This window comes from Diceros bicornis, chromosome 2 (assembly GCF_020826845.1).
Source record: "Diceros bicornis minor isolate mBicDic1 chromosome 2, mDicBic1.mat.cur, whole genome shotgun sequence".
In the NCBI taxonomy this organism is placed as follows: Eukaryota; Metazoa; Chordata; class Mammalia; order Perissodactyla; family Rhinocerotidae; genus Diceros; species Diceros bicornis.
Window position 1 is genome coordinate 19,788,545 of NC_080741.1, and position 72,089 is coordinate 19,860,633.

The 72,089-nt window shown below is 41.4% G+C and overlaps 1 protein-coding gene across 1 annotated transcript; it reads right to left on the reverse strand.

Annotated features, from left to right (window-relative positions):
* Window positions 1-5,520: 5,520 nt before the first annotated feature.
* Window positions 5,521-53,374, reverse strand: ACP3 (acid phosphatase 3). The gene is made up of 11 exons (XM_058553121.1): window positions 53,215-53,374; window positions 41,735-41,830; window positions 37,891-37,977; window positions 37,027-37,179; window positions 32,729-32,827; window positions 30,943-31,035; window positions 29,157-29,289; window positions 24,534-24,616; window positions 22,388-22,491; window positions 18,640-18,809; window positions 5,521-8,796 (listed from the first exon to the last, which is right to left on the reverse strand). The coding sequence occupies exons 1-11, from the start codon at window positions 53,332-53,334 to the stop codon at window positions 8,678-8,680; spliced, it is 1,257 nt and encodes a 418-aa protein (XP_058409104.1). The 5' UTR covers window positions 53,335-53,374; the 3' UTR covers window positions 5,521-8,677.
* Between the last annotated feature and the right edge of the window lie 18,715 nt (window positions 53,375-72,089).

Here is a 72,089-nt window from a genome sequence, read left to right on the forward strand (position 1 = left end):
TTCTTTAATTGCCTCTATTCTTCAGGTGAGACTTATTAAAACTACATTTCAAAATGTAAGCTCATTTCCAACTTCTATGATTCTTTTTTTGAAAATACATCTTCAGTGTCTACTTAAGGCAGTTTTATGTTTTTCTTTGTGTGTGTGTGATTTATGTTTTTTTGTGTGTATGTGTGAGGAAGATTAGCCCTGAGCTAACATCCATTGCCAATCTTCCTCTTTTTGCCGAGGAAGATTGGCTCTGGGCTAACATCTGTGCTCATCTTCCTCTGCTTTATATGGGATGCTGCCACAGCATGGCTTGACAAGCAGTGCATTGGTGTGCACCCGAGATCTAAACCTGCGAACCCCGGGCCTCTAAAGCGGAGGGTGCGCACTTAACCACTACACCTCCAGGCTGGCCCAAGGCGGTTTTAGACCTCTGAGTTACTTCACAGATCTTGATGAAGTAGATAAACCTGAAGCAGCAGGTGAGCATTCTGTTCACCCTAAGGGTTATTGCATAGTTTAGAACAGGGTTTCTCAAAATAACGTCAGCAACTGCCTACAGCAGAATCACGTGTTAAAAAGGCGGATTCCTAGGCTTACTGAATCAGAATTTCTGGAATTGAGACCTGGAAATCTGAATCTTTAGCAAGCATCCTAGGAGATTCTATGCACACTGAAGTTTGAGAACTGCTGGCTTAGTTATACTTTTGGTAGAGTCTCTATAACTAACGAACTTGAAGTGGGGCTTCATGAAACCCTTCCAGCTTGCAGTTGATCAAAAGCTGGTATGGTTAGCACCAACAGTAATATTGGTTGGGTTGATCAACAGGTTTTTATAGAGGAACTAATTTGAATCAGCTCAATGTATATTCTTGAACAAGGGCCAGAAATGCGTCTTAAGAATATCGTGCAAAATTAACTGGATGGAGGCGTGACCATGTGGTTTAAAACCATAAATGTGGAGCTGAAGGGCAAAATTTTGTGGTGACTATAGAGAGGAAGGGCCAAATCCTTGAGGCACTCTGAAGGAAAATAATAAAAGCTAGTGAAAAATGAAAAACTCACCGGGCTGGCCCAGTAGGACAGTGGTTAAGTTTGCGCACTCCGCTTTGGCAGCCCGGGGTTCGCAGATTCAGATCCCGGGCTCAGGCCTAGGCACCGCTTATCAAGCCATGCTGTGGCAGGTATCCCACATATAAAGTAGAGGAAGATGGGCAGGGATGTTAGCCCAGGGCCAATCTTCCTGAGCAAAAAGAGGAAGATTGGCAACAGATGTTAGCTCAGAGATAATCTTCCTCACCGGGGAAAAAAAAAAAGAAAGAAAAAGAAAAACTCAGTTAAATTATTTAGCTGTGAGCGCTATAAAGGCAGGGTCTATAAGTAATTAGTACTGGACTCCTCATGTCAAATAATGGCACAATTGTACTTAATCTCTTCTTGAGCTAAGATTTTCTTTAAAAAATATGATGGAGGGGCCGGCCCCGTGGCTTAGCGGTTAAGTGCACCCACTCTGCTGCTGGCGGCCAGGGTTCGGATCCCGGGCGCGCACCAACGCACCGCTTCTCCGGCCGTGCTGAGGCCGTGTCCCACATACAGCAACTAGAAGGATGTGCAGCTATGACATACAACTATCTACTGGGGCTTTGGGGGGGGAAAAATAAATAAAATTATTAAAAAAAAAATGATGGAAACTAGGGCCCCTACTTCAAGCTGAGAGCAGGCACTTAACATATGTTTGTGAGATTAAATTAAATTGTGTACATAGTGTTATGTCTGTGTGGTTTTTTTCCCCTTCACTGAATGGCTTGACTATCTTTCTTAACTTTTAGACACAATTATACACCCGTTTGCTAGAAAAACAAACTCAGAGTTTCCTGTTTAGGGAAAAAAGACTTATTGCACCTAACTTCCCTTTCTCCCAATTATTTCTTTACTGAAATAATAAAAAAGAGGTGAAAAATAAGTATGAAATCTGGGCCAGCCCGGTGGTGTAGTGGTTAAGTTCACATGCTCTGCTTTGGCAGCCTGGGGTTCACAGGTTCAAATCCTGGGCACAGACCTACACACCGCTCATCAAGCCATGCTGTGGCAGCATCCCATATAAAGTAGAGGAAGATGCCAATCTTCCTCAGCAAAAAGAGGAGGATTGGCAACAGATGTTAGCTCAGGGCTGATCTTCCTCACACACACACACACACACACACACACACACAAGAATGAAATCACAACAGTGACAGAGAGAGTGACATCAGTAGGTCAGATAATTCAAGAAATTCTTCAATGATAAGCAGATGTGATGAAACTGATGAATAAGTCAAAACAGGGAAATTGCAGTCAGACCACCAGAGATGAACATGGTTTTTTCTGAGGGAGCCACAGAGAAGGTTGGAGCTTGGCTCGTCATACAGAGCATCAGGGAGCCATGGAGTACTTGTCAGGGCAACTAATTAAAGAATGCATTCCCTATCAGCTGCTCATCCCACTCCTTCCTCCATATATACTGAGTGGCTGCCTCCAAGGTAAAATCTGGAGGAGTGCTCTCTGCGGAAAGAGGGTGCTCTGTTGGGAGGACCCCTAGTGTGGCTGCTGTGCCCTGAAGGAGAAACAGAGCAGATGTTGAGGTAATTCAGGACTTACGTTATGGACATGGAGGGAAGATTTTTAAAAGTTAAGGTCACTCCACCCAGGAGGTATATATACACAGAAACACTCACCCCAGTCAAGAGTAAAGTCCTTTCATTTTTCGATACGTCCCTAGCTGACTTACCACTTCCCTGCCCACAAACACTACTGGGCACTTGATGCTTAACTCCTACTCTTATACAGAACCTCAAATCAGCCCTTCCCATTCAAGTGAGACCATCCACTTGATAACGGTTATGTACCTCCTATCAGACTAATTTCCACAGATAACAACTATAAACTCTGGGCAAAGTGTAAAATACAACTCATTAAAGGTACTTGGGAGCAATCAAAAGCAGGCAGATACTGGAGGGGAATCAGCATTTGGAAAAAAGGGAATAGCACTAGGTGAGTTTTATTTTTTATGACCTCTAGCCTGAGAGCAGGCTCAGGTCTGTGCCATGCAGGGGCAGAGGGTGGTGATGAGGTGGTTAAAATGCAGGAAAAAAAAAATCCATGGCTTGAAGTACCAGAGGACGGAGTTTGGGAGCATCCATAGCCTCTTAAAAGTGGGACGGAAATCCCCAAAAATTGAAAGTAGAGAGAGGAAATCCCAAGCTCTATAAGCAAACTGCCCAAATCCTGTGGCTGACCCACACATCTTGAACCAACCACACATAGAGAAGACTCCAAACGGCTTAACTCAGGCTAAAAGAACTGAACTGAGATTTGAGCTGCTGTCGCTTGCAGGGAAGACACTTAGCAGTTTGAGTTGAACCAATTTAACTGACTGCTTTAAAAAACCCCCAAACTTTCCAGAGCAACATAATAAATCCAAAGTCTCGACAACATATTTACAATGCCCAAGACACAATCCAAAATTACTCTATATACAAAGAAACAGGAAAACACAACCAGTACTTAGGAGAAAACACAATCAATTAAGACTGATCCTGAGATAACCAAGATGTTGCAGTTAGCAAAAGAGAATTTTAAAGCAGTTATTCAAGAAGAAGTTTGTTGGGGAAACAGGTATAGATGACTAAAAAGGAAATCAGGGCCAGTCATCTTTACTAATCCACAAAGTTTTTCATTTGTAGATTACAATTCACAAGAATTTGAGAAAAACCCAAAGCATGAAAGAGAGGGTTAAAGATTAATAAATTCAAACAACTGAGCCTAGAGAAATCAGAGATACTTTAGGAGAACTTGAAAAAATTCTAAGTAGTGTTCTTAAAGATATTCAAGAATAGATTGCATTCATAAAATAAGAAGAGGCCACTATGAAAAAGGAACAATCAATGAACAGGAAAGAATTATTGGAAATAAAAAAGAATAATAGACTTGCTGAAGACCAAGTTGGTATTCTGGAAAATGAAACTTTCCAGAATGTAGAGAAATAAGATAAAAAGGTAGAAAATATAAGAGAAAAGTTGAGGCATGGAGGATAGATCCAGGAAATTCAAGTTCCAGAACACAATTTCCTTGAGTCAAAGATACATGTAAGCCATACAGAATTAGACAGAAAAACAAATAACCACGCCTAAATATATCCTAGTGAAATTTCAGATCTTCAAGAATAAAAAGAATACTTTAAAAGATTCAGCAATAAATAAATAAATGAATTAATCAATAAAATAAAATAAAACAAATGACACTAGATTACTTACATTGGCATGAGAATCAGACTGATATCAGACTTCTTATCAGCAGTCTATATGCTAGAAGACAACAGAATACTGCACTCACATTCTGGGAGAAAATGATTTTCAACCTGAAAATTTATACCTAGCCAACTGACATGTAAGTAAAAGGGTAAAATATAGACATATTAAAATATAGACATGTTAGAATCAGAAAGTTTAGTACTCATGTATCCTTAAAAAAAATTACTTCAAGAAAATGAAAAAAAGAATACAAGAAAGAGGACGCCATGGGTTATAAGAGCAGTGAAAGATGTGAGAATTTCAGAAAATAAAGGTATAAGTATAGTTCATAAAATTCATGCTAATCACTAGAACTAAAACCAGATACTGTTGACAGCATTGCCTCTGATGGTTAGAAGTGGGTAGGAAGACCTTCAACTTTGTATTTTCCACTCTTCTGTATTATCTACATTTATTTTTGTTTGAATACAATTACTTGTAATAAAAAATTTAATAAAACTTTTAAAAGCTAACTTCCTCCCAAAATCTAGCAGTACTTATTTTTTAAGCATGTTGTCGGATTTCTTCTTAAGACATTTAATAAGAAGAGGAACATGTCCATTTAGTTTAGGGTAGTTCTGGAAAAAGTATAGGCTGCTACTGTTGAAACAGGTTTACAAAGAAATCACTTCAGAAAAACCTTTATTAACTCAACACACATGGAAAAATAATAAGATGTAGACGTAAAAAAGATAACTTTTATTTCTTCACAATAAACTGAAAGCAGATTTTACAAATTATAACAAAGAATACATTCTCGCTGCTTCAAAAAGGTTGTCATCTAATGGTTTAAAGTGGAATTGTCCAATATGTTAGCTAGTAGCCACATATGGCTATTGAGACCTGACATGGGCCTAGTCCAAATTGAGATGTGCTGTGAGAGTAAAATGCACAACAGATTTCAAATATTTAGTATGAAAAAAGCTGTAAAATAAAATAGCTTATTAATAATTTTTAAAATAATTATGTGTTGAAGTGATATTTTGGATGTCCTGGGTTAAATCAATTTTATTATTAGAATTAATTTCAGTCTTTATTTTTTTAATTTTATTTATTTATTTATTTTTTCCCCCAAAGCCCCAGTAGATAGTTGTATGTCATAGCTGCACATCCTTCTAGTTGCTGTATGTGGGACACGGCCTCAGCATGGCCGGAGAAGTGGTACGTCAGTGTGGCCCGGCATCCGAACCCGGGCCGCCAGCAGTGGAGCGCACGCACTTAACCGCTAAGCCACTAGGCCGGCCCTCAGTCTTTATTTTTACCCTTTTAAAATGTAGCTATCAGAAAACTTAAAATCCTGTATGCGGCTTTTGTTTGTGGCTCACACTATATTTCTATTAGACAGCCCTGGTCTAAAGCACCAAAATGTAGCACACATCCATTATTGCTCAAATGGGGTTTCTATAAAGGGAGTTTTGAAAGAGAGAACTAACCTTTTGGCTTTCACTTACCAAGAAATCCCCCTGGCTATGAAGAAAGAAGCAATGCTAACAATATTAGAACAAGACAGAAAGAGAACAGGAAGTTGGGAGAATAGGGAACCTGACTGAATTCAGGGAGAAAAAACACCAGTTCTAATGTAAAAAAGGTTTGTCATTTGAATGACTTCCAGTAAAATGTTTGCCTCTAATGCCATAAATAATTTCTTTTTATAATCGTATTTTCCTAAGACTTTCTTTACGCAATGCCATTCTAGCTAGGAATATTGTACCTACAACTCTTCCTTAGAACCTTTCTACATATACATTGCTGATATTTTTTATGTTAAGGAATTTCCCTACATTGATGTGTAATTACTGCATTATTCTGATCCTGTTCAAAGGCCTCTATACTGGTTTGAATGTGGGGAATACATTTCAGAGCAGAGGTTGTCTCAACCCTAGCGATTGTCTTTCAAACAATGTTTATCAACATGTCAACTAGACTGGTCTTCTCTTACCCATCTGAAAAAGGCACTTTTATCAGTAGAGAGAATCTGCATACTTTCCTGCTGAAGTTGGAAGATTAGCTTATTTCCTGAGAAATGTTCAGGACATTTGTGCTCTCTGCTTTATCACTATAGATCATTTGTCACTTGTGATTTTTCATTCTCCCATGAAGTATGAAAAACAATTACAGTATTTATCAACAGAGTAGCTCTGTGGAAGGTAAAAGAAACAACTAAGTTGAGAGTGAGAGCTTTCTTCAAAATAATCAAGAGATGGTAGAAGGAAGAGAAATGGGGGATGTTAAAAAACTCCTCAGAACCAATAGAAAGTAGAGATCCTTTTAGCCACCGACAGTATTAAAAGATGATATGAGGAAAAGGTTGTGAAAGCTTTTACTTTTACATTCTACCAATCCCATATAAGGTTGTTGTTGGGGCCAACACCTTACTAATCACATTAGGGATGGACAGTTTAGCATCTTGGCCAGTGATTAGCAAATACTAGGTCCTCCATCAATGTTTGTTGAATGAGTGAGACAATCCATGACTTGTGGTCCTGTTTGTACTTCCACTTTAAAGTCTCATCACTTATTAGCATAAGATATTGTGGCTTCATTACTGTATGGCTGTCTACTTTATGGAGACATAAATTTGTCCTTTGTTCTTGCTGCTATGGATATTTTCCCCTTTCCCAAGCCAAGAATGTAGCCAGATCTTGCATTTCTTTGCCTACATGCTTCTTGTGTTGCAGCAGGAAGCAGCAGTTGCCAGGCAAGAGAAGACAAATCCTTCTCAAGTTTTTGTCTGCAGTAGCCTTGGCTCAGTGAGAATTGGTAGAGAGTGAGGGTGATAGAGGTAAGCGCTTGGAGTTTAAAGGTGGAAGCTGTGGGATACAAGGGGAGAGGAAGATTCCTGAGACTGAGAGATGGGGTGGGGTTCTGGGTGGGGGCTTTCTGTGCTGGGCAAAGATCCCAGGTAGAAGACTGGACAATGCCGGCCTGGTGAACTCCAAGTGTGTCGCCTTGGGAGTCATGGCACAGATGTTCTCTGCCTACCTTCAGAAGACCATGTTGGCATGGCCAGTGAGCTTATTGGACACCAGTGTGGACAGAGGCTAGAGGACTCTTATCTGACTCCTCCCGCCAGGTATACTCTGGGACCTTTAGTAGAACCTGAGGAGGTGAAGAATCCTACCAATGAATGAGACTGAATTTCCCACCAAATGCATGGTTGGAGACTCAGCACAGAAGATAGTTGTTTAGGATAAATTTCAGGCTTACTACAATGCTACGATTCATGAAAGTGCTTGCTTGGACAATGACCAATCCAGAGCATAAAATGAAAAAAAAGTTGTTCACAGAACATGAGAACTAGATGTGACTTCTGTGTTCATCTAGTCCAGACTCTTCATTTTTAGATTATGAAGCCAAGATTCAAGATTGAAAAGAACTTGTTCCAAGTCATTGGCCTAAAGCCAGCATAGAGCTGAAGCAATGGGTCATCATCCTTCAGTCCACTTTTCTTTCTACTTCTCTACTTGAGAAATTCGGATCTATTTCAAGCAATTAAAATACATTACCATTTCATCATGGCCATGAATAACCCTTATCAAAGTAAAATCGCTTACTTTTAAAGTTAAATAAGGAAATTAGAACTGTAAAAATATCCAGCTCTGATAGTGGAGGTAAAAAAAAGAACCATGGCTACAAGGATTTGCTAGTTATTCCATTACAGAAATTCTGGGGAAAATGACCTGAACTGCAACTAGAGTAGTTGATATTACAGTTTCTGAGAACTAAATACCTCTTCCTAAGGCATTTTTAATATATATATGTGTATGTTATGTACACACACATACAGAAATATGTTAGCTATCAACCACTGGGTAGGCGTTTCTTTGCAGGAGTGTGTGAATGTTTGTAGGAAAACTACTTAACATAAGCTAAATAAAAGGTTTATTTATACTTTCTGATTGGGTCTTATTTCTTAAGAATCATCCTATATAATACTACTTCTAGTCTAATTTTCCCCATTATCCAGTCTTCTTTAATTTATGTCTTTGTCACACCTTGTAACCGTTTGCTCTTTGCAGGTAAAAGGCTGACTTCTTATTTCTCTCTGGACATCTGTGCCAGAGAATACAACTATCCTTTACAGAAGAGCCTCTTTCTATCCAAATGAGAAGCCCACACTACGATGAGTTCAATGGGGAGGAGACCTAACTAAGTAACCTACGTGTCCATTCATCAGTCAGTCCAGCAGCTGTCCCCGGGTCACTGTGAGCTCAGTCTCTGCTCTAGGCAGGCTCAAAAGGAAAGGTGTGGGCAGAGTGATGCCCATGTGGTGAAAGCCTGTCCTTTGAATGCTGCATCACTGAGAGATGCCGCATCACAGGAAGTTGGCCTGGCTTGTCTGCCTTTATTCAGCCGTCTGTTCAGATGTTCCGATAGGACTCTCTCTGCCAGCAGGGCCCGTGGCGGATGAGGGTAAACAGCAGCACCAGTAGGACACCAGACACCAGGCAAAAGGCAACAGCAAGGATGGTCCTGAGAACTGTAGGAAAATACGAAGAGCATTAACGTAAAATTAATGGATTAGGAAAATAGGAAAATCACATCTCAGTGTTGATTTCTGCCTTGATTATAAATTTCAGTGGCATTTGGGCCGGCCCCGTGGCTTAGCGGTTAAGGGTGCGTGCTCCGCTGCTGGCGGCCTGGGTTTGGATCCCAGGCGTTCACCGACACACTGCTTCTCCAGCCATGCTGAGGCCGCGTCCCACATACAGCAACTAGAAGGATGTGCAGCTATGACATACAACTATCTACTGGGGCTTTGGGGAAAAATAAAGGAGGAGGATTGGCAATAGATGTTAGCTCAGAGCCGGTTTTCCTCAGCAAAAAGAGGAGGATTAGCATGGATGGTAGCTCAGGGCTGATCTCCCTCACAAAAAAAAAAAAAAAAAAAAAATTTCAGTGGCATTTCTGAAGCAGCCTTGAAGTCAGCATAGTGTGGTGAAAAAACCACTGGACTAGGGGTCAGGAGATGACCTAGATTCTAGTTCCAGCAAGACCTTTGAACTTTGGGCCTCAACTCCTCCACTATAAAGAGAGGGTAATTGACTGAAGTATTTCTAAGGTCTTCTTCCAGCATTAACTTCATGCATTTTTCTACAGTTAAAATGATCAATTGTTCATAATCTCAGGGTCAAAGGAAATTCTGAATACTCAACTGCAATCATTAATTGGGTCTAAAAGAAATGGAATATCATCTTTTAGTCTTTGAATTCGATTTTCGGTAAATATCTTTTAAAGAGGAAACCTTGAGCACATGTTGACTATGGAAAGCATTTTTAGGATAACTGTATTATTGCTAACCTGTAACTTTATTTATACATATCCCTTTGATAGCTGACCAGTCATGAAGCAGATACATGAGGTCGTTTTTTATGAGATGCTATTCATTGTTTCATCTGAAAAGTTACCCCTCACTCTCAACTTCCTAGTCCACTATGGTATATACATCATAAATATCTGTACCATCTCTAAATGTATGTTTGATTTTCATTGTAAAAATATGGGATTGCTTGTTGGCTTAGGCAATGAGAGAGCAAACATCTCTCTGATCCTGACAGCTCTGTCTACAGAACCCTAATACTCCATGGAACACAGCTGAAAATCACTTATTTAGCCTAACCTTATCATTGTAGAGATGAGAAAAATGAGAAGTGGAGAGATAAGATAATTTGGCTAAAATTCAGCCAAATTGTATTTGGGTTGGAATACACGAGATCTCACCAATCTCTTGATTTTAAAAACCGTCTATTCACTAATGACTTCCAAATTTGAATCTTCCCCAAATTTCCCCAAGACTCATATTCAACGGTGTACTTGACATATTCCCTTGGACATCTAATAGGCATTTCAATCTCAACAAGTCCAGAACTGAACTCCGAATCCCCAGCTCCCCTTCCTCCACCAAATCTTTTTTTCCTGAAGCTTCCCCTACCTCAGTTGATAGAAACTTCCCTTTTCTAATGGCTCAGCCCAAAACTCTTGGAGTCTTCCTTAGCTCCTTTCTTTCTCTCACATTCTATACCCAATCTGTCAGGAAATCCTGTTGGCTCTACCAAAAACTATATCCAGAAACCAATGATTTCTCCCCTGCTCTGCCATCACCCTGCTTTGAACGACCATCATCTTTTGCCAGGATTACTCCAATGCCCTCCTGACTTGTTTCTTAGCTCCTATCCTTTCTCCTCTACAATCTATTTTCAAGACAGCAGCCAAATGACTTCAAGTCCAATTATGCCACTTCTCTACTGAAAACAAAGTCTGCAATGAATGCTCATCTCACTCAGAATAAAAGCCGAAGTCCTGATGATAACAGTTTATGAGGTTCTCTATCATCTGGCCTCATTAACTTTTTGGATTTCCTCTTCTACCGCTCTCCCTTAAATTACTCTCTTTTGGCCACACAGGCCTTATTGCTGTTCCTCAAACAGGCCAGGCACCCTCCCCCTCACTGCCTTTGCTATTGTTGTTATTGCCTTGATGCTTTCCTCACAAGTCTCTGCAGCAGGTAACTCCAGCACCTTCCTTGCTCAAATCTCATCTTCTCAATGAGGGCTTTCTATTTAAAAGTGAGTGTCCCCACACCCATCCCCAGCTGGGTACTTGTGATCTTCACCTTCCAAAGTACTTATTTATTATGGTTATCTTTTATTTCCCATCCTTCCCTCCCTCTAATAGAATGTAAGCTTCATGAAGGCAGGAACCTTTGTCTTTTTTTGTTCATGAATGTATCCCAAGCACTTAGAATAGGACCTGGCACATAGCAGGTGCTCAATCAATATTTGTGGAAAGAATTAATGATCTAGAACTCATAGGTTTCCAACTCTTAGTCCAGTCCTTTTCTCACGATGTCAGGATGCTCCTAACATCATGAGAAGATGAATATTAATAAAATTAGATCCTGGTGGACGGGTACCATTAGCACTGCAGATAGAATTAATGTAAAGTTGGAGGGAACTAAACAGAATTGAGGCAAGAAGGAAAGGACTAAATGGAAATGAAGGGAGAAGGCAGAGACTAATGATTCTCAAAATTAATGTTCATGGCTGACTTTCTGTATTTGGAAATTTATTTTCAATTATTTTTATTGGCTATGTTGTCATGGTGGTCCCACGGAACATGCTTTCCCTCTTTTTCCTTTCTAGACATGCAGTGAGCACACACCATGTGCCAGGCCAGCTGTGTGTTGCATTCTGGGGTTCCATGATCCTTGCTCTTGAGGAGCTCCATATCTAGTGAGACAACCAGATAGACAATTATGAGATAACGTGAAAAATAGTAAAATAGAGGTGTAAAAGATATGGCATTGGAACGGAAAGAAAGTTGCAATTAACACAAAGTATTCTATTTGGAAGAGAAAGAATTTGGAAAGTCTTCTGAGAAAATGATAAGATTTGAGCTGGCCTTGAGGCAAATAAGATTTTGCCATGAGACAGAATGAGTTGCACAAGGGTATGTCGGGAAATAACGAGCAGTTACATGTGGCTGGAGTATAGGTTATGGAGGGGTGAGATCAGACATGTAGGCTAGGGCCCAGATTTTAGAAGGTCTGGTTTGCCACGGGGCAAATGGGAATCATCAGCAATTATTACTCTTGGAAGTGAATTGGCCCAATTTGTGTTTAAACAAAAAAACCCCAAACTGGAAAAAGATAGGATGGCAGAGGTAGTGTAGGCCTAATTGAGAGCTATTAAAATGCCTTTGACAAGATACTGGGCGTTCAGTACTGGAACTGTGGCCCTGAGAATGCAGGTGAGAGAATTCAAGAGATACTCCTGAAGTAGCACAGATAGGCTTTGCAATGGACTAAAGATATAGGTACAGGAGAAGCTGTGGTCAAGGCCACCCCATGGGTTCTAGCTTGGGTAACAGAAGATGATTAGGCTGTGAATTGAGATTGGAAGCACATTAAAAGAGGATCAGTTTGGAGTAGAGGAGGTAATAAATTTTGTTTCAAATGTAGGATTCGGGTGGTTTATTATCCTGATAGAGATGATCAGTCAGCAGCTGGGAAAAATAGGTCTAGAATTTTCTATGTAGATGTAGAAGTAAGGATTGTAGATGTAGAAGGTGGAGGCCTGGGTAATAGTGGCTCATGGTGAATGTGGAGTAAGCGAACCAAGGACAAGGCCCTGGGACACAATCATTTAGGGCTTGGTGGAAAGTATGAACAAGGAGTCTGAGAACAAAGAGAAGACTCGGGAGAGATTCTCTCTCTCTGTTTCTGGTGCTTATTTTTTAAATTATATGCTCCTTTGTACTGCAAAGGATTTTGTGAGTTTGACAGTGTAATGTCCTAGAATCTGAGAAAAGAGAGAATGATCAATTGTATCTAACTGCAAAGAGGTCTAGGGCAGGTAATGACTGAAGACGTCCACTACATGGGAACATGTGAAACCTGCTGAAGGCAGTGTGAGTTGGTACTACTTTTTTGAAAACTATTTTGGCAACATGTATCAAAAGCCTCTTCCTCTTGCCATTGATCCCCAAGTCCGTCTACTCTACTTCTTGCCCTCCTTTGAATGTCTGCTTTTCTCCTTCACTCACCCCAGTCCTTGGATTAGTGCAATAGCCTCCTAACTGTTCTCTCTGCCCCACTGCTCTCCAATCCACTCTCCCCACTGAAGCAAAGAGGTCTTTCTGAAACAGGAAGGCAGTCACGTCATCTGTCGTCTACCTAAAACCTTTTAATGACCAGAACTACTCAACTCGACCTACGAGACACCTATGCCCGCCTCGCCAGCCTCTTTGCACTCTCACCAGACACACTTTTTCCAGTTCCTAAAATGCCGTGTGCATGTCTTCAGCCTCTTGGTCTTTATCCATCTTCTCTTTGGTTTATAACATTCTCCTCTCTCCTCACCTCCATTCACCTGGTTAATTCCCTCTCTCCTTCAGGTTTTGGTTTCAACATCACCCCCCTTGAGAAGCCTTCTCTGACCCCTTAGACTTAGGTAATTACCACTGCTGTATGTTCTTACAGTCACCTGTTATGTCCTTCATTATAGTACTCACCATACTTAATTGTTAGGGCTTCTTCAGTTATCTATCTCCCTGTCCTCCTTGCCTGCCTCTCCGCCTCCCTGCCAAGGTCTAAAAGTCACATGGGGACAATTTTCTTGTCTTGATTCTGTTTCCTCAGCAAACTTAACATCTGCTACATAGGCACATATTGAGTACATACAGGTGCTCAATAAATATCTATTGTTTATTAAATATTCACATACTTTGACCCACTATTCCTATTTTGGGGAATTTTCCTAAGGGAATAGTCCATAAGACAGTGTGGGATGGCAAGGGAAGATGATAAGGTAGAAATACGGGGTTGGAGGGTGTTAGGCATGAATTCTGATCCTGCCACCTGTGGCATGTTATTCTCTGAGCTTCAGTTCTCTTCTCTGTAAAATGGAGATGGTGATGCCCACTTCACAGGAAAAGGAAAAGAGGCCACTGAATTAGGCACTGGTGACTTTCAAAAGGGAAGTTTCAAAACAGAGATGAAGGAAGGATGAACATAATTTTACTGAATAGTTCAGGAGTGAGAGGGAGATGAGGAAATACAGTCAGAGAATGCAAATTATTAGTTCAAGAAAGTTGGGATTGAAGAGAATGAGATGGTGCAGGCACTTGAGGGCGCTCTTTGATGGGAGGAGATTTGGGCATTTTCATAGAATGGAAAGAGCCAGTGCAGAGGAAGAAAATGAAGCTAACTAGGAGATTCATCGAGGTCTGAGGAGACTGTAGGGGTGGGATCATATGCACGAGGAAAGGAGTTAGGTTACTCAAGGAGGAACATGTTTTCCTGAGGGACAGCAGTAAAGGCAGGTTAAAGTCACTGAGATATTTTGAGGTAGTGACAGGAGAACTTAAAAGAATTTTCAGTGGATTTTTTTTACTCTTTTCAGGACATCTCATGAGAATTAAAGAAGCCAAGATGGAATTAGAAGTTTGGGGAAAATAACAAGGCCTTCCTGTGGAAAACAGGAAAAGAGTTTAGTAAGGGTGAATACATTTACCAAGCAGTGTTGAAAGACCCAGTTGAGGTTGAAATAGAAATTTCAACATTTATAGTTTGAAATGGTGACAATAGGCTTCAGCTCCACTCAGCAGATCAGAATGGAGAAACTGTGTGGTTGATTTGATCTAGGGTTTTCTATTGGTGTGGTGGGCAGGGTATGGGATGGCCAGTATTGACTGTCAGAATTGCCTCGGTTGAGGGCAGGAGTGAGAGTGCAGAGTGAGTTGGTGTATACCAAAGCAAGTTCCCAATGTCATTAATGGCTGATGAGACATATCCTGGGAAACTGATGATAATGGCAACAAGGATGATAAAAAGCTGTTATAATCAGATGGCCACATGTCTGAGGGAGGAGGGATGCTGGAAGGGGTATCATTGAACAAGGGTTCTAAACAGCAATGGGGTAACAAGAGAATGCCAAGAATGCCAACAAGACTATGCTGAAAACAGAGGCCAAATAACATAGATATGTTGGTATATACCCATGTATATATAGTCAATGACTGGGTCTTTATAGTGTGGTCACATTTGAGGCTCATTCATAGCATTTCTTCCCTATTGATTGAACAACTGAGTTCTAGGCTTCTGACATCTGGGGCCAGCCATGTGGAAGTCAGGCTAGGTATGGGGGACTGAACATTTATTCAGTTAGCAAATATTGATTGAAGGTACCAGGTTCTAGGCATTGTCTACTGGCTGAAGATTCAAGGAGGAAAAAGGTATGGATCCTGTCTTTAAAAGCTCATCGTTGAATCTTGGGCCTGTGTATATGTCCCGTAGATTCTCAGCTTTACAAAGATTATGAGGGAAAACTGGAACTTCCCCCCAGTAAATCTCCTTCCATGAAATAATTGGAGTTGGAGATTGAGGTAGGGATTGGGAGAGTGCTAGCAAGGAAAGTCTGACTGTGTTAGTAAAATTGTGGAATTAAAGAGGCATTTTCTAAAAAAAGAATTTTATTATTTTTAATAACTAGTATGGAAAAAGTAACATAGTATGGAACTTAGAGTTATCATGAATTTCCCAGCGAAGGCTCCAGTTAATTTAACTGATATGAGAATGAAATTAATTGGATCTATTAGTACTAGCTGAAAACACTGCTTATAATTATGGGTAGGATTTCATGGGTGGAAATATCCTAAGAAGGAAGGTTGCCAGGCATTCTGCATATACAGGACATGTCCTGTATTTAATGGTTTTGTCCTGCTTCCTGTATTGGCTTTCTCAGGACACCCTAAATATTCTGAATTCAGCTTTTTTCAATAAATTATAAAAATTCAGCAGTTAGAGCTATTTATCAAATTTATCTGAGCATCCTATACTTTCATTTGCTAAATTTGGTGGCCCTACTAAGGAGTCATTCAACTCCTACAACCTTCTGTGCTTTAGCCTGCTCTATAGTGTCTCTGCCAAGGCAAGTGGTCATCCAGCCCAATGGACACTTCTGGTCTGAGGAATTTCCCAACACTGAACACAATCTGTGTTCCTGAAATGTTACCTGCTGCCCCTAGCATTGCGCTTTGAGACCATATAGAACAAATCTAATCTTTTTTCCTTAAAGAAGTTCAAATACTGAATCCACTTTGTTGGAGACCACCTCATGTTATAGACTCTTAAGTTTTCTATGAACTTAAACCAGTGGTGTGCTGGTAAACTGGATCTAAAAAACCAAAAACCCCAAAACAAAACTGATTTGTGGCATATGCTGATTTCTGTGGTGAAAATATTGCCATCATGATGCCATGACCAATTTCAAACTGCCAAGGTGCAGTCATCGAACTCAGAGTTGGGAAGTGAAACGCACATTCCACTCTTGAGATCTATGTGAATTGGCTCCAGCACACCAATCCCTAAGTTTTCTTTTTATTAACATTTTTTCTGCTTAATTGTATTTCAGTCTATTTGGATATTGAATTGTTGGTATTGGTGTCTTGAGGAAAAGAATTCTGCAAACATACTACACGTAGATTTGATAAGAGGAGGTTAGAGATTGGCTGTGGAGGATGAAGGAGAGGGTGGGGTCAAAAATAACTCGTGGGTTACTGGGTTTTGCTGCTAATCAAGACGGAAAAGAGTAGGTTCAAGGAGGAAAGCGACTAATTTATACATTCATTGAGCAAATATTTATTGAGCGCCAATCCATGCCAGGCACAGGCACTTTTCGGTGCTGACGACAGATATAGGAGAGAACACAACAGATAAAATTCTTGCTCTTGTGGAGATGACATTTTATGTCATTAGAATTGACCCCTTGAATGAAACCCGTGGGAACAAAGATCCTGAATCTTCTGCTGAGAAACTCCCCTACGCTGTCCAGTTTCAAGCCCCTAGGACATTTGATAAATGCCTTTCTAGTATCTTGCAACACATCATTAGAAACCTCCATCCAAACTGATTTCATATGGTGCAGTTGTCACCTCCTGCAGGAAGCCTTCCCTGACATTCCTTACTGCTTCCGTCCTTCCAAATCCAGGTAACTCTTGTTCCCATAACAAACCTTGAAGTCCAAAGACATAACCTTTGTTATTCTGTGTAATATGAATCTCTTTACTTTCATACTACATAGGAAATTTCCCGAGTGTGTTTTCTTAGCAAGTTCCATTTTAAATAGATGAAGCAGAGCCATCCATCAGCTTAGCCTTCATCTGAAGTAGTAAAGTCCAAACTAAATACATCTTCAATGTAAAATATTCATTTACACCAGTCAAATCATTTCACTTTATATTAATATTTTCCCTCCTGTTACACTAAAATAAAACCCCCAAACAAAAATAGAGCCCCTAAATTCTGTCCTTCAGGAATTTTATTCTAATTAAACACATATACATTTTTCAAAATTCATTATAAAAGTAATGCTTTTGAACGTCCCAGTAATGACTTTATTCACTGTTTTACATTTGGCTCACTGCTGGAGGAAAGTTACATGCATGGAGGAGAAAGAATAATTAGATGATGGCCCCAAGGCCAAATATTTACTTGGGAAAGAAATAATACAAGTAAACATATCAATCGATGTCTTATGTCAGTCATCCCAGGACCAAGAAGGAGAGGGAACGGCTTTGCTCTAGACTCTAGCATCCAGTAGAAACCATCTCTAGAAAGCATTTCATCTTTATCTGTAATGGAACGTTGCACGGTGTTCTCTAGACGTGTTGCATCTGCCACATGGCACATCTACAGGACTCAAGAGTATCATTGGAACATGGTTTCTTCTCGTATAATGAGCAGTTTCTGTAGTTTGCTTAGGTTTTCTGAAGATACCAGAATCAAGCCTCATACATTCTTTTTGTCCTCAAAACAGATATCACGGCCACACTTTCAACATTCCAATAAGTTTTGATCTTAGAGGCATGCAGAACATTCTTATATTTCTAATTTTGTTCCAGTTTGTTACGTGTCTTCATACTTCCTCTCTTAAATCACGTTCAGATTCAACATCTCTCACCATCAGAGCTTCAAGAGAAACTTCACTCATGCAGGGCTCTCATCTCTGATGTGTTGTGCCTGATTATCTTGCTCTCATCAAATTATTTATTTGCTATGAGGTATGTACTCCAAGATCTGTCATAGGTATTATACACAAAGTTTTACGGAAAGTTACGGAAAGTTTGATTTTGGTTTCGTCAAAAATAACATGAATTTTCCAGGGCCAAAGGATACAAAGAGGTATTTATTTTCAGCTCTGCCTCCCCATATGTTTTAACATAAATATAAAGAGAGAGTACCAGTTTCCCAGTGTACGATTTCTCCGGATCTCTCCACTGTATCTCGTTTCTTTGCCTCTCCTTGTGAGAAGGCTGGAACGAATGGGTAAGTTGGTCCTTTGCCCATTAGCCTAGGATTAAAGTCTTCCCTTCCTTGTTCTCACCCTAGATTGTGGATTTTGTTTGAAATCTGTTCCACTTCAGACACTTAAGGAAAAGCCTCATTTAATCCTGCTCAAACAAAATCTGGGAGTCCTTGAACAACAAAAGGTCCTGTGTGACCAATCATATAGCTCATGGCAGCCCCAAGAACTTTGATCTAAGCTTTATCTCTGATTATATTTGGCACTGATGCCCTTTTGTATTAACACTGAAAAAAACCAAGTCAAGGTTTAGGCAAGTGAGGGCAAGGCTAGGTAGAGAGGTAGGAATTGCCTGAAGTCAGGGGTCCCTAGAACATACAATTATCACCCAAAACCCATTTCCCTCAAAGCTGGGGGTGATGGCCAAGTTATATTCTCAAAGCACCATTGGCCTGGAGAAAGGGCATTGTGCCCTTTCTGCAGAGCTCTGCATACACTCTAATCCATAATGTCCTCAGTACCTTGGTGGTTGCTCGTGGTCATACACTCCGTGGACCAGTCTTGGGGGATCACAGGGGCAACCAGCTCAGCAAATTTTGTCAGAGGACAGCTCGGGGTGCAGCCCGGCAACGTGAGAGGATGTGGCTCGTGCTGCGTCTCATTCCGATAGTGCATCTCTACGAAGTACTCCCTGGTGGAGGAAGCGAAGGAAAGGAGAGCAGACAGCTCTATAAGTTCTGTGTTGTTGAACTGCCACTGAATTTCTTTCCAGCTGGCCTGTAACATGTGAGTTGAGGGACTAACAGAAGAATTTATGGGAAAGAGTAGATTTTAGCCAACTTAGGTGTGGGAACAGGGAGATTGGGGCAGGTGGGCTGGTTCTGGAGAGTGGAAATAGGAGGGCTGGTTTGCTAGATGACCAGCGACATAGGAGGTGGGGAATAGGATGCTTAATCAGAGGAGGAGCTGAGAGGCAACAGTTGGGGGGTTTGCGGGTGATTTGATGAGCCTTTGAGTAAGAAGTGGGGGGCAGGTGGGGTTTGGGGCTTTTTTCTCCGATTTTCTCCCTTTCACGCTTTTCATTTGCTCCTTCCTTTTCTCTCTTTTCTTCTCTCAGTAATTTTCAGTCTTTCCCCTGAATGAATCTATCTCCCTTCTCCTTAACCAGGTCATAAACATGGAATTGAGTAATATATAACATATGTGCTTGAACATACAGCAAGACTTTATCAAAATTATACCTCAGAGAGAGGGGCTGGGTGTATATTCAAGTCCTTACATTCTCTCATATTAAGGAGGCTTTTCTCAATACTTTACTTCAAAAAACAATGTACTGTTTCAGGAGGGACCATTGGCCTAAACTAACCTTGTAAAGCTAGTATGAGGGGCTTATGGAAGTCATTCTCCAAAGAGGCAAGAGAGAAATTCAAATAGGATTTAGTGATCCTTCTTGGGGTAAAAACCACACAATTGCAACTTTTGGATATTGTTATAAACAAGCCTTTTAAAACGTCACCTTAGAAAGCCATATAAACAGTAGTAACTGCAAATATTCTCTTATAAGATATGTTTTTAAAAACTTCTCTAATATTATATGAATGAGTACTTATATCCTGGGATAACTTTCCCAGTGACAGCATCTTTAACTCAAGATGATATGACAAAGATGGCTAATAGTCCACCAAAATTCACGATTCTCTTTCCATGGAATAGAGATATGGCTGAGAAGTGACTACATTTCCCAGACTCCCTTGCACCTAGAAGGGACCAAGTGACTAATTTTAGCCAGTAGAAGGAGAGTGGAAGTGATATGTGCCCCTTCTGGGCTGAGGTGGTTGATAAGCAAGTTGCCTTCTCTGCCCTCTCATTTCTTTCTACAAGAGTAACCAGAGCACTCTTGAAAACTGTAGCTTCAAAAGATGAAACCCGGGTCCCTGAATCACTGAATTCACCCCATGAATCACACCATGGGTGACTTACCTCCTATTGGCCAGGAACATCTGCACTGGACTGTTAGGTGAGTGAGAAATAAATCTCCATTGGGTTAAGCCTCTGAGAAGTTGAGGTTCATTTGTACAGCAGTCTTATTAGTTAATACATTTGGAAAAGTTTTAGGGGACTCAAAATTGGCTCTAGTGGTCAAGACACAAGTTAAGATACATACAAAGAGTTTGGATAAAAGTGTTTCATAAAATGAAAAAGCGGAGAGAAGCAATATTTTTTAACTTAGTGAATTATTTTATACAGGATATGATTTTAAATTTATGTACCTAACTAAAAATTAAATATTTTAAGACTATATTTAGCTATCTTATCTACAATCTTAAAAATTTATATATTTAAGATGCCTAAAAATCTAAAAATTGTGTCTTCCTGTCTCTTTTGTTATTTTCTTGTAAGGAAAAAATGGGATCCCTTTACACTCAGGATCACCTCATGTGCAGGCATATACAGTATTTGCTAACTTGGATCCTCCTTGTTCCTAATTTAAAAGCAAATTTAACTTTTGATATTTCTCCGGATGGTTAAAAAAATCTCAATATAACAACAAACTTGACTTCCACCTGTGAGTGGCTTTTGGTTAATTTTTTTTCTGTATGTCAATGTCTCTCAGTTGAAAAATACCCCACACTTGATTCATAACATGGATTTACTCAAGGTGGTGAGAGAAAGCGATTCAGTGGGACAAAATAATTGCAGTGCCCTAAATAGAAGCAGGCTCAGGACCACCGGGGTGCAGAAACCAGAGAGGAGAGAGCTTCTAGTAAAGTGGGCAGCTTCTTTTGTCTTATCCCCAAAGAGATAGTGCCTACTCCTAGAACTGATTCTGGAATTTTCACTGGATTTATTAACTCTGCCTAGAATGGGCCTTCAAAGGGACAGACTTATGCAGGGCTTGTTATTAAGAGAGCACTTTATGTCTACAGTCTTCTCGTTCCCATTTTCTGCTCTGTTTGGCTCTTCTCCGTGTTGTGGGCATTGCCTCTCCACCCTAACTCTAGATATTTGAGAGCAAAGTTAGCTAAGACCACATTTTAGTTCTATCTTATTGTGCGTGGCACGCGGTTAGAGGTTCAATAAAGGATGAACCTACCCTTCCCTAACTGCGAGACTCACTTCCTTTGTAAGCAGTGAGGATGTTGGTTGAGGATGAGGCTTCTGTGCTGCTACTTTCCTACTCTACAAATCCAGGGGGCTGGAAACCTACAGCCGGGACTACACAATTTGCAAAAAGAAATGCAGGGCCCCTTGTTTAAAAATTATTAAGAATTTTAAGATGGCATCAGCAGATCATTAAATCAAGCATGGGGTCTTCTGAGCACAGGGCCCTATGTTACTGCACAGTCAAGCTGCTCCTGCCTGCAGCTGTTGTGAATGCCTTGGGAGGGGGGGCAAAATGTATCTCCACAACCAACCCTGAAACAAACTCTGGGGTCACTGCCCTGACTCAGCCCCTTCCTTGATCTCATTCTACCAATAATATCCCACAAGGTCTGGTGACTTGCCCAAAACACCTCCTCCTTCTTCCTTCCAATAAAAACGTCAGTGTCACAGCAGATATACATTTTTTGTGTGACGTTGGCTATGGTGACCAACTCTTCCTGGTTTGCTCAGGACTTTCCTGGTTTTAACAAGGAAACTCGTGTTCTGGGAACCCCTTGAGTCTGGGTAAACTAAGGAATTTGCTCACTCTAACCTTAGTCTTTCCAGTGGGTTCAAGCCGAGCTTAGTCAGCTGGGGAGGGCCACACCAGGTTGCAAAGTGGTAAATGCTGCTCGGAAGTTGTGTTTGAAGAATCTTAACTGGTGGATATGAATCACCAGAAGCTGCGTGGATATGTTTGAAGTCTTTAATCGAAAGAACATTATAATATAACCATCAACAAACTTTATTTTTCTCTTGGCATCTTCTATCAGCCTGAGTTTTCTAAGAGAACAGTGTAATGTCTATATACTTCTTAGAACTCCTTAATCTCTTTTTAAAAATATAATTTCTGTCACTTAGGGTAGCTCTCTCAAATTTTTAATCTACTGTGTCTGTACATTATTTCCCAGTAAAAGTCTTCATCAGAAAGGAGGAAAGAGGAAAAAGGAGTCACGAGTAGCAAAGATATTGTTAGTCACCAACGTTCTTCCCTCTGAATATAAAACCAAATCACACCAACCAAATAGACAGACAAAACAACCCCTAAGCCAACAATAAAAATAATAATAACAAAACCTGGGGTCCAGTGATACTAATTTTGAAAAGTACCTCTTAGATACTTACCCCTTCTCGAAGTACAATTCCATTAAGTGGCAAGAAGCATAGGGAGGAAGGATTCCATTGTAAACATCTAGCGCCATCTGCAGGCCACTCACAGTAGTGTCATGCTACAGAGATTGGAAACAAATCATTTTTGATTTTCACCTTTGGTTCACGTTTACTTTCAATAGGTATGTATTAAGCGCTTGTAGGGCACCCTAATGGTTTCTGATTCAATTAATTTCCCATACTTCCAATGACTTAAGAAGTAGAGAGGGGAAGAATTAATTTTGGTTGAGCCTCTGTTGTGTGCTAGGCAGTAAGATTGATACACATATCATTATTTCCTTTTTAAAGACGAACTGAGGGCCGGCCCGGTGGCTTGGCGGTTAAGTGCGTGCGCTCCGCTGCTGGCGGCGCAGGTTTGGATCCCGGGCGCGCACCGACGCACCGCTTCTCCGGCCATGCTGAGGCTGCGTCCCACATACAGCAACTAGAATGAGGTGCAGCTATGACATATAACAATCTACTAGGGCTTTGGGGAGGAAAAAATAAATAAAATAAAATCTTAAAAAAAAAAAAAAAGACGAACTGAGACCCAGAGAAATTAAGTAACTTGCTTAATGCCATTTAACCCTAAAGTGGAAGAAAGTAAATTTGAGCCAAGTCTTCTGATTTTGTCCCATGTCTTTTCCCAGTAGAATATATCTCTGTCTTAGCTTGTTTCATTGATTTTCATTAGATTTTAAAATGTTTTGGAACACATTAATGCTAGATTGTATTTTTTCCTATAGATTAGAGTCATCTGCAATTTTAAAGTTGGGAAAGAATACATGAGGTTATGAATGTTTACAGAGGATAAAATGTAAGGAAGTAGAATGTGTAGCTTAAAAATAATTGTTAAAGGTTTATCACAGAGTGGCTGGAAGGCATAGGGGACTGGTTTTCAGTCCCAGTTTTGCCGCTGACTAGCTACCTAATCTTAAGAAATCCTCAACTTCCATTTCTACAAAATGGGCATAACACTTGTTTGCCTAAACCGTATGGCAGTGTACACATCTTCAAAAGGGGTTAGAAACGATTTACTAGAGAAAGAAATGGAGTTAGACATGTATGACTTGCCAGAAGTCACACAAAAAGTTAGAACTGGGAACCAGATTAGTCATTAGAAAACCTGGCAGAATTGACTAATTCCAGGTCTATCTCTCTCCAGAAAGGACTACACTCTGTTCCCTCCATGGGCTCTTTCTGTAGTCTAGACCATTTAGAACCCCAGATGACAAAAAACCTTCCCCATATCTTTAATCACCTCTTCCTTCATCTTGTAGAATGAAAACATGGCTTTCTCCAGCCAAACCACATCTGAGAAATCCTCTGTGATGGAGACAGTGGGTGAGAGACTAAGTCTTCATACTGTGTCTTGTTTCCTTGCTCATCCCAGACTCCACAGACACCATTTTAGCCATGATACATCCCTAGAATTCTCCCCAACTATGCCTCTTGCCCTGCCTCCTGCTCCATGATGGAAGTCTTCTCCAAGATTTCTCTCTTTTTTCTTTCTGCACCCAATTGCAGCTCTAACTTCAGGATGCAGCTCTCTTTCTCTTTCCCTCTTCTAGCCCCTTTGCCATCTGGAGTTTTCCACTTGGACGCCCTCTGGCATTTCCAACCCAATCGGTACATTCACCTGGCCCAAGACCACCTTTGTTAATGGTTCCACCCTTCTTCCCATCATTGAGGCTTGAAACATAGCCTTCATCTGCGGCTTCACCTTCCACGTCATTGCCCTCCACCCACGCTCCAAGTCATCACCCAGTCCTGTACACGCAGCTTTCCTCATAAGCCTGCTGCCACTTTGCCTCTCCTGTTGCTGCCCTGGCTTTAGTCTGGAACAAAAGGGATGTTTTCCTCCTCGGAGGCACCGAAGCACTGGCTTCTGTAGCGCTTCTACACTGCTTTGTACAGCGTCTGTGTGTTTACTTGTCTTCTTGTCAGCATTAGATTGTAAATTCCTCAAGGGCCAGAACTATATATTTAATTTTAAAAGCTTTGAACAGGTGTCTACCATTTACTGGGCTGTAGGGAAATAAAGATGAAGACAGTGAGGCCACCTGCTCAAAGAGATCACACACTTGAACAAACGGATTTGAGTGGAGACAAAAATACTTACCGCAGAATACATGACAAGTTTTCTGTGGTTGGATGGCTGAGTTGCACTCTTCATGTGATTGAGGATTTCACCAACCAGGACACCTTAAAGAAGACAGATCGACAATGGAGCTGAACCAAACATGGTCTTATATTTCAGTTCACAAATCTTTTTGTTAATTCATACTTAGTGATTCCCTCTGCCATGATTCTCAAGACTTAAGAAGAGAAGGAAAGAACTAATTTTGGTTGAGTATCTGCTGTGTGTTCGCAGTGTGATTTACATACATTATTTTACTGAATCCTGACTTCTATCCCCCATGTATAGGTGAGGAAGCTGAGGCCCAGAGACGTTAAGTGACTCGCACAGCTGGGGAAAGAGAGCTGGACTGGCACAGTGGAACTCTACTAGACCAGGCTGTGTTAAAGCTTGAGTTAGGAGGCTGAGAACTTGGAAGGAATTTCAGATGGCTTTTTCAGACAGTTGCTAGCCAATGCTCTTCTCCAGGGCCAGCCTGAAATAACAGCATGGCATGTACTTCTCTGTCTTCATCCCTCTTGCTTCCACTCTGGCAGTCAGACCTGTGAGAGGCCATGGGAGACAGCAGCTCTCTGGATGTCTGCACTGGTCATGGACTGTTTTCTGTGGGCCATTCCTCCAGGTTACGCTGGGTGTCACTATTAGGGGGGCAGCCAGCATCTTTAGCTTGCGTCTGAGGGCTCCATCTGTCTTCAGCAGAGGAGAGCTTTGGCCTTTCACATTTGTTGTTCCTGAGGTGATGGAAAGGCAGAGGCACGACTCAAAGTCTCCATACTGTTTGCAGACACTGAAGGCTGAAGGGTACGTTGTGGTGCCAGGGGCTGTTTTGAGGACATTTTGCCTCAGGGACTTCCACATTCATCCCCTGAAGACTCCTTGTGTCTGTGTTTGGTGTTGTCTCTACCATACATGTGTTCTCCTGGCTTAAGGATGACCAGTTGTATTTTTTTTGTAATGAGTAGGGCACTGATGTGAACAGACTGACTATAATCCCAGGCTCTGGGGTCCACTCAGAAAACACACACCAAGCAGCTACGATGGGCCAAATACCATGCTAGGTGAATTAGACATGGTTTCTGTCCTCAAAAACATCATAAAACAGTAGGAAGAGACTGTTTATACCAATAAGCACAGTAAAGGGTTAATTACGGAGGGAGGTGATCTGCTCTTTCTGTAGATGCTGGGGCTTCCTTGGCTATGAATAGAAGAAGCTGGATGCTACATCTCCAACAGGTCTACAGCTTTCTGTCCCAGAGAAGGTTACCCTCTGGGAGCTCTTTAGGGACTTTAGCTTGATCTTCGTGCCACGTTGGTACTAAACTCTGCGGCCAGGTTCCTGGGAGTCATGACAGCCATATTGTCCTGTTGGCAACTTGTCCTTCGTCAACAGGTACCTTTGCAGCAGCCTTCAGCGTTGATAACGGAACGTGATATCCGCCCTTGGTTCTGGGGTGATTGTTCACCTTGTCCCAGGAGAAACTAGGGGTAATTATCACGATTATCCCCAGTCTGGCATGCCAATAATTGTGATTTATAGGTGGGGAAACTGAGGCTCAGAGAGGTTCAGTGACTTGTCCAAGATGACACAACTTGTAAGCAGAGGGGCTGAACCCGGTATGTCCTTCTTCAAAACTCTTGCTCTTAATCATTAGGCCACACTGTAGCATCAGCTAGCTTCTGAGTTCCCTGTTGCATCATTTATTAAATCTGCATAAACTAGACAAAATACCACTGCTTGGAAGACATAAACTTCACTTCCCTTACTCTTGGGCTACAGCAGGGGTTGACATTTTTTCTGTAAAGGGCCAAATAGTAAATATTTTGGGTTTTGTAGGCCATATGGTCTGCACAATTGTTCACTTTCTGGTGACCAAAAACAGCCATAGACACTACCTAAATGAATGAGGGTGGCTGAGTTTCAATAACATTTTATTTACCAAAAAGTAGACAGTGTGCTAGAGTTGGACTGCAGGGTGCAGTTTGCCAATCCCTGGTCTAGAGCAAGAAGAGGTTTCCATTAACACAGATATGACCAACTATATATTCCTAAATGAGCCATAGGGATTTTCTGGTGCCTGTGTGTGTTTGTATAGCAGGGAGGTGGCGGGAGGATATTACTGAACAATGTCACCCCGAAACCAACTGATGGAACAAAAGTTTTGGCAAAAGGGGAAAGATGCTGGTCAAAGTCCTGATGTTCCGTGTGACTCTGTGTCACCCAGGCAATACATGTTTCCTCTGCAGGATTGTGTTCAGCCGCTTCATCATTCAATAAGCACGTAGCTGATGAAATCCCTCTTGCCTAGCCAGATCTGAACAATAGGTTGAGCTTGTGTTTTGGCAGGACACTCAGGAGACAATTTCCTGGCTCATCAATAGCACTGGACTTCCTCCAGAAAACAGGACAGGTGCGTTCACACGGTTGCCAGCCTTTAGAGTCCAAGACTGAAAGAACACCTTAGGGAAGGACTCTTAGAGACAGAATCTAGTTTAATGCTCTCATCAGATGGGGAAACTGAGACCCAGGGAGGGGAAGTCACTTCCCCAAAATGCAATCTCTAGTGGCCAAAGGAAAAAAAGAGGAAACAAGTAAGCTGTTAGGATAAAGCCCATCTTTTATTCTGATACAAACCCCTGCATCTATTATTAGATCATTGTCAACTCCAGCCTGGCTTCCCCTGCCCTTTTCTTCACCACCTCTTACATGTAGAGAAGTGCTTCGGAAACTTTAATGTCCGTGAGGTACCTGAGGATTTTGTTAAAATGCAGACTCTGATTCAGCTGATCTGAGGTGGGGCCTGAGATTCTGCATTTCTAGCCAGATGCTAGGTGATGCTGATGTTGCTGGTCCATGGAGTGCGTTGTGAGCAGTGAATTCCTCAGGATGAATTCCTGAGCCTATCATGACTAAGTTGGGGGAAATGAATCAAGAGTCCTGCCTCAACCGTGTGATGGGGCTGGGGACTGAGTCATACTGCCGGCACCTGGTGCTCGAGGATTGAGGCCCGGAGCTTGTGTAGCCAATGGGGCCCAATTCCACACTCTGCATCCTTTGCTGTTTAGGACATAAGACTGAAATGTTTCCTGGGCTCTGTCCCTACATACAGGCTGTATCCTGCCTGGTCATTTCCTCCAACATATCAGGTTCCGTCTAAGACTCATCTCTGGATGCTTTCCCTTCCCCAAGGGCTGGGTCTTGTTACTCATGCCCTTAGCATGGAGTCAGGACTTGAACATTTCTCTTGGGGCTGCCTCTGTGCCATGCAAGTGGGACTTCTCTAACAGCCAGTCTGCAACATCCTCACATTGTTGATGACCACTGTCCTAAATTATTTGTCCTAAGCTACTTTGCTCACCTCCTATGCAGTTGCTCCCGACCATCCTAACTTCACACCTCATTAGCTGTCCTCCAGGTGACAGCTTGCCTCAGTCTTTATATCTGCTTCTATAGCTATAAGGACTCCTCTCCTGGTTAGTGATTTGAATTCTTTCTCTAGCTATGCAGACCTGAGTGAACATCCTCCTAGTCTGGTCCAACGCCCAGGATGCTTTGCCTCTATGTGTTCTCCTGGGGTTCTGCTGAACTTGTCCTGACCCCATGCTGAGTAGGGGTCTGGCAATGGCTGGAGTTCTGATGTGATTGTACCATTCCCCTCACATTGTCTGGAGTACATAACTTGGAACATCTCCTGTGGCTTAGAATTGCTTCATTGTTATGTCAACCTGACATAATGGACCTCCTCTTGCTCTCCATCCTTAGTTTTAATGCCTACATTAACCATACCTGAACCTGACACACTCTGATGTCCTGGCCTGCCCACCCAGCTGCCTTCAGAAGCCTTAGCATCTACCTCCATCCTGCTTGGTCCTGGCTTCTTTCTTGTACCACCTGTACTGATTACAAGAGCTTGGCATCCTCTTACCCGGGTCTAGCTTCATTAGGATAAGGTGCCTTATGCTATGAAGTGCCAAATCCAGCTGAGAAGAGGCATCACTGAGAAATAAACATCTTTTAACATCAATGGAAAAATTCAAGCTGTGTCATAAACTTGTCAATCGAAATACGTATTAATTTACAGAACATAATTAGCCTGTCAAATATGTTTTATCAACTTTAACAATGGCTACCACCAAGGGTTTCAGGAAAACAAACCGCTTTATTCATACCTCCTACTTGAAAAATTCATCCTATAGGCCACCAGACACAACTGATTTTTATGGGGCTCATATATGAAATCCTTGATTCTTTATTCCAGAAAGATTACAAGTATCATTTAGCTTATCCCAAAGCTTTCCTTTTCCAGAGGGGAAAACTAAGACCCAGAGTAGATAATATTGACGACTATAATAACACATAATGTTTATTGACAGTGTATAATGTACCAGGTACTGTTTGTCCTAAGCCTTTTGAATACATACATTCATTTTAATCCTCACCACCTATGAAGTGGGTATCATTATTATCCCCATTTCACAGATTGGAAACTGGTGCAGGAGTGATTAAATGCCTTGTCCAAGGTCACATAGCTGACTGGTGGTGGGACTCAGACTCCGATCACTCAACCACAAATCCAGCACACTCCCCCCATTTCTTTGTATACTTACCCCCCTGCAGTCTCGATTTCTCTTTCTGCTTGTGAATTCCGTAGAGGGACAGAAGGGACAATTCTGATAATTCTCTCAACTTAGTCAGGGTGTCCTCCGTGGCCCAGGAGGGTAAAGTGAAATTGTGAACACTCTGTAGTAAAGAAAAAGGAGGAAAATGTGTATTTTTATTTCTGATTGTCCTCTTTGTTGACTTTTTACCCTCTTTTTCCCACAAGAACTACTGGGTCCAGCCTTTATTGTCCTGCCATTTCTTTCTAGGAAAAATTTACTTTGTGATAAGTAGTGGTATTGATGTTCAGGAGAAAAATACACAGAAACTAATTTGCCCCTTCCTACCAAGTCCATAGCTTTTAGCTTTAAGGAATCAGCCCTTAAATCAACCTGGTGATTGCTATTTTGCAGAGTTAGGGTGCAGGAGGGCAAGAATGTACCTCATTCCTTTATGAGAGGTTTGGAAATCTCTCTAGTAACCTGTGGGGAAGGTAAAGCTGACAGAGTTAGATGATGTTTCCTTAAAAGCTGAATGATGGGCCTGAGAGGACAGCTGGGAGAGGTCATAAATTTCAGGAGCCTTCCATAATATTCCCCCTTTCCCCTCAGCATCTGGTTCACGGACTCTTGGGGAAAGTCTGCCTCTTGCACACAGAAGGCACTTGCTGAACATTTGTTAAATGGATGAATAGCTGTACAGCAGGACAGGTCGAGACCCTGTGCCAATACTTATTACCTGCTATGAAGAGTTGATTAAGATTCCCCCAGTTTCAAAGACAAGATTGAGACAGAGAGAATTCATGAAAGAGGAGACCCAAGGGCAGTGGCCTACAGAAGAAAGAAGTGGGAACAAAAGAAAAAGAAAAAAGAAACCATACACCATGACCACAAGAGGGAATAGCTCAGATTAAACTGTAGTAAGGAAGAAAGAAAAAAATCAAGACTGGAACCAAAATGTGGGCTCTTGTCTCCATTGAAGAGTCTTTTATAAGACTAACAAATCTTCCTCGAAACAGATGTTGATAATAAAGTGAAAATATTGAGAGCGCAGTGTGTCCTTGGGTCAATGAACTCTTGTCATGCAGAGGGGCAAACTGCGCCATCTGGTATTGAGACGGAACTATGAGAGTAATTGCTGCCCCCAGACACTCATGATGACCTCAAAATCAGAAGTGGATATGAGTCAAGCGGGTGGGGGGTCAAAATTTTGCCCCAGGATTCAGTGAACTGGTTGGGAAAACAGGATGATAGAGTACCCCTTTTGGCCAGCAGGTGGAGCACGGTGAGTGAAAAACACCATGCAGCCTTGAAAAACTCAACAGTGATTTATCTAGGTAGAAAGGTTGTTTCATATCCACTGTGCAGCAAGGAAGAGATTCTTTTCCAATAAGCCAATTTCAATAGTCTGACTAAAAGTTGGCTTGCTTATTTCTATATCTAGAAATCAGGTAATTTTTTTCTCTTTCTGTGAAATAACATTGCTTTTTTCATTAAAATCCATGACAGGAGTCCAGCATTCCTGAGTGACTGAAAAATAAGTAAATGCGTGCCAAGCCATAGAAGTAAAGCAATTTTGCTTGCAATTTTCTAAAGGGTGAAAACATAAATAACGGAGAGAAGAAGCTAGAATTTTCACGTTAACATAAAGAAGTCTTAAATTACATTTCAATGTCAAAGGAAGTATAAGTAATACATTTATGAAAAAGCAAAAGAAATTGTATCCATCTGTTTCAAAATAGGCATAAGTCATAAAATCAGATTGCAAGTTAATCTTTGATATTTTTTCTTTTACCTCACAAAATAAGGGGTCGTAGACTTTACTCCAAATTCCAAAAAGGTCCTGGCTATGGTATCCTGAAAGTTTTGGCAAGGTTTCTATAAAATCCTGAAACACACACAGAAGGAAAAAAAGTTTCGACACCAGACAGTCTCAACTTCAGCACTATTGACATTTCAGGCTGGATAATTCTTTGTTGTAGAGGGCTGCCCTGCCCACTATAGGATGCTTAGCAGTATCCCTGGCTTCTACCCACTCGATGCCAGCATCATCCCTAATCCCTCAACTGTGACAACCCAAAATGTCTCCAACGTTGCCAAATGTTCCCTGTGGGGCAGATTTGCCCCTGCTGAGAGCTGCTGTTATTCACAGATAAGTGCACCAGTAATACTGGCTATGATAATGCCAACCCAAAGAATTGCACAAACACTCATTGATCAGTTCTGATTATTACATTAAAAATGCATGCAAATGCTGCCTTACATGTCCCTGGTTTGTCCTGGAATTAGACCGAGGTACACTGCCTAAAATTGTTTTTGCAAGTAGGTGAAGTAAAACTCACATGTAAATAAGTGGCCACAGTGAGAAGGGGAATCAAGTCTCAGGTCAAAGGACCCCGGGAATACGCAGCAGAAACAGGACCTGGTATCTGGCTGTCAACGTGAAATTGGCATGGGATGCAAACATTTCTTTAGGTTCTGTTTTTTTTTTTGGATTGTCAGGATAATGAGACCCACCTCTCAGCTATCTGCCTGATGACATTGGCAGCAAGTTCTGGGAAACTTTTTGGAAGATATTATTTGTCTGGTGGATAAATTTTCTAGGAAAATATAATTTGCCAATATTAACCCAAAAAGATTTCCATAAATTAAACAGAAATAATTATTAAAGAGCTTCCCTCCAAAAAACAAAACAAAACAAAAGCTCCAGGGTCAGATGATTTTATGGAGGAATTCTACCAACCTTTTTAAGAGTAAATGATTCTAATGTTATTTTAACTGTTCTGGAACACAGAAAAAGAAAGAAAACTTCCAAAAAAATTTTTATGAACTAAGTGCAACATTGATATTGACGAAGACTGGCCACAAAAGAAAACTATATTGCAATGTCACTTTGAATATCAATGCAAAAGGTCTAAGGAAAATATTAACAAATAATTCAATATCATATTAAAAGGGGCTTGATTCTAAAAATATAAAGATGGTTCAATAGTAGTAAATCTATGAATAAAAAAAATCTATAAATAAAATTAAAAAGGCTATCCTTTGTACCAGAAGACAATAGTCCCAGCCCCTCAACCTCAATAAGCAGATCATTTTAAGACTTGCATTTATGCTGATCCAGCCACGTGCTTTCACTTGGCTCCTCTGAGACATGGGTATAGGATTCGACATGGACTGGCTTCTTGACCAGCTTGTGGCTCCAGCACAGGGAAGGGGACCAGGTAGTGATGACTGACCCTCGTTAAACATTTTAAACCATCGCTATAACCAGCTCCCAGCAAACACATTCCTCCTACACTTTTTTTTTTTTTTTGGATGAGGAAAATTGATCCTGAGCTAATACCCGTGCCAGTCTTCTTCTAATTTGTATGTGGGATGCCACCCCAGCATGGCTGGACGAATGGTGTGTAGGTCTGTGCCCAGGTTCCGAACCCTCAAACCCCGGGCCGCCCAAGCAGAGCGTGTGAACTTAACCACTACACCACTGGGCCGGCCCCTCCTCCCACACTTTTAAGAAGCCGGAGCTTCATTCTTTGTTTTGGCCCTCACACACCCGATAAATGACACTATTTTTTAACCTTATAAGGATGCAGCCTCTTCTGGAATTCCTCTGAATTCAAAGTCTCACGGTCAAGTTCTTGAAAACGAGGGCAGTCCCTGAAAGGCAGGTATAGCAACTGAGGACAAAAGAAAAATCATAAATCCTTTATTAGTCAGAAGAACTTTGCTAAAGGAGCTGAAGCCATATTTTAAGCCTCATTAGGCGCAAAGCGATCTGAATCAAAGATTCAAACGTGTTTTGAGCTGAACGGCAATTCTGAAATTGAGAGAAAAGAGATAAACGGTCTGCAGGTCTTAAATATGTACTCAGAGCAGATACGTACCCAGAACTGAAAATCTTTTTATTTTTTTTTTCTCTCGTGAACTTGCCTAAATAGGACTGTGCTGTTGGTAAATATTCACTTCCTGGTTTTTCCATATGAAATGATAACTGTTCCTTTCTTCCTCCTGGACCTCTTTCATTTCTAACACGAGATGCACATCTGTGTGCATGTACACACAGACACACATACACAGACTATAGAGAAATTAATTAGAGGTTCTGGAAAGAACTTTAAGAGATTGATTAACCATTTGTTGACTTAATTCTTGCAAATTTACAGGCTATTAAGATAAGGGCACATACTAAATATATAGAAAAATGTACTTTAAAACCTATTATGAGTTCAAAGTGATCATCCTAAAATGAGTTTAAATTCCACAACCTTTTGTAGTGTTAACTGTAATCTGCAGGTTTAGACGACTCGCAAGTTTATTTCGTTGCTCTGACTTTACATCCGTGGCTGGTCCTGTATTTCCAGCCCTTGGCGGATATCACTAGTTGGATGTTTCTCTTCTTCCTCAAATTTAACACGTGCAAAGCTAAACTCAACTTCGTTTTTAACTGTTTCGTCTTTGTAATCTCCCTACTTTTGCCCATGGCAAAATTTATCATCCTGCTTCATAGACTACTCGCTTTTGCTTGTCTACCTTCAAAATATGTCCCAAATAGACCCCTTTACTTTATCTTCATTGTCCCCTCCCACATAATGTGTATTTCACCTACTCAAGGGCTTCCTATTTGGTCAGTGGGTGTCTACTCTTTCTACCTTCACATTTCATTCTCCATTCAGCAGCTACACTATTCCTCTTTATTTTCTTTTTGTGAACACTAATCTTTTTAAAACATCAATCAGATCATGCCATTCTGTGGTTTATAACCTTCCCTGGCTTTCCATCTTACTTGGAATAAAATCCAAACTCAGTCCCTAGTGAGCTGTCTGCCCTGCTTTCCTCCCACCGTCCCTCTCACTCACTCCTCTCCAGCATCGCTGTGGGCTTCTTGGGGTCCCCCAGGCATACAGGCTTGGGGTCTCTGCAGACTGTTCCCTGCCTGAGACACTCCCCTCAATGACTCCCAGCCCCTCTCTTCTAGCCATCCTGCCCCAGCCACTCTCGCATTCCTTGTTTTATTTCCTGCAAGAGCTCATTGCCATCTGAAATCATTTTATTTACTTCTTTATCATCTATTTACTATAAAATATAAGCTGAAGGACATCCAGGATCTTGTCTATCTTGGTCACTGCTGTGTTTTCAATGCCTAGAACAGGGCATACTAGGAGCTAATCAGAAAACATTTTTTTTATAAGTTGCTTCCTGTCTGTCATTTCCGATTCTATGGGTGGCCTTGTCTTACCTCGCTTTCCTTCCTCTATTGTCTTTACCATCTAATTTCAGACCTTCATTTCCTCATTCCTGAATTGCTTCAACAGTTATTCTCAGAGGCTCCAGTATCTTTTCCTTCCAAGCCACTGTCAGAAAAATGCCTCAAAGCACCACTCATCACGTGTGTATGGTACTGAAGAATGTCTACAGGTTTATGTCCCACTGCTTTACATTTAAATTTCCTTGCATGGTTTTCCAGTTTTTCCATAGGAGAAATGACATTGTTGAGGGAAAAAGCACAGCCTGTTCATTGAAAAGTCTAGATTTTAATAAATTACTTAACCTTTCTAGACCTTAGTTTTCTCATCTCACATATTGAAAGAGTCAGGCCGGAAATAAATACAATAATCATCTAAACATCTGTCCAGCATTTTTGCAGTTTACAAAGTCTTTTCCATTTCTTAAATATCTTGATTTTCACAAATTCCTGTGAAGAAGTTAGGAGGGTACTGTTGATCCCATTTTACAGAAAAGGAAACTGAGGTAAAGGGAGGTTACTCAAGGTCAAGTTTCTGAAGTAGTAGTTGGTTCTCAGACCTAGGTTTTCCCAACTTTAAATCCAGCCCTCCTTCTACATCACACTGCTTTTCAGTCTCAAGATTCCTTCTGGCTGTTCAGTTTGGATTCTCTAATCTGTGCCCAATGTAGTTCCTCAGTCCTATGTTCATTCTTTCTAAATATGAACTCTGGCACAGAAGGGCAAGCACTGTGCACATTCACTCACTCCATGCTTTGGGGTTCCCTTCCTCTCCTTTCCTTCCCCTCCTCCAAGTTCTCCCTCTCTCCCTGAAGACTTGAGTGACTGCCCTTTGGCAGCTCCACGCATGTCTCGTTCCCTGAATTCCTCCAGCGTGTACTGCTTGTGCTTCAAACCATCGCCCACCGTCTTGTATTGTGTGCTACACATGTCACAAATGAATCTTTTTTCATCAACTGGATTATAAATTAGGGAAGAAACCTGCCCTCATATTTCTCTACAGCACTTAGCACAGCTCTGGGAATAACTTTGTGTTGATTGATTGATCTTGTTAGATTTCTTAGTTGATGTTACAGGGAACTGTTTTCATCTTAGTGAGTAGACAGCTGGAAGCCATAGGTAGACAATCTTGCTTGCTTCTCTCTCTCCCTCTCTGTTTCTCTTTTCCTCTTCTAATAGTACCTGTATTCTCTTTACTATGTAATTTAATTACTGTCTTTCAGAATTAAGGATTAAATAGCTGCCTCAGTCTACATTGGTTAAATTTGGTGCTGCTGTCTGGTCTTTATCTATGTAGAAAAGGCTGTGGTAAAAGTTATTTTTTTCTTTTTGGGAGAAAATATTTGTAAACTCCTAAGAACACTGATAATCATAATACCTCACTCCTGATTCTGTGAAGGAAAGAGGTGTAAATAAATCATCCTGTCTTTTCAGGAAACACCAGAAAAATTGGTTGGAGTAGATTTACCTAGAGTGAGGTAAGAGTTGGGCTGTTTCTACAAAGCATTTGGAAAAAATTTTTAAGTTGCCAGATGCAGCAATTAAGTCGTTTTTAGGAGTACTGGCAAGGTGAAGAGGACAGTAACCTACCCCGGAGGTCACTGGGCAACAGTCTGGGTCCAGTAGCCACACTAAACCTTAGCCGTAGAGATGAGATGGTCATGCTTTGAATGTGACTGCAGGGGAATTAGAAAAGATTTCTTGTTCCAAACAATTTCTTTCATGTAGTCTTAAACTCCACACCTGAGAGATTAGTTAGATTTATTTATTACTACTCAAAAAAAATAACAATTCCTCTGAACAGGTTAAGGAATTCTTGGCCAGTCCCACTCAGTATAAATAAATTTGAAAGTTTCTCTCAAACTGATGCCTGAGTCCCACCATCTGAAATTCTGATTTGTTACGAGGAGTGCCCTGGGCGTCAGGAGTTTTACAGAATTCTCAGGTGATTCTAATATGCAGCTATGTTTGAGAATCGCTAGTTTACAGGGAAGGAAATTGCTCTGGAATGAGATAGGCCTGGCTCTTGTCTCAGTAGTGATGCTTACCAGCTGTGTGGCTGTGGGTCCATTTTGCTTAACTTCTCTGAGCACTTACCTCCCTGGCTACAAAAGAACAATGATATTGTCCCTTCAAGGTTTTTATGAAAGGTAAATATGATGACACATGTAAAGAACCAGGCACCAATTATGCACTCAAATCTTTCTTTTTCTCTCTACCTAGGAATGGAGATTTTCAGAGATGAAGGGTATTCGGTAGGTAGAGAGGTCTTAGGATATTTTGGAGGGAGGAAGAGAACCCTGTGTAGGGCACCAAAAGCCTGGGAATTAAAGGCAGAACACTAGGAGCCTTGTGAGTGTGTGTGTGTAAAGATGGAGAGGGACCAATTGCCAAAAGTTGAAAGAGTGGCAAAACAAAGTAGATAATAAAGATCCAAAGAGAAATTCTGTTCCTACTCTCTCTTGCCTAGGGCTTTCTATGTCCTACATTGTCCTCTGCACCTTTATTTAGGAAAGAATTAAGGCTGCACAGCCCAAGGAGTGTCCACACTCCCAGATCCACAGGAACGAGCAGCTTGCCTTCCTCCTTCCAGGCCCAATGGAATCTATCTCTGGGTTTTCCCAGAATACTGACCCGATCTTCAGAACACGGGACTGTGTGCACTGGGATGGGCTGCCAGGGTAGGCTGGGATTCCAGATGCTGATACCCTCTGGGGGAAACAGGGCTGCAAGATTTGTCATAGCACTCATCAAAGTTCGGTCAACGTCTGTGCTTCGAATATAAACCTAGAGGGAAAATCAAAGCAGGATCAACTGAGAGGAACTTGTGGGGTTTTCCTGTGGAGATAATAGTATATTTGAGACAGGGCAGGGCACCCACAAAATATTAGCAGACACTGTGATAGTAATTTCTATTATGGAAGAGACAGTATTAGGAGCATGCCATGACATAAAGAAACCTGCTATGCCAATAGTTGAATTGACAAGAGACCAATTAAGTGGTGGTTACTTGCCAAACCAAAGTTTTTACCATAGGTGTCCATAAAATTTTGAACTTACTGATATTCATAATTTTTTTTTTTTTTTTTTTTTGTGAGGAGATCAGCCCTGAGCTAACATCCGCCAATTCTCCTCTTTTTTTGCTGAGGAAGACGGCCCTGGGCTAACATCCGTGCCCATCTTCCTCCACTTTACATGGGACGCCGCCACAGCATGGCTTACCAAGCAGTGCGTCGGTGCGCGCCCGGGATCCGAACCAGCGAACCCCGGGCCGCCGCAGCGGAGCGCGCGCACTTAACCGCTTGCGCCACCGGGCCGGCCCCTGATATTCATAAATTTTGTAGGAACAAAATATTTGTATAAAGAGGAGTACATTTGTAAACAAGGTCTCTGACTTGTATAAGTTCCTTGGGAAACAGGCAAAGCACTTTTACAAATGCAACATTATGTTAAATTCTTGCAAGGGACAAGGTTCCCACTCTTAGCTCCCCAACTTGCCTGTTCATGCTTATAGGTCTCATTCAAGAATTTTCCATATCTTTTCCTTATATACTTTCCAAGTTCATAATGCTGCTCCATGCCTAGCTATGGGAACAAATAAAAGCAAAAATTAGTGAAAGTTCTGTGAATCTCACCTATGGGTCTCATCTCTCCTCACTGAATGGGTAGAGTGAACAATGGTGTACATTAATAGTTTCACAATAACAACACATTTTTAAATGGAAACAAGAAAAGAGCTGTAATCTTTAGTCCTGACTCCCTGAGAAAACTCATTCACCTTCATTAGTACTTAACACAGAGCCTTGCACAGTTAACCGTTGGCAGATCAGATTGATCTGATTTAAGTAAAGGGTTCATCTTGGTGTGGCAGAGCATTCAACAGTTCATCTTTGTTGGTCGAGCATACAAAGGGCTGGTTGACCAGTTGGTGGCGGTTTTGTGGAAGAAATTCAACAATCTGATAAGAGGTTGGATTTGATGAATCTGAAGATCACTTTCAACCTCTGGGTACAATGATTTATTATCTGCCCAGTTTATTTGTGCCTGGTTCATGAAAAACTAGAGCCTGTTACTCAAAGTGTGGTCTGTGGATCAGCAGTATTAGCATCTCCTGGGAGTATGTTAGAAATGAAGTTCTTGGGCCCCACCTTGAGCTACTGAATCAGAATCTTTGGCAGTGGAACTCAGGAATCTGTTTTTAACAAGCTCACTAAGATTCTGATGGCCAGTAATCATTGAGAAGCCTTGCTTCAGCTCAGTGATCCTTGAGCATTACTATGCATCAGAAGCAAAATTATCTAGGGGTGCTTGTTGAAATGCAGATTCCCCAGATTTCCCCTGGAGATTCTTGCTCCTTAGATCCTGGGTGTAGCACTGGAATCTGCATTTTAACAAGTACCCTGAGTGAATCAGATCCATGTAATAGAGCACCTTGCTTTGAGAAACACTGCATTCGTCTGTCTTGAATCCCGATCCTTGCCAGAGCTTCAGGAGTCAGAGAGGATGTGGTCACTGTGGCTTCTGCTTGGTCCCACTCGCTCATTTGCTTGTCACTCCTGGCTACCACGATCATCACCACCCCTCGAGGATGCGGAAGGAGGTAGGAAAAGAATAATGTGTGCTTTGAGGTTTGTGAGTTTCCTGGATGAACTGGGTAGCTGAAGAAGCAAGTACTTTGGGTCTAATTTGTCGTTCTAACTTACAGCTGACTTTTGGGGAAATAGTCATCTATAGAGCAGTGGTTTTCAAACTTTAGTATTCACAGAATCACTTTGGAGGACTCATTAAAACAAAGATTCCCAGGCTTCAACCCCAGATTTTCTGGTTCAGTGGGTGAGGCCAGAGAATTTACATTTCTGACAAATTCCCGGGTGATGGTGATGTTGCTCGTTCCGGGACCATACTTCGATAACCCCTGAGAACCATCACCTTGTCATTATGTAGACTGGAAGTACCTGGCCAAGGGCAGAAATTTGAGTCCTAGAACCTTGCTATTCAAGAGTGGCCACGTACCAGCACCATCAGCATCACCTGGGAGTATGTTAGAAATGCAGAATCTCAGGCTTCATGTCAGATCTGAAATAGAATCTGCATTTTTTTCCCCTAGATTTATTGAGATATAATTGACATACATCACTGTATAAGTTTAAGGAGTACAGCACAATGGTTTCATTACATATACTGTGAAATGATTACTGCTTTAAGTTTAGTTAACATGCCTCATCTCATATAGATACAATAAAAAGAGAAAGCAAAAAGGAAACATATTTTTCCTTGTGATGAGAACTCTTAGGATTACTCTCTTAGCAACTTTCATATATATCATACAGCAGTGTTTACTATTGTCATCATGCTGTTCATTACATCCCTAGCACTTATTTATCTTACAACTGGAGGTTTGTATCTTTTGACCACCATTCTCCTACTCCCCCTCCCCCGACCCCTCTGGTAGTCACAAATCTCATCCCTTTTTCTATGAGTTTGGCTTTTTTTTTTTCTTTTCAGATTTCACATGTAAGTGAGATGATAGAGTATTTGTCTTTCTCTGACTTATTTTACTTAGCTTAATGCCCTCAAGGTCCATCCATGTTGTCAAAAATGGCAGGATTTCCTTGTTTTTTTTTTTTTTTTTTTTTTTTACGGCTAAATAATATTCCATTGTATATATATACTACAACTTCTTTATCCATTCATCGTCAATGGACACTTAGGTTGTTTCCATGTCTTGGCTATTGTAAATAATGCCACTATGAACATGGGGGTGCAGATATCTTTTCGAGTTAGTGCTTTTGTTTCCTTTGAATATTAGAATCTGCATTTTAACAAGATCCCTAAGTGATTCATTTGCACTTGGAAGCTTGAGAAACACTGCTTTAGGAGAATCTGATGGCTAGTCAAGAGACTCCCAGGAGAATCCAGATCCCACAGTCTGGAAGAATTTTAATCTTACTGGAAAAGCATAGCAAGGGAGCAGGAGTCTCTACAGAGCCATAGGTATTAAGAAGCAGCCCTGAGTTTTTGTAACCTTTTTCTCATTCAAGGAGCCAAAAACTTGGTAGGCTGTGATGGGAAGAGTTCTGACCTGGGGACCAAAATATGCTGGCCTCAAATAGCCTCTCTGAGTTTTTTTTTTCTATGAAACATTGCAGTAGAGGTAGGGCAGTAATTTTCAGCCTTGACTATACATTAGAGTCAACTGATCAACCAAGGAGCTTCTAAAAGTCCTAATGTCCACCACATCCTAGACCAATTAAATAAGAACCTCCCAGCAGACATCAATCTATTTTTTTTGTGTGTGTGTGAGGAAGATCAGCCTTGAGCTAACATCCATGCCAATCCTCCTCTTTTTGTTGAGGAAGACTGGCCCTGGGTTAACATCTGTGCCCATCTTCCTCCACTTTATATGGGATGCCGCCACAGCATGGCCTGACAAGCGGTGCATCAGTGCGCGCCCAGGATCTGAACCCGGGCTGCCAGCAGTGGAGCACGCACACTTAACTGCTATGCCACAGGGCAGGCCCCAAGACATCGATATTTTTTAAAGCTCTCCAAATAATTCTAGTGTTTAGCCAAGATTAAGACCCATTAGTTTTGGAGATACCCAACTCTAAACATTCTATAACATTTTCTTAATATATTTAAACAATGCTTTTGTCAGGACAGAAGCAAAGTACATGGCCTTGTGACTCCAAAGAGAAGAGCCATCTACTCTTACAAGTAAAAAGGGTGGGGCACCTTGGTTCCCCAATTCACCTTCCCCTTTGGTGCTCTTTAGGAAGTAGGGTTCCCTATTTTAACTGACCACTTATAAGGAAGGCTCAATGCCAATATATCCAGCAGATAAATCAAATTTGGTGTCAATACTTCCAGAGGAATTGTGTTTTCCCAAACATCCTGATTCAGCTTATCGATTACAAGATTATTTTCTGCTTTCTCAGGTGGAGCCTGAGAAACTCAGGGGCTAGCTTGTAAGTGTCTCCTGGTTCTCTTCAGCATCTTTAAGCTCATGTATCCTTCTGTTGTCCATACACATCTCTTATGCTTTAATAAAGCCAACAGCATAAAAACAACCAAAACAGGCAATTCTATACAATTTTCCTATAGTTAGTAGTCACTAGGAGTGACTTGGTCATGATTAGAAATTATTGAAGCTAACCACTAGTGCCTTTCATTCCACAGTTAAAACACATTTTAGATTTTTTAGATGCCAGGTAATTGTGCAAAATACTTTCCCAGATCTGGAAAACTAAAGTAGTTATATGGTTTCAATATATTACAAATCCCACACAGTTTAGTTTCCCTTGAGACTCATCAGCAACCTTTAGCTGAAAATCCAACCAACCTGAGTGAGTTGGCCAAATCCTTGTGGCCATGAGGATTCCGTAATGGGATCGTTAGGAAAGGTTTCAATGGGACTTCGGTCTCCATGCCTAAACACCTGAAAATAGAATGAGACAGTAATGTTACAAATTTCACTTAGGTGTTTTGCCTCTGCTCATCATAATAGATTGTCTTCTAAACCACTGGTTCTCCCTTCGCTACTCACTGGAATCACCCAAGGAATTAAAATTCTGAGGACTGGATCCCACCTCTAGTGATTTTTGTTTAATTAGTTTGGGATGTGGCCAGGGCATCAGGATTTTAAAGACCTTCTCAGGTAAATCTCAGTTAGGAACTACTGTTCTGGGGCTGGCCTGGTGGCGCAGTGGTTAAATGCGTGCGCTCCGCTGCGGCGGCCGGGGTTCACAGGCCCGGATCCAGGGCATGCACTGACGCGCTGCTTGGCAAGCCACGCTGTGGCGACATCCCATAGAAAGTAGAGGAAGATGGGCACGGATATTAGCCCAGGGCCAGTCTACCTCAGCAAAAAAAGAGGAGGATTGGCATCGGATGTTAGCTCAGGGCTGATCTTCCTCTCACACACACAAAAAAGAACTGCTATTCTAAGCTCACTGACACTGTTCGTGCAGTTCAGGTAGTGTAAGTAACAAGGTGATTAGCCAGTAGAAGGCAGGTGATCTACACATGGAGACCAGTTTGTACATCAGATAGGGCAAGAAGCTTAGCAAGGTCACTTTATTGCAGACAAACTCTTATGAGACGTATTCCTTCCTTAATTATGGTTACAGTAATAATGGAGTTAAAATTTTTACATATTAATAAAAATAGTGGCTTTTAAATGCTACATACAATCTGTGACCATCTTGAGCCAATGATTAGTTTTTCGGAGGTTAGGGATAAAGGACTTGTGGGGTGGGGAGCAAAGCTAATTCTCAATATTTAAGACCATACTTCCAGATTTGTATGCATGTTATGCTACTTTGATTGCACATTTTATTCTTTGGGGAGAGTAGTCTGGACTTTTGAAACCTTGGTACTTTGATTCTAATATGCTGTCTGAATAGAAAACCAAACCAAACACAAAGCTATTTCATAAGCAAAAGATAAGGAAAGAAAAACACTCAAGGGGTCAGCCCGGTGGCATAGCAGTTAAGTGTGGGCGCTCTGCTGCTGGTGGCCTGGGGTTCGGATCCTCGGCACGCACCGACGCACTGCTTGTCAGGCCATGCTGTGGCAGCATCCCACAGAAAGTGGAGGAAGATCGACATGGATATTAGCTCAGGGCCAGCCTTCCTCAGCAAAAAAAGAGGAGGTTAGCTCAGGACACATCTTCCTCACCAAAAAAAAAAAAAAAAGAAAAGACCACTCAAGAAATACAAGATGAAGTCTACACCGATGCCAGCAAACATTTTTAATACAGAGGAGGGCTGCATAACTCTTTGCATTATCTGAGATTCCCTGTGCTTGCCACTTATACTACCTGACTAAGATGCTTCATTGAAAAGAAAGCCAAAAGACTGATCTTTTGAAATCCTGTAAAACAGTTCAGTAGACACAGAATAAGGAACAGTCTCAAACTTTAGTCATATTTGAGATGAGATTCCAGGAAAGTAAGAGAAGCTTCTGAGATCTGAGCTGTGTCTCTGGTGTCTGAAAAAACTATTTTGTTCCCCTAAACTGGTGAGAAATTAAAATCTCAGGAGAACAGGCTATAGCACACGGAGGGACAATAGTGTAGTGGAGCTTAAGAAATCATTTTGGCCAGGTAAGGAATTACTGTCATGAATGGTCCCCTCATGGCACAAAGAAAGGCTGCATATCCTCTGACGAGCATCTACAATTACCAGTCACTAGACCTGACTTGGTCATGGTCAGAAATTATCGAGGCTAATCATTAGTGCTTCTCTTTCCACAACTGAAACACATTTTAGACTTTATAGATCCAAGGTAATTGTGCAAAATACTTTCCCAGATCTGAGTAACTAAAGTTGTTATTCGGTTTCAATAGATTATAAACCCCACGTTGTTTAGTTTCCAAGGTTTTTCAACCTCAGCACAGTTGATGTTTTGGGCTGGATAATTCCTTGTAGGGGGCTGTCCTGTGCGTTGTAGGATGTTTAGCAGCATCCCTGGCCTCTGCCCACTGGACACCAGTAGAATTCCCCAGTCATGAGAACCAAAAAGGTCTCCAGACACTACCAAAGGTCCCCTGTGGGTAAAAATCACCCCAGTTGAGAGTCACTGAAATAGCCAAGGAGAAGTCAAATGAGAGACATTGTGGTAAATAATTTACATCACTTCCTTCCAGCCTACAACCACAATAACTCCTCAATGTGTTTTGAACACTTGCTTTGTCCTAGAAACTGTGCTAAGTGCTTCTCATACATTAATCCTCTCATCAATTCTACAAAGCAGTTACTATTATTATCTTCATTTCACAAATGAGGAAATTGACCTTAAGTGAGCTGCCCAAGGTCAGACAGTACATGCTAGAGCAGAGATCCAGACACAGGCCGTGTGTCTCCACTACCAGCATCCTTAAGCCCGTGTAAGAAGCTCATTTCTCTATGCTCAAACACACCCCTCAGCCTCCCACCAGTGGATGATCTGGGAACCGGGGCTTCTTTACAAACTCTACTCTTTTCCTCTAAGATTGGAAGCTGTGTGTATGTGTGCAGGTGTGTTGCCTCAGAGGAAATCAAAACCTTGATGAAAGAAAAAACCCCAAACATTATTTAAAAAATAAAACTGAGGTTATGCAACTAAATGACAGTGTCACCTGGAGAGAAAAACAAGTGAGGTCCCCTTACAGGAGTGTGTCTTAAAGATCAGAGCCCTGGAACAGAATCAGGAGACTCGGGCAGGCTTTCTTACTGCGTCCCTATAGGTCAGAAATAATTGGGCCGGCCCCGTGGCTTAGCGGTTAAGTGCACGCACTCGGCTGCTGGCGGCCTGGGTTCAGATCCCGGGTGTGCACAGACGCACCGCTCCTGCGGCCATGCTGAGGCTGCGTCCCACATACCAACTAGAAAGATGTGCAACTATGACATACAACTATCTACTGGGGCTTTGAGGAAAAAAAAGGAGGAGGATTGGCAATAGACGTTAGCTCAGAGCTGGTCGTCCTCACACACACAAAAAAAGAAATAATTGCACTCCCCTACATTGCAGTAGGTTTTAAGGGTTTCTGAGGGAGTGGCTCAAACATGCTGTGAACTCTTTGGAAGGGGTGTCCCACAGAAACACTTAATAAACCATCCCCTACCTCCATTGCTGGAAATCAGAGAGAGAGAGAGAGAGGTGTGTGTGTGTTTGTGTCTGTGCTCGCACCAGCTGCACGCGCACCTGTGCCCTCAAGCACACAGGTGGCATTCTCGAGCTTCTGGAGTTTTGCCAATTCTGGTGGAGCCCCTGGACTATGCCTAGGGGCTCTTTTAAGTCTGTGGTGGGGCGATCTTCTTACCTGCTGCTCTGCCAAATCAATAACCTCTGTTCTCAGTCCAGCAATCATACTCTATGAAATCCTTTGGAAACCTAAAAATCTATTATTAGCAGTAGGACTATTTGCAGTACTAGTGGTAATTGCCATAAGAAAACATCCAAGATAGTAACAACCCCTTGTGTTTGTGCAACCCTCCGTGGTTTTGGAGAATCTTTTCTCCTCCTATCGCTTTTAATTCTTACAACTCCCCTGTGAGGACAGATCGGCACTATTGCTGCACTAAACAAATAAGGAAACTGAGGCCCAAAGAGATTGAGTAAGCCGTCCAGATCTCCTAATTCTCCTGATTGCCAGTCCGCTGTTTTCCCCACGACGTCACATTCACTTGGCCGTTTTAAATCGCACGTTAACTTTTTGTTAAAGAACCATGGTTTGGTCCCCCGTGAATGATCCTGCTCCACTGAGTCTGCTAACCGAATCTGGTGCATTGCATACTCTGTGGAGACCCTGATGAGTACACTGGAGGACACCATGTCCAGTCCCTCTCCCCATGCAGCAGTCAAGTGCTCTTAAAAAATGTCAATCAGAATATGTCACTTGATTGCTTAGAACCCGCTAATGTCCTCTCATTCTATTAAAATTTTTTGTGTGTGGAAAATTGTAAAGATATACAAAAGTAGAGATTTTTGTAATAAGCCCCCATGAGCCTACCATGTCCACCAATAATCATCAAGTCGTGTGTGGCCAGTCTTGTTTCATTTATATCCTCTCACTCCCGGACAGTGCATCATTTCCCATTGTTCTTTGCAGACTATTCAAAGTCCTTACAATGGCTCACAAGACTCTACCTGATCTGGCCCTGCCCGCTGCGATGTTCTCACCTTACATTCTTGCCAAACATGCCTAGCCACAGGGGCCCCTGCTGTCCCATCCAATTCGTTAATTGTGTTCCAGCCTCCCAGGGCCTTGATGTGCTATCTGCCGGGATGTCCTTCTGCTTCTTCTCCCGGCGGACACACACTAAGGTAAATGAACACCATTTCAGAGGTAAGAAGGGACACCGACCGGCTGTGAACGGAATCAGAGTGGGAATATGTCCTGCACTCGCCATGCGGAAGGCAAAAAGGCACACCACTCTCAAGACACTTATGTCCAGGGCCCAGGAAGAACACAGAGGCCTGTAGGAAAGGAAGGGGGTGAAACTGCGTTATACTGTGTGGAAGCTGTATGATAGCTCAGAAAAGCTCTGGGTTTGAGTCAGTTAGAGATGGGTTCCAATGCCTGCTTTGTCAACACCCAGCTGGGTGACTCTGGGAAAATGATTTAACTTGAACTTCTGCATGCCTCGATTTCCCTCTCTGTAAATGAGAAAATCATTATTTCCCGTGCAGGAGGATCATGAGAATTAAATGTGTAATATATGCAAAGCCATCATCATAGTACTGAATACAGGACGCACTCAGTATATGAGATTTATCATATGTTACTATTATTTGTGTTGTTATATTATTCAGGCATTTAACTTAGCTACCGTCTGTACTTCCTTTCCTGCTGGCAGTAGTTTGCAGCATATAGGGCAAATGAGAGCTACCTGTTGAGCAAAGGGAAACATAGCGCTCTCCTTCAAGAAATATTTCTATGAATTTCTAATCATCTCTCCCCCCTACCTGGGAGGAATAATTAATTACTCCTTTGGATTTAGGACACTTCGAAAGCTGCAAGTACCCGTAGTGGCAACCTGCCTGACTGAAATGTCTGGAGCCAAATATAATTTCTGGGCTCAGTTCATCACCCTGAGAATTTCCAAAATGTATTGGCATAAGACCGGGGAGAAGCCCGTGCAAGCAAACTGGACTGACTTCCTACCTGGCCCAGCATCAACACTCAGGGCACAGAGTCCTGCCCTTGAAGAACACGCAGGTCTCCACACACAGCTTTGCCGCTCCTGGGCCCCGGTGATTAGGGAGCCATGGTGCACAGGAGAAAGACTGGAGGGCTCTTTGTGAGTGGAGGCAGGAGTCCTGGTTTTTGTTTTCCAGTGGAGAGTTTTATCTCGTCCATCTTTTATAAGCCAACCCACAAATTGTAGATGTGCCACCAGACAGTTACGTCTTGAGTCCCCAGCACTCAGCACACCACAGAGAAGTCCCAGCTCCTTCTTTCTTGCTCTCGTGTAATACCAAGGTAATATTATATGCCTTACTGGGTCATTTTGGAGATTCAAAATACAAAATGTAAAAAGCCTGGCATCTAGTGGATGTTTACCATATGGTAGCTATAATTGCAATTCTCACTTTAATGTAAGTGAAAAAAAGGTTTACAGGCCTCCAGAAATTCCTGCCTGTGTTCAAAGATATTGTCCAAATGTGAGCAATGAAGATGGAGGCAAATAAAGGGCCATCAGTCGTCTATTCCAGCCAAAGTTATGAAGGAAAGAGCCAGTAAGTCAACTGATCAATAAGTCAAAGAACGGTTGAAATGAGTTAAATCTGTTTAACGCTTGAGTCATATTTTAAATGTGTATTTTTTCCAGTTTTTAATGGGCCAGGAGCCTAAAACTGGGAAGAAACTGATTAAACTTAAAAGAAAAACGATGTGTACATACTTCATTCTTTTGAGAATAAATAGGAAAAAAACTAGCATTATAATGAACTGGTTATGTGAACACTATAAAAAACACACATGGGATAATTGTGCAAGTATATGCATATTAATAATAGTTGTGATATTTTGGGTGTTTACCAGATATGCTTATAAGTACTTTTTATATATTAACGCAATTAAGCCTCACAACAACTCCAGGAAGTATTATTATCCCCATTTTACTGATGATGAAACTGAAGCACAGACAGGTCAAGTCACATAACCTCATCCAAAGTCACACAGCTAGTAAGGGGTCGAGCTGGCATTCAAACCCAGGTGGTCTGATACTTGAGCCTGTACTCTTAACCACTGTGCTATAGTGTATTGTGTAGTACATATTATAAATTTCATTGGTGTTTATAGATCATATTCCTTTTTAAGAATTTCAAATATTTAATGCCTTTTATGCACTCTATCTCCATGACATCATCATCTTTCCAATAACCAAAATCAGAAAACTCAAGGTCGTTTTGGTTTCTCTTTCTTCCTTAATACTCATATTCAACCCATGAGGATTCTGCCTTCACAATTTTTAAAAGAAATTCATCCTTTCTTTTTCAATTCTACTGCTTTCTGATCCAACTCAGGTCTTCACTATGCTCCTCCTGAACTGTGGTGGTATCCCTTCTCTGTTTTTCCCTCCAGACTTGACACGCAGAAGTGTGTTGCCCCCAGGGGAAACTAAGTTAGAATTCACAGGTGGGGAAGACTTGAGTACAAATAAGTTAAGTAGTTAGCCTAAGGTTCTAGTATAGAGATGATAATTATCTCATACCTTATGTTCTCTTTTATTGCTTTCTTTAAGTTACTCATGTGACCCTGTGAAGCTCAAGTATAATGAAGGATCATCTAAAACCTTGAGGATATTATGCTAAGTAAAATAAGCCAGTCACAAAAGGACAAATACTGTATGATTCCACTTCTCTGAGGTATACAGAGTAGCCAAATTCGTAGAGTTAGGAAGATGAATGGTGGTTGCCAGAGGATAGGGGAGGTGAGAATGGGGAGTTACTATTTAATGGACACGGAGTTTCAGTTTTACAAGATGAAAAGAGTTCTGGAGATAGATGGTTTTAATGATAGCACTACAATGTGAGTACATCTAGTGCCACTGAACTGTACACTTAAAAGTGGTTAAGATAGAAAATTTTATGTTCTGTGCATTTTACCACAATTTAAAAAAGAGAAAAATTAAGGATCATCTAGATTTTATCCAAAAAGTTGGAAAGCTTCTGTCTTAGACTGATGACTTTCAGCGCACCTTACATTTGTATCATGGTTCACACTTTCATATGTGTGTCATGCCATTTGAACCTAAAGACAATTCTGTTCACGGAGAGAAGAAAGCATAGTTGGGATCATTACCCCCAACTTTAAGTTGGGGGAACTTGAGACTCAGTTGGATTCAGTGACTGCCTGTGGCCCCATACCTGGTAAATGATACTGGAATTTGAATTAATGAAAGTTCAGTGTTTCCCTAGGTATAGATTTCAACTTTTATTTTAGTACATAGCATTAGAAAATGCATAACAGTATTGGACTGCCAGCCTGTGGAGTAACTTGCCCATTTTTCACTTTTCCAGTAGGTGTGCAGAAGAATCCTGAAGGTCTGCAGTCGTGGAAATGTGTGACGGCTAGCATCAATTGAATTTGCCTACCCACCATATGGAAGTTACCCATCCCAGTGCAGAGATTATGTGCTTAAGGTTTGGAAGCTATTTTCATCAAGGATATTTTATGACTTGAGTAAGAATTTTGCATAGTTAATCATGAAGAATGAGAAGAGCTAATACTTTGTGGCTTATCCTCCCTTTCTTTGTAAAACCCAAGTGGAACGAGAAGAATTTTGTCTCTCTGTCTGAGATTACCTGAACTTGTCATTTTTCCCTGGTTTAGGAGAGAGAGAACACTTTAAAATGGCATTTCCCGGGGCTGGCTCGGTGGCACAGTGGTTACACTCTGCTGCGGCGGCCTGGGGTTTGCAGGTTTGGATCCCGGGTGTGGACCGACACACGGCTTGTCAAGCCATGCTGTGGGGGCGTCCCATATGAAGTAGAGGAAGATGGGCCCGGATGTTAGCCCAGGGCCCATCTTCCTCAGCAAAAAGAGGAGGATGGGCAACAGATGTTAGCCCAGGGCTGGTCGTCCTCATAAAAAAAAAAGAAAAAATTATAAAATGGCATTTCCCTATTTATGGATGGAGTAAGGACACATGGGATTATTTTTAAAAAGTCCAGTGGGAGTGTGTGGGCGTATAGATGAAATGAGATTGGCCGTGAATGATAATTATTGAAGCAGGTTGATGGGTACGTTGGGATTAACCATACTTATTATTCTCTCTAAAAATTTTAAAACAGCAATTCTCTAAAGGTTTTGTATGGGGCACTCTGGAAAAAAAGAAGAGGTGGATTCTGTAGTCAAAATTTAGGAAATACAATTTACTAGATTCTTTCCTTGAAAGCCACAGTACATATTAGAATATTAAAGACTCTCAGGAGTCCTGCATTTGAGACTTTTAAACACAGTTTAACCCACATTCTGTTCCCAAAGCTGATTTGACTACTGAAACCCATTTTTTACCAAGAAATGCCTGTTAACAACTTGTCAGACTAGGCTTCCACGGGACGTACTTTGGTGAACCTGTTTTAAAACATCATGGTGTGACTCTGTTCATGAGAGAGAACAAGAACCAAGGATAGCTTCCTGCTCTTTGTGCCACGAACAGCTTTTCAGAATTGGGGAAGATTTATTTTTCTTGGAACACAGAAGAAAAGCAAGGAAGCCACCTACTAAATATGAGTCAAGCCGATGCCCCAAACCGCCATGGGGAGATCTCGGCTCCATGTGCTGGGTTATATACACACAGCAAGAACAGAATATGTCTCGTGATTAGGGGCATGGCTTCTAGGATCAGACAGCCTGGGTTCAAATCCTAGCTGTGTGACCACGGGCAAGTTGCTTAACCTCTTTGTGGCTCAATTTCTTCATCTATAAAATAGGGATTGGGCCGGCCCATGGCTTAGCGGTTAAGTGCGTGCGCTCTGCTACTGACAGCCTGGGTTGGGATCCTGGGCGCGCACCAACGCACTGCTTCTCCGGCCATGCTGAGGCCACGCCCACATACAGCAACTAGAAGGATGTGCAACTATGACGTACAACTATCTACTGGGGCTTTGGGGGAAAAAAAGGAGGAGGATTGGCCATAGATGTTAGTTCAGAGCCGGTCTTCCTCAGCAAAAAAGAGGAGGATTAGCATGGATGTTAGCTCAGGGCTGATCTTCCTCACAAAGTAAATAAATAGATAAATAAAATAAAATAGAGATAATAAGGTTTTTACAAAAACCTTATAGAATGGTTGCCAGATGTAGCAAACAAAAATACAGGATGCCCAAATATTTCATGGAACATACTTATACTAAAAAGTTATTTGCTGCTTATCTGAAATTCAAAGTTAACTGGGCACCCTATGTTTTTTCGGCAACCCTACTTTACAGAGTTGTTGGGAGGATTACGTAACATAATCCATATTGAACTCGCAGAACAGTGCCTGGCACCTAGTAAGCACTTGACTAACTATTGGTTATTGTCATTAATATTACTACTTTAATCAGAGACACCTTTCTTTAATTCTGATTCTCTTAATAATTTTCTAAGGATTTCCCTGAGTATATAATTGAACCATTTATAGTCACGTATTCTCTATAATCAATAAAAAGAAGAAATTGATATCTTCTGGCTTAAGTCCTTGGATAGAAATTGTTTTGTGAGGGCCAAGAAAGATGTATTAAGTTGCCTTTCATCCACCATTAATGGAAGGAAGCCATGGTAGGAAAAATTGTTAACATTAGCCTTGTGTGATGATTGTTAATTTTTTAGCTCCAAGAGAGCTACTTTTGTCAGGTTTCTCTTAGGCAAGAATTAACTTGTAGCCCCTGGACACACATTAACCAAGAGTGGGGCAGGAGAAAGGAAACTCACAACAGTTTTGTAGCCAAGGGAAGTTAGCCTGGGGTGTAGCGAAACACGGAGGAAAGAATTGATCCATGCAGTTAACTGAGAGTTCACTATAATATCTCAAAGAGGATTACCACTCAACTAGCTTGTCACAGGTTTACAGTGTTGGCAGTGAAATTTCTGCAGAGTCCCTACACTTGCTTAATGCACATCTGGGCAAGGAACCCATGAATATAACTAAAAGCCTGACTTGCATGGATTTCGCTATAGAAGGTACACAATATTGTACAATTTTTTCAGCACAGAAGCCTGACAGCTGGTGAATCGTTTGTAAATAAATCAATGATATATTTTGCTCTCATTGTCAACTCATGACCTAGTAAAGATTTACTGGACTAAGAATCATAATTTGCATAAACATATGGTTATGAAATTTTCCTGTAGAAGAGAAAGAACTTCTAAATACATCAAGCTGAGAAAATAGGAACTTCATGTTTAATTTTTAACTAAAAGGCGACCCCCTTTCAAATTATAAAAATAAATTTTGAGTATTCTTACAGAAAGAAAATTTACTTATTTATCAGCCTACTTTCACTCTATCAGATAAAAAATGTGAGGAAGAGAAAGTGATCAAGAGAGCCTTTCAAAGACGTGGAGAGGGTCAGAGGCAGAGCAAGACAGTGAGCGAAACAAAAAAAAAGAGAAATAGAGATACAGAGACGATCAAAGACAGAAACCAAGAGATATAGAAGGATTAATTCTAGGACTCATATGTAAAGTGGTAAATCCCCTTTACTTTGCAAACTCTCTTTTAATTTTGAAAGCCATGCCAACAGTATATTTTCTTTCCCTGACATCATGCATTAGCCACCCCCCTATCTTTCATAACTTGTTGCACATACCATGGGTGGGGAAAAACATGATTTTAATCATCAACTAAATCTATGCATCAGGAAGTCATCCTGAAACTCTTGAGCTTAGTTTCACTTTGATGCTTCAAAGACTGTTTACAAATATATTTTCCAATTTCCTGATAAACAGAAGGGGAGGGAGCCACTTAATTCGGAAAATGACTGTCTTTTGGTTTGCAAACAATCATTAAACTGAGGGAAGCCAGTTTAGCTCCTGGTGCTAAGCAGCGCCAGCCAAGGCTCTCCCTGGCCTCTGTGGCTGTCAAAAGGAATCTGCATTCAAGGTGGTTGTACAGTAAGTGAATAAAGAGATAACATCAGCAAAGGCAAACATAAGCAAACCAAACACCTTTTTGTCGGGACATGTTAAGGCTTCATCATGAGGAACTTGTGAAACTTGATTATTCGCTTTCAGAGTCTGGTCTCGGGGAGACAACAGAATGCAAGGGTAAAATGAAACCTGACGCTGGTTTTTCAGACCCTGCTAGCAACACGGTTTTAAGGAAAAAGCAGCAAGAAAAGTCTACTCACCAACGTCACAAACTTCAGCTCCTTAGCTCCCACGCCTCTGTCTAGCCAGAAGGAAAGCAGAAGGAAGAAGCTGAGGTGAAGGCTCGCCGCCCTGGCCACGAGGAGGGGGGCGGCTCTCATGCTGGGGGAGCTGATTCTGGCAGGAGTTCGGAGGTGCTGCTTCCAGTGCAAAAGCCATTAGAGGGAAGCTATTTAATCAAGGGATTGAAAGGCAAGGAGGAGCTGGGCGGAGCCAGACTCACAAATAGTAAAATCTCCAGGTGGCTTGGGGTGGAGTTTGGTATGTGGTTGGTCAGATAATTTGGGGGCTGGGTGTTAGAGACCACAGTCTCCTGGATTTTCGTTAGAACACGGGCTCAGAGGAGGGAAAGCTGTTGCTCAAGGTCACAGGGCATGTTAGCAGACATTTCTTTTTCAATTTTCCTCTATCTTTTCTTTAGATGGGGTGTGATACAGCGTTTGCTTTGTGGCTGTCACTGGGGAAAGGGATCTACCCAGACTTTGGAAACTTTAGGCCAATGATTCCTAATCTTTTGGAAATCCAGAGTTTTCGGAGAGAAATATGGAAGGAACTGCAAGTATTGGCGTTTTGGAGTTTATTCTCCAGACCAAACATGGCTCTCTTTTCTATTTTTTTTTTTAATGGAAATAGGTAAATCTTTTTTTTTTTATTGTGGTAACATTGGTTTATGATACTATATAAATTTTGGGTGTACATCATTATATTTTGATTTCTGTGTAGATTACATCATGTTCTCCACCCAGAGACTAATTACAATCTATCACCATACACATGTGCCTAATCACCCCTTTCACCCTCCTCCCTCCCCACTTCCCCTCTGGTAACCACTAATCCCCTTTTCTAAAACTCTCAGGTAGCCTATATGGGAATTTTTAAATTGAGGAAAAATAGGAGTAATTTTATTTTGAAAATTTTCAGTTACACCATAAGATATTTGGGTTCATCTGTGGTATCTCAAAATTAGAATTAGAAGCACGTTTCCTCACCTGATACAGCTTATAAACAATGATGACGACAACAACAAACTAGCCTATGGTTCTCTGTTGTTTGTCACCAACATTTGCTGTAAGCCTTACATTCAAGGTGAGTCACACCCTTGCCTCTCCAGCCATGATCTCATCAGGGACACTACTAAAGAGGATAATCTGGATTTATCCTCTTTTGGAAAACCAAGGGACCTTAGTTCTCCACTTTTGCTAACCTGGCAGCCCCATCGTAGGCTAACCCAGGATTTTTGTGCAGAGCTGCCTGTTGTGATGCTTCTACCCATTAGCAGAGGGAGAACAATGGTTTTTCCTGCAGCCGGTTCTCTGGCACCTTGCACTTACCTGTGACAGGAGGGTTCTGTTGTTTTGTGATCAGAGGATGCCCTAGAATGTGGTATGTGGGAGAGCTGTTGCTTCTTCTGGTATCGGGAATTGTGTGTGAACAAGTGAATGAGCATGTGGTTAGAGTTAGACATTGAAGGGAACTTGTGACCCTCTCTTTGTCATCTCTTTCTCCACCTGCCAGGCCCCACTGTCATTTTTAATGGGTGAGATTTTGAGGAGATGGGTGCAGGGAAAAGGAGACGAAGATTGAGCGGTTGTCCAGGCCAGAGATGAAGTTGCCACACTGATTCCTGCTGGATGCACCAGGCCACCTGAGAGAGGAGGCTCCGGCACCTACTCACCGTTCACAAGCTTAGTTCTGAACCACATGCCTTAAACGGTGCCAGACACCTGATTCTGTTCAATGTCTTGTTTTCTCAAGGATCAGCCTGGCTCCTTGTTTTCCTGTCTTCTTCCTTGTCTCACCCGTGGATTGATGCCTGGCACTATTCTGGCTATGGCCTTAGTGCTTCCTGATAATGGCTTCAGTTCTCTAACCTACCTATGCCATGTGGTGCTAAGTTGGGTAAACCCTACCTCTGACCCAGACCTTGGTTTTTCTGTGTCACCTCCTCTGGTCTCCTTTTAGCTCTCCAAGTAACAACCGCAACCACAGCCACAACAACAACTTTTTATACAGAGAACCAGAAAAAGGCTGCTTGTATTGAGTGCATTTCAATTCAAACTTAATTCAAGTTGGAATAAGTGGGTGGTTTATGCTTCTATTCTATCTCAGTCACCATCCTAACTTCTGTTTTGATCATCAAATTGTAAGGGGAGGAGATCATAAATGTAGATCTGAACACCACAATGTTGGGTTTTAAAGATCCTCAACTCAAATGAAACTCATTTTAGAATCTTCTTTGGTCTCCTGAACCTTGAACTCATAAGGCCTTTGTAAAGACTTAAAGAGTCATCTGGGATAAATATATGGATATGGCAGCATTGAGAGCGAGACTTGAAAAAAATATTGGGAGATTTCATTGACATCCCAGTGAAGGGTGTCAATAATTTTAGTGTCATTGACTTGCTGAATCACTTTTGTTTCCTTGTGGCACTTCTTTCTTCATATGTCAAGTGTCCAACCTCTAATTAACACAGTGTTAGGAAGTTCTGTAAATCAAGCAGATTGGGTTCATTGGAAAGCAAACTCCCAGATGCAGATTTGTGTGTGGGAAATTTATTAGGAAGTGCTCTCAGACTCAACAACAGTTGAGGGGAGAGAAATAGCAGCGTTGGGTAGAGGGTACTCCTAGCAGCTGACCCTGGGATGGCCTTCTGGAGTTGTCCTGAATTGGGGTGAGGGAGCCAGGCCTTTTTGCCCCTAAATTAGCCAGTCATTGGATGCAGGCGCTTCTGGCTGGGAGTGTGACCATGGGTAAGGTGGCTTTCTTCTGCCATGGCAATTCTCAAAGGAGTTGACAGCTGAGTGATGTCAGACGACAAGTTCCCAAGAGCTGGGGGGAATTAATCCTTCACTTTATGAAGGGAGATCTGAGTGGTGTAACACAGAATCCATGACAATGAAGAAATATTTATAGGAAAAAAAATCTTGATCTTTGGTAGATCAAGGGCTGTAAAAGCACTAAATGTGCCTCTGATAGCCAGAGTCTGGGTTGGATTTAAGATCCATCAATAGGCTTATTGGTTATTCACCAAGTAGGAAGGCTGTGTTTGAATTCTCAGACTTGCTGTATCTTCACAATTGTATTATTTGACTCTCAGTGCCTTATGGACTATTGGCCACTCAATAACATTGATTGATCAACAGTCAATATAAACGCAAATTATTGCACCGGAATCTTTTTACAATGTGAGCTGCTTTGAAGCATACTTTAATATAAAATGGGTTTAGAGTAAAAGTTCTCCTCCCCTCAACTGATCAGTTTATGGGGTTTTTTTGTGCATGTATGTCTATTTGCCCTTGGCATAAAATGACTATTTGATTGTTTAGGATTTAGACAAACATCCCCCCAAGTAACCAATGATGTTATGTAAGGTGTGACTTCAGAGACCTTCTTTCCTGTACTTCTCTCACTTTAGCATGTGTAAGAATCACCTGGAAAGATTAATGAAACACAGCCTCCTGGGCCTCCCTCCCAGAAATTCCAGTTCAGGAGGTTCAGATAAGATCCGTAACAGTGACCTGCCAAGGCTTTATTGGAGCCTGAGGTAAAAGGAAAAATCAGTAATACGGATCCTGTCTTCATGTAAAATTTTGGTATTTTTTGAAATGGTAGATTGTTTTCCATTAATTTCTATTTGTTGAAATATTTATCTTGATTAGGGAGCTTTTGGCACCACCTTAAATTACGTGCCCACGGTGAATGCCTCACTCTCCTCACCCTGCTTTCCAGACATGACTAAGAATTGGAAGATGAGAGAGAACGACTTCTTGCCTGGAGATTAAATTATCTAACTGTCTCTGGTTCTGTCTACAAGGAAATGAAGGCTTGGTTGAGACGAGGCCGGGTTTGGATGATGATACTGAGGCATTGAGAACTGAAGGGGAAGAAGTATTTTTATCTGTTAGACTGAACCTCCCTCTCCTCCTTCAGCTGTAATTACCTGCACAGGGCTGGCCTCCCTCATAAACCTTCCCCCTTGTAATTAAGCTGCTTTTCTCGCATTCAGAACTACCTTGAGAGAACAGGTTAGCTGTTAGCTGACCGTGACTCATAACTGAGAAGGAGCTCTGGAGAACAGGGATAGGGTCCAATCTCTCTGAAATTGTCACTCAGGAACCAGTCTCAACTGTCCAGGTACGGGCAGGAAAGGTAGGGCACACAAGTTTTGTCGCAGTCCGCTTTGCCTGTCGTTCCGAAGGTTCTGATTACTGGACTAACTAGGCAAATATTGTCCTATCACTCTTTCACCTTCAATGCAGCCTTAACAGATTGAACACTGTATTGGTTCTATTGTATTTCAAAGGTAAAGGAAAGAAACTTACAAAAATATTATCCTATCTCATTTTGTATAAATGTGTATTGAAGAAAAGGCTGAATGGACATCTACAACACTTTGATGGTGATTTTTTCCTGGGAAATATGATTTCAAACCCATTTCAAAATGTGTTTCATTTTTTTCTTTCTGCTTTTCTCTACTTTCTAAATTTCTGACGATGAACAAATATGTTTACTAAAATCCGAAAAGAAATTTGAGAATATGTTTACTAAAACAAATATGTTTACTAAAATCAGAAAAGAAAAATGTCTAATATTAACTCTATGCCATTTCTCACTTGATTATTGGGGACCCTCAGAGTTATAGAAGGTGGGCCTGAAGGGTAATTCATTTATAATGGAGTTTATCTGCCTAGTCCTATTATATGGCCAATTCCTAAGCTACTGAAGTGAGAAAATTTTCTTTCTCTTGCCCCAATTTCTGCCCCTGCTCCCCTCCTCCACCTTCTGATATGTCTTGTTTGAAAAAGATTCCACAACTTGTTGTGCTATCAAAATCTCAGGATAATGATACCCATTTAGAAAGTCCTCAGTTTGTCCTTAAGAATCTCTTGAATCAAATCACATCACTGGCCTACTAAAAATCTTCTTTTGGCTTCCCACCACACTTAGAATAAAATCCAAAATCCCTCCATGGCCTACAAGGCCCAGCTTGATCGGGATCCTGCTACCTCTTCAACTCATCTCTTATCGCTCTAGCCACGCTGACCTCGCTGTTCCTCACAGAAGCCACACGTGTCCACTTCATGCACTTGAACTTTACAGCCCTCTCTCTCTGGGGCACTCTACCCTCAGGTGGGCTGATTCTCTCACTTTGCTTCTTTAGATAGGCCTTCCTTGACCACCCCAGTTAAACCAGCAGCTTCCCAACCGTCTCTATCACACCCCCGTGTTTTATTTCTGTTACAGCACTTTTCATACATGACATAATTTTATATATTTATTTGTTTGTTTGTTTATTGTCTGTCTCCTCCATTAGAATGTAAACTCCATGAGAGCAAAGGAGTTTACTGCTGTGTCCCCATGATAGAACAATACCTGGCACATAGCAGGGCTCAATAAATATTTGTTGAATCAATGAATGGATTCTCACTAATCACCTCCTTTTTTATATTTTATTTTATATTTTATTTTATTTTATTTTATTTTATTTTATTTTATTTTATTTTATTTTATGAGGAGAGCAGCCCTGTGCTAATATCTGCCAATCCTCCTCTTTTTTTGCTGAGGAAGACTGGCCCTGGGCTAATGTCCATGCCCATCTTCCTCCACTTTATATGGGACACCGCCACAGCATGGCTTGCCAAGCAGTGTGTCAGTGCGTGCCCGGGATCCCAACTGGCGAACCCCGGGCCACCACAGCAGAGTGCGTGCACTTAACCGCTTGCGCCACTGGGCTAGCCCCTCAGCTCCTTTTTTAAAAAAGAAAAATCTCCCAACGCGTTTTGAAATTTTCTTATAATATCTCTAAACTGGTTTTCTGTTTCTCCCCTTACCAGAAGGCTGGATATGTTTACCACTTGGAAGACTTGCTTTGGATAAATAAAGTCATGTCAATCTTTATCTCTCTCTTTTTTTTTCTTTTTTTTTTTGTGAGGAGATCAGCCCTGTGCTATCATCTGCCAATCCTCCTCTTTTTTTTGCTGAGGAAGACTGGCCATGGGCTAACATCCGTGCCCATCTTCCTCCACTTTATATGGGGCGTCGCCACAGCATGGCTCGCCAAGCAGTGCATCGGTGAGCGCCCGGGATCCAAACTGCGAACTCTGGGCTGCCGCAGCAGAGCACACGCACTTAACCACTTGCGCCACTGGGCCGGCCCCAATCTTTATCTCTTGGTTGTGAGATTTTCAAAGCTATGTGATTTTCCAAGTCCTCTTCTCCAGCATTTGGCTGCTGACTTTAGGCTCCCTGCTAATTTCTGTCAATTGAGATGTATTTTTGAGGAATCAGTCAGCTGAAGGAGACACATATTTGAATCCCATCTTTGATTTGAAAAATTAGTGTAACTTCATTTTATGTGATAATGGCTGTGTTTATTTTAATAAAATAATATTTTAAATTACTTATCATGGGGCACACATTCCATGATGATGTTACACACACACACACACACACACACACACACGAATGTATGCCCCAGGGTAAATATACCTTCCTTCTGGAAGTGTAGCATTAATCATCCTCAAAGGGGTATTACTGTAAGAAAACATGGGGACACTTTGTGAAGCTTAATAGGGAAAACTTTGTGGTGGTCAGTAGGGTGTCCTCTGTTATATCATAGTGAGTTTGAGAGTAGGTTTCCTAAAACATTCTAAATATATCCATTTTACCCCATTTCATCCTTCTTCACTTCTCAATAAGTTTATTAGATCTGACAATAATAATGAAAATTGAGTAACCTGATGTTCATACTTTTTACCTGATGCTGCTCCTTAGAAATAACGTTGAACACAGAAATATTATTCATAGCATGAGAAAAACTCAAACATTTTTGTAACATGACATGATTTTGGATATCATATAGATATAGGAAAAAGAAAGATTTTTATAGTCGCAAGTTTGGACAACAAAGTTGTAGCTTTCTTTTCTCATCTGTGTGAAACTAAACTCTTGAGGGAAATTACTGTGGTAATATACAGATGTTAGTGGATTGGACTAGATTATGAGTCCACATGGCTCTTTCATTCAGAAAAGTCTTGTGAATCAAAGGAAAACCACAGGAATCTCCATTCATTGACCCCTTCTTTTCATTCTTAAAAAGCTTGACGGAAGACTAGTGTCCTCGTAGCTGAAGGATTTTAAAGTTATTGCTGTTACTGGCATTAAGGAAAAGTAATGTAAAGAGTCATAAAATATATCCCAAAATATCAGTTGCTCAAAAATACCGGTTACCTGTAAAAAAAAATACCTTAGCTTAGAGAAGTTCTATCAAAAATATATACTTGATTAAAGTGCTTAGTACCACATTATGTCTTTTCAAAATTCCATTTTTTAATCCACAAAAGAATGATTCACATCAAAAGGTTGCCAACTTCACCTGTTCTCACAGATACCACTGGGACATAGCTGCTATGCTCAATCCTAAATTGTTATCCTTTCTGTCTAATCCACCATACCCAACCCAGGTCAGAGTATTTTTTCTGAATCAGTTTGTTCAGGTGAAGAATTACTAAGGCAGTTGTTCTCAAAGTGTGAATTGGGGTCCCTGAGATCAATTCAGGGGATTCTTAAGATCTATTCAGAGGGCCTATGAGTCAAAACTATTTTCATAACAATACTAAGGTATTATTTTCTTTTTCATTCTCATTCTCTCATGAGTATTCATTGGAGTTTTCCAAAGGCTACATTACACATGATGACATTATTGCTGTGATGGCAAGTTGAATGTGTGCTTGTGTATTCTTGTGTTTTAAAATTTTCTCACAAAAAATAAAATAAAATAAAATAAAATTTTCTCAGTTTTGGGCTGGCCTCGTGGCTTAGCAGTTAAATGCTTGCGCTCCGCTACTGGCGGCCCGGGTTCAGATCCCGGGCATGGGGCACGCACCAACGCACCGCTTGTCCGGCCATGCTGAGGCGATGTTCCACATACAGTAACTAGAAGGATGTGCAACTACCACATACAACTATCTACTGGGGCTTGGGGGAGAAAAAGGGGGAGAAAAAGGAGGAATATTGGCAATAGATGTTAGCTCAAGGCAGGTCTTCCTCAGCAAAAAAAGAAGAGGATTGGCATGGATGTTAGCTCAGGGATGATCTTCCTCACACACACACACACACACAAAATTATAATTTTCTCAGTTTTAATTTTGAATACAGTAAATATTAATAGATATAACTCACATAAATAAAAGCTGTTAGGGATCTTCAATTATTTCTAAGAGTAGACCTGACACCAAATGTCTGAGAACTGTTGCTATAGGCAAGATAACGATTAAAAAATTTGTTGAGGGGCGGGCCCTGTGGCTTAGCAGTTAAGTGCGCATTCTCCGCTACTGGCAGCCCGGGTTCAGATCCCAGGCACGCACTGACGCACCGCTTGTACGGCCATGCTGAGGTGGCATCCCATATACAGCAACTAGAAGGATGTGGAACTATGACATACAACTATCTACTGGGGCTTTGGGGGCAAAAAAAAAAAAGGAGGAGGATTGGCAATAGCTGTTAGCTCAGAACCGGTCTTCCTCAGCAAAAAGAGGAGGATTAGCATGGATGCTAGCTCAGGGCTGATCTTCCTCACAAAAAAAAAAATTTGTTGAGTATTTGTTATGAACAGGCCCTGGGAACACCAAAGTCAAGCAGACACAATCCCTCCCTCAAGGAGCATACTATCTTCTGGAGGAAGACAAACAGTTATAATGTGATGAACCCAATAAACAAGCACAGAATATTATAGTTGCTAAGAAGAGGAACATTCACTTAATCATTTATTAGCCTAGTATTTAGATCAATAGAAAAGACGTGAAGGAATGAGTGAAGATAATGCATTCTGGGGAACTGCAAGTAGTTGGATTGGGATATTTTGTGGGTGAATAATCTCTTTAAAACATACCTTGTGTCTTTCACTACTTTCATAAATTTGGTGATTATTATTGGACCATATTCAAAAGGATCCACCAAGTGGTGTGTTGTAAACGTTTAACAATTGGCTATGAAAAAAAGTTCTGATTAGTAGCATTTGCCAATTTCCATGGTGTAAATATTTCCATCATGGTTGATTTCAAGCTACCAATATGATGTCGTTGAACATGGAGTTGGGAACAGAAAAGCACACCGTTATATAATATTTCCATCATACTTAATGCACTTACCATAAGTGTAAATAACCTCATGAGAATAGATAATAATACAATGTAGTAAAATAATTTGGAAGTAATGAGTTGTGAGTATTATCTTTGTTTTTAATACAATTTATTTAAATTTAAGTTTATGTAGTTTAATTTTTAATAATGGCTGTGTTTAACAACTAGTTTGCAAAATTCCTGAAAATTTAATAATTGGTTCTTGCAAGCCAGTATAAACTGGCTCCCGCACACCACTGGATCCACCATCCCATTAGTACTACATTGTTAATTATGGTGTCACTACAATTTTCTCATTCTGGAGGGGGAGGAATATATAACAACCTGACTGAGACACAGGTGGGGAATTGTAAAACTCCAGTTACGGGTGTACTTATGGGAAGGTGTGGGTGGCAGATGGAGTAGGCCGGGGGTAGTTGTGCAAGGGCTCAAACAGAAGGGTAAAGAATGGTAATTATGGAATCAAGGTCAGAGAGTAGACTAGATGTTAGACACAGGAGTTCCTTAGAGGAGAAGGAGAGGAAAAGAAGGCATTAACAATTATGGCGCGCCTACTGTATGCTGTGAACTCTGTCAGTCACATGGCACATCTTATCTCATCTAATCCCTACAACATACTTGAAAGGCGGATAACTAAAAAGTACAGTCTAAGAATGAGAACATATGTCTATCTAACTTCAAAATCCTTACTCTTTTCATTTCATTAAGCAAGGATAGAAAATTTACAGGGTAGTGGAATAGGGGAATCTGGAAGCAGAAACTAAGGAGACAAATACTGAGGCCAGAGTAGCGTCAGTGTGAACACAAGATCATAATGTGCTGGGCCTGGAAATGTTCTTGCCGGACAAGGCTGTCTTCTAGCATCTGAGGCAGCTGCCTAAGAGGAACTTCTGTGGTCTCCAAAAAACAGAACATACTCTTGTGATGAAAGAGAATTCTTCTCTTGTTTTTTAGGAAATGCTGAGAGCTTTGTGAACTTACAGCCAGCATCATGAGAATCAGTGCAGTAGTTAAAGGAATGTACTAGAAGCAAAATGCAAGAATCCAGGGTTATAAACAGCTGGTTTATGGCTGTCCATACAAAGCCCCAACAAGGGAGGAGTGGAAAAGATCGCAGGGAGATGGTGCCCAGCTCCGCCTGTGTCTCATTCTTTCTTCCCTGTACTGGTCCTCAGATAGCATGAGAGCTGTTGACCTTATCCTGCACTTGGTTAATGTGTTGGTTAGGTCCTCCAGGAAGCAGATGCCAAGACAGAGTTAGAAGCACAAGCTCTTTATTGAGGATAATGCCTGTTAAAGGGGAAAGGGAGGAGGAATAGGCAGGGAAAGCCTTCAGATTGTGATGCAGGCCCAATACCTAGGAAAAGAGAGGTGGATGGAAGGAGGATTGGGTAGAAAGAGCCTCAGACTGTGGTGCAACTCTGAGAAAGCTTGGTCTGCAAAATGGGACTCCAGTGCAGTAGAGGAATCCTGAATTGGGCAGAAATTCAGTACCCTGCCATGCACAGTCATTGTCTGGGAGCTGCCTGTGGAGAATGTGGCCTCAGCTCAAACACTACAGCAGATCCCTAAGGCACTGCCGCTGGAGGCTGTTAGCTAACTGCACTCCTTGGAACTTACTGGCAAGTTTGTTCTTGAAGGCAGATCTGAGCATCACACCTTCATGTGTGCTCAGAAATTTGCTACTGCTACTTTTCCAGATGGTGAAGGGCAGTTCTCATTGGCTTGGCGTTGATGGGAGGAAGAGTGGCGCCCCAGTCCAGGGACCTGGCTCCTGACCAGGGTCCCCCCTCTGAACGTCCGAGGTTGGAACTTTCTTTGGGAGGGCATTTGGTGCCTTCTCTGAAGTCTGTTATCCACTTTAGTATTCAGGATTCTTTTGGTGGCAAGTGATAAAAATCTAATTTAGTTCATCTTAGGTAAGGAAGAGAATTTTTTGCCTCATGTAACTGAACAAGGGGAAAGGTGAAGATCAATGGGGACTTGGAACAGAAATGCCTCTGGGATTTACCTAATTCATTCTTCTTCTCTCCTTCTCTCCATCGTGGCTTTAATTTCTCAAACCATACACCTTCCCAATGAAACTAGAATCAAGGCTGCTCATACTTCATCCAAGAAGAAAGGGCTTTTTCTTCTTCAACTCCAGTTCAAAAATCCTGGAGAAGAATCTAGTTGGTCTGGTTTTGGTTACATGCCCATCACCTCACATTCATTCAAACAGATATTTACTGAATATCTACATGTGTTGGGCATTGTTCTAGGTTCTTAGAATGCTAGAGTGAACAAGACAGATAAGTTTCTTCTTTTATGAAACTTTTATTTTAGCAGAAAGAGACAGATAAATAAGTAAATGAATAAATGAACAGGATAATTTCTGACAGTGATAACTACTGTGTGTACAATAAAATAAGGTAATGTGACAGTGAGCAACTCTGTGGTGGGGGCTACTTTAGATGAGGGGTTAGGGAGAGTTTCTCTGAGGTGACATTTGAGGTGAGGCCTGAATGAAGTGAAGCGGTGAGCTATGAGAGCATCTGGAGCAGAGCAGACTGGGCAGAGTGAACGGCAAGTGAAAAGGCCCTGAGGCAGGAATGAGGCTGTTGTATCCAAGGGAAGAAAAGAAGGCCAGTGTGGCTAGAGATTTGTGAACACGGGGAAGAGTGGGAGGAGACGGGGTCAGAGAGGTGAGAAGGTGCCAAGTCACACAGGGTCTTGTTTGCTGTGGTGAGTTTGGACTTACTCTAAATGCAGTGGGAAGACAAATGAGGAATTTTAATCTACGCAGTGATATGTGTTAAAAATCGCTGTGGCTACTTGTCAAGAATGAATATAGAGAAGCAAAAGAGGAGCAAAGAGAACAGCCAGGAGGCGAGGGCATTGGCCCAGGAGACAGACGGCTTGGATCAGAGTGGACATAGAGGAGGTAGAAAGAAGTGGATGGATGGAAAAATACATATTTGGAAGGAATGCCGACCAGTCTTGGATATGGGATGTGAGGGGGAGGGGAATCACGGAGCACTCCTAGGCACTGAGCTTGAGAAATTGGATGAATGGTTGTGCTGTCACATATTAGGATGCTTTGGGCTGTGAGCTGCTGAAGAACCACTTCAATTTTCATATAACAAGTAGTATAGAGGTAGAATATTCCAGGGTTGCTTAATCTAGGGGCTCAAGGATATCATCAAGAGCCTGGGTTATTTCTTTCACCTTTTGTCTCCTTTAGATTAGCTCTCTCCATGGTCTCAAGACGGCTGCCGCTATTGTAGGTATAGCTGCTGTACCTATAATATGGCTATAATTCTGTAGCATGTGGGTGGAAACAGCCAGATGCAGAAAAAGGATGGGTATTTCCTTTGGTATGGCTCATTTAATCAGTGAAGAAAACCTTTCCCGGAAATCCCCACTGTCTTACCCTCATGTTTTATTGACTAAAATCACATCACAACACCACACCTAAATCCCATCACTGGTAAAGTGTAGGACCACTGTGATTGACATAGACCAACCGTGAGTCATCCCCTGGAGCTGGGAAGGGACCTAGTCCCATACAGCACATGGTTGTCTGGTACTTGAACAAGATTTACATTCTTTTAGCAAGAAAGCATGTGTGCGGATGCTGAGAGTAAACAAAAAAACATATCAGATACAGATTTGTGAACACGGGGAAGAGCAGGAGATAAAGCTTGAGAGAGAAACCAGTTTATCTTACTTTTTTAATACAAACATATATAGCTCTTACTACTCTGGTTCTCAACCTCAATCTCACATTGAAATTACCTGGGAACAAAAAAAATATCAATGTCTGGGTGTCACTTCCAGAAATTCTAATTTAGGGCCAGCCCGGTGACACAAGCAGTTAAGTGCGCGCGCTCTGCTGTGGTGGCCTGGGGTTCGCCAATTTGGATCCCGGGCGTGCACTGACGCACCGCTTGTTTAACCATGCTGTGGCGGCATCCCATATAAAGTAGAGGAAGACGGGCACGGATGTTAGCCCAGGGCCAGTCTTACTCAGCAAAAAAAAGAGGAGGATTGGCATCAGATGTTAGCTCAGAGCTGGTCTTCCTCACACACACACAAAAAATCTAATTTAATTAATATGGGGTATAGGCTGGGCATCTGGATTTTTAAAAGCTGCCCCAATGATTCTAATGTGCCGTAAAATTTGAGAACCACTGACTTACTACATGGCAGGTTCTGTTTAAAATGCTTTACGGGTATTAATTTGTTTAATTCTCTTAACAGTCCTATGAGATCGGTACTACTATTAAACTCTATTTTATAGATGAGGAAATCAAAGCACAGAAAGATTAACTTGCTTGCCTAAGGTCACACAACTAAAAAGTGACAAGCCAAGATTCAAACTCTGAATGTCTGGCCACAGGCCATGCTCTTAGCCTCTATACCATTGTAAGTGAGCATAAGCCAGGCCATCTTGTTACGCTAAATGGCCCCAGCCCCTCCTCTGTGTGACTACTCGCTGCTCTGCACATGCTCTAAAAAATTCACATGCTCTCCTGATTTATGGCCTCTGCTTATGTATATACTCCCCAATAGACTGATAAATTAAAAACATAGTTCTATGAGTTTCTCTCCAGGAACAGGCTGACCACAGGTGGGAAACACACCTACAAGGTATCCATCACAGCTGACAGAAGAATGGAAAAATGTGATGCCTGGAGCCCATCACACCTGGAGACCAACATCCCTGGACCCCGTCTATACTGCTCATTTTCCCTATATAACTGCTTCAAGATTCTGTAGTCTTGGAGGATGGTTTTTTGAGATATTAGTCTACCATCTTCCTGGTTATGCCAGCTAATTGATTTAAAACTTCATTTCTCGATCCCTAACATGTTGTGATTAATTGGCTCTGATCGCAGCGAGCAGAGTGAGCCCATTGCTTGGTAACACCATGAGGAGTAAACAAGTAGCAATCCTGTTTAGAAGTGTTTGGAATGCCTGCTAAAAATACAAGTAGAGATGTTGAATGGCTGTTGGATACCTGAGTCTAGAGTTTGGGAGAGAGAGTGGAAGTATTGACCTAAATCTAGTTATCCTGGACATAGAGATAGTACATAAAGCCCCAGGCTTATATGAAGCCGCCTATAGATAGTCTGTCAAAAGAGAAAAGGAAAAGCAAATCTATATATAGACAGAGTTGATTTGTAGTCGCATAGACTGGGTGTGGGAATCAGAATTAGTCATAAATGAGCAAGTGGGATCTTACTGGGGCAAGGGAAAAGTTCTAAAACTGGATTGTGGTGATGGTTGCACAACTCTGTAAATTTACTAAAAATCATTGAATTGTACAGTTAAAATGAATGAGTTTTATGATATATAAATTATACCTCAATAATCTGGTTTAAAAAAAAAGTGAAAAGAAAAGGACAGAGCCCTCTGGCACACCAACTTTTAGGAGTGCAAACAGAGGAGGGGCCTGGAAAGGTGTAATGAGGACTTGAAAGGGAACAGGGGAGTGAAGTGTCACAGAGGCTGGGTGGAGAGAGTATTTCAAGGAGGAAGTGGTCGACTATTTCAGAAGCCCTGAGTGTTTACTGAAGAAAGATGAGGACGGAAGCAGCGACCACAGGATTTGGCAAGATGAGGTCACGTTGGCTTTGATAGGAGCAGTGCCCGTGGAGTGAGGGAGATGGAAGTACAACCAGAACCAATTGAGAAGGGAGTAAGAGGTGAGGATGCAGAAGCAGCAACCACCAATGACTCTTCTGAAAAGTTTAGCTAGGAAAAGGAGCTGAAAATGAGGAGATAGATGGAGAAGTTGTGGAAGAAGATGTGGGCTTTCCCCACTCTTTGTTTGTGTGTAAGTATTGAGTTTGTTTGATGAATATGGAGAAAAGTCCTTGAATAGGGAGAGGGAATGGGATCCAGATGCAGTGTAATGGTTGGATAGAGAGGAAATGGACAATCCGTGTGTTTTAATGGGAGGAGGATCAAGTTCTATACTGAGGGCCTTTATATTCTCAATGAAAGTAAAAAGCGACATCATCTGGGGAAATGGAAGCAAGGAGGGTGGAGAATGTTTTGGAGGGTTCAGGAGCAAAGAGTTGGGAAATACATATGTTGGGTAGTGGAGAAACGAACAGGCAATGGAAATACAGTGCAATTGCCAGGCAGTGCCAAGGGCCCACTTAAGGTCTTGGCTATAACATTTCAACATTCCTTTACTCGGCTTGTTTTTTTTTTTTATTTCTTTATTTCTTTCCCCAAAGTCTTGCCCAAATTTATTTATTTATTTAGTGAGGAAGATTAGCCCTGAGTGAACATCCATTGTCAATCCTCCTCTTTTTGCTGAGGAAGATTGGCCCTGGGCTAAATCCGTGCCCATCTTCCTCTACTTTTTTTATATGGGATGCTGCCACAGCATGACTTGACAAGTGGTGTGTCGGTCTGCTTGTGATGGGATCTGAACCTGTGAACCCTGGGCCACCGAAGCGGAATGCACAAATTTAACCACCGTGCCACCAGCCGGCCCCTACTCGGCTTGTTTTATCCATTCATCTTTTATCTAGCACAAGATTGTTAAGAGTACCTTGCTAGTGTTTTTACCTATTTCTCTTTTCCAATTGTAATTGTTAGTACTTAAAACATAATTTTATTTATTTTTATTTTATTTTATTTTTTTTGTGAGGGAGATCAGCCCTGAGCTAACATCCGTGCTAATCCTCCTCTTTTTGCTGAGGAAGGCCGGCTTGGAGCTAACATCTATTGCCAATCCTTCTCCTTTTTTTCTTCCCCAAAGCCCCAGTAGATAGGTGTATGTCATAGTTGCACATCCTTCTAGTTGCTGTATGTGGGACGCGGCCTCAGCATGGCTGGAGAAGCGGTGCGTCGGTGCGTGCCCAGGATCGCCTGGGATTGCTGGGGATCCGAACGGGGGCCGCCAGTAGCAGAGCGCAAGCACTTAACCGCTAAGCCACTGGGCCGGCCCTTAAAACATAATTTTAAATCATAGTTGTGATATGGGGGCATTTTTAGCCCATTTCTGACTTTAAAGGGAATACTTGAATGTTTCACCATTAAGCAGGAAGCTGGATTTTTTATTTGACATGCACACACAGATACAAGCACACACTCCCCACTCCCCCCAATTTATAGAGTTAAAAATATCCCTGTATTCCTGTTTAATTAAGTCTCTAAAAATTAAGAAAAGAATATTGAATAGGTATTGGATATTTTACAAATTCCTTTTGAACATCTATGGAAAGATTTGATACCAGCTCAATACAGGGTTGACATAAGGGAAACCATATTGTAGAGCGGAAACCATGTTGTGACTTGGAATGACCTCTGACTAACTCTGGACTTTATGGCCCTTCCCAGCTGCTATAAGTTGATAACTTCATTCTTTTGAGTTCCTTAGGAATGTGATGTGATGACCCCTGGGCAGAGAGTCTATGCTGATAGCCATCATCAATGACAACTGAAAGATCAGGTTATACGGCATTGCTCCAGTCTCTGATGCGTATCAAATAAAACAATAGACTGCCAGGAACTAAGACCAGATGGACGCCCCCACCCTGGGACCAGATGCCTCCCCCACTTGGAGACCAGCCCTCTATATAATGGGCCTGTAGTCTTTGTTCTGTAAGATGGTTCTTTGAGACATCAGTTGGCCATCTTCCTTCTTGCTAGCAAGCTGTAATAAATTGCCCTTTCTTTTCCACCATCTTACCTCTTGACGATTGGCTTTGGTCTCTCAGCGAGCAGATCATGCCCTTTGTGCAGTAACAGATTTACTTTTGCTTGTTTGATCTTTTAATGTGCTGAATTTTTTTTTTTTTTTGTGAGGCAGATTAGCCCTGAGCTAACATCCAATGCCAATCCTCCTCTTTTTTGCTGAGGAAGATTGGTCCTGGGCTAACATCCATGCCCACCTTCCTCTACTTTATACGAGACGCTGCCACAGCATGGCTTGACAAGCTGTGTGCTGGTGTGCGCCCGGGATCCGAACCTCCGAGCCCTGGGCCACTGAAGCGGAGTGCACACACTTAACGACTGGCCCCACTAATATGTTGAATTTTAACTTAATTTCTGCAGTCAATTCCTTTTGATCATGTTACATTTTTCTATTAATACACAACGAGGCTCCATTTCTATCATTTTATTTTGGATTTTTAAATAGCATTCATAAAATATTATTAGTCTGTATTTTTGTGTTATCATTTTCAGGTTTTGGTATCAAAGTTATACTGGCTTTGCAAATACTGTTTGGATGCCCTCCTTGTCTCTTCATGCTGTGGAACTATTTTAATAACATCCGAAACCTTTGTTCCTTGTGAGTTTGACAGAAGTTGATTGAAGTCCCCTGTGGTTTTTAAAGGGTAGCTGTTTGACAATTTTCTCAGTTTGTTTTGTGGTATTTGGTTTCTTTGTTTTTTTCCATCTCTTTTGCTGTCTGTTTTGGTCATTTATATTAATACATAGTTTATATTTAAGTTTTATATTTATATTAAAATAATCCATTTCATTCAGCTTCCGCATAATATTTTAAAACTCTCCTTATATTTGTGTATATGTGTATATTTTTTATCACTTCTAAATTCATTTAAAAATTATATTAGCCAGTGAATTATTTCATTGCTGTTGTTCCAAGACTCAATCCCTACTTATTAGCTGTCTCTTTGTTTTTCTTTTTTTTCTAATTCATTGCTGTCTGCTTTTGTCTTTATTTCTTTCATATTGTTTCAGTTGGTTTACTTTTGCTTTCTTCTAAAATGTCTTAATTTGAAAGCTTAACTCTTTCTTGGTTAATAATAAAAATGTTTAAAGTTATGAGTTTTCCTCACGGCTCTAGAAGTTTCCCACAGTTTTGGATGCATTATGGTTTTATTATTGTTATTTTTTAAATTAGTTATGTTGATGCAAAATAACCAATAACCATTCTATAGATAAGAGAAATAAGGTGAATTTACTTGAGCCAGAGTCAGGGTTATATAACCTGGGAAGGCCTTAGAAAGCCTTCCAGAGAAGCATGGTTTTCAGTATAGTCTTATATCTTTTTAGCACAAAGAACATGCATTAAACACACCCAGGATACATTTTCATCAAAATTTCAAGAGGTATCCAGTTGCAAATTAGCAAGTCAGCGTGACCATGGTGTCAGGAAAGGGACTAATCCGGGCGTTACCAATAGCGTGTAGGAGGGGAAGCATGCATTCTTATCTTAAGAGAGTGTATTCTTTTTCTGTTCTTTTCTTTTCTTTTTTTTTGTGAGGAAGATCAGCCCTGAGCTAACATCCATGCCAATCCTCCTTTCTTTTTGCTGAGGAAGACTGGCCCTGAGCTAACATCTGTGCCCATCTTCCTCCACTTTATACGGGACGCCGCCACAGCATGGCCTGACAAGCAGTGCATCGGTGCAGGCCAGGGATCCAAACCCGGGCCGCCAGCAACAGAGTGCATGCACTTAACCACCATGCCACGGGGCCAGCCCCTCTTTTTTTTTTTTTTTTAATTTTTTGTTTATTGCAGTAACATTGGTTTACAACATTGTAAAAATTTCAGGTGTACATCATTATACTTCTATTTCTGCATAGATCACATCATGTTCACCACCAAAATACTAATTACAACCCATCACCACACACATGTACCGAATTATCCCTTTCACCTTCCTCCCTCCCCGCTTCCCCTCTGGTAACCACCAATCCAATCTCTGTGTTTGTTTATTGTTATTATCTACTACTTAATGAAG

Bases quoted from the DNA above. Each gene is read 5' to 3' on its own strand.
- ACP3 (XM_058553121.1), bottom strand. From the start codon at position 53,334: ATGAGAGCCGCCCCCCTCCTCGTGGCCAGGGCGGCGAGCCTTCACCTC. The intron at 41,831-53,214 runs GTGAGTAGACTT...TTCTATTTTCAG, and splicing joins AGCTGAAGTTTGTGACGTTG to GTGTTTAGGCATGGAGACCG. The intron at 32,828-37,026 runs GTCAGTATTCTG...TTTTGTCCTCAG, and splicing joins TCCCGTGTTCTGAAGATCGG to TTGCTATACCTGCCTTTCAG.